At 42.4% G+C, this 72,089-nt stretch overlaps 1 protein-coding gene and 2 non-coding genes across 3 annotated transcripts; 2 read left to right on the top strand and 1 right to left on the bottom strand.

The window, feature by feature from the left end:
• Nucleotides 1-911: 911 nt before the first annotated feature.
• On the bottom strand, nt 912-46,728 carry LOC102956738 (nuclear receptor coactivator 5-like). Its single transcript, XM_042970025.1, has 10 exons — nt 46,666-46,728; nt 38,377-38,443; nt 18,601-18,681; nt 15,986-16,068; nt 15,709-15,835; nt 11,670-11,869; nt 8,452-8,727; nt 7,099-7,293; nt 4,547-4,693; nt 912-1,242 (listed from the first exon to the last, which is right to left on the bottom strand). Exons 2-10 carry the CDS (start codon nt 38,433-38,435, stop codon nt 1,187-1,189), a joined length of 1,224 nt encoding a protein of 407 aa, XP_042825959.1. The 5' UTR covers nt 38,436-38,443; nt 46,666-46,728; the 3' UTR covers nt 912-1,186.
• Nucleotides 32,058-32,266, top strand: LOC122234429. Its single transcript, XR_006212219.1, has one exon. It is a non-coding gene; the product is annotated as a small nucleolar RNA U3 (small nucleolar RNA).
• Nucleotides 41,721-41,827, top strand: LOC122234437. Its single transcript, XR_006212225.1, has one exon. It is a non-coding gene; the product is annotated as a U6 spliceosomal RNA (small nuclear RNA).
• Nucleotides 46,729-72,089: the final 25,361 nt, after the last annotated feature.

Below are 72,089 nucleotides of genomic sequence, written 5' to 3' on the forward strand. Positions count from 1 at the left end.
GCCTGCTTTGGATCCTCTGTCCCCCTTTCTCTCTGACCCGCCCCACTTGTGCTCTCTCTCTCTCTCTCTCAAAAAGTAAACTTCAAAAAAAAATAAAATAAAATTGGGGGCAGATTATTTTTAAAAATGCAATATAGAAACCAATTAAATCCTGGTTTTTAAAAAAGGCCATGTAGGGGTGCCTGGCTGGCTCAGTCAATGGAGTATACAACTCTTAATCTCAGGGATATAGGTTTCAGCCCCACACTGGGTAAAATAAAATCTTAAAAAAAAAAAAAAAAAAGTCATAAAAGCTTCTGGGGGACAAATGAGAAAATTCAAATCAGGAAACCAGATATTAGATATTATAGAATTATTATTAATTTTTAAGGTGTGAAACTTTATCATAATTATACAGGAGAACATTCCCAGTTTTAGAGATGCATGCTACAGGCTTAAGTATTTAAAGGTAGGGTGTCATGAACTCTGCAACTTACTTTCATGGTTGAGAAAAAAAAATTTATTTACACAGACATGCACAACTTAAGAAATGGCAGAATGTTAACAATTCTTGATACAGAGTATATGGGTGTTCATTGTACTCATCATTCAAATTTTCTACACATTTAAATGTTTCATAAAAAAAAACTGGAACATAATAAAGTTAAAGGAGTATAAATGCAATGTGGTACCCAAAATAGTTCCTGAAACAGAAAAATGACACTAGCTGAAAAGCTAGTAAAACAAAAGTCTATAATACAGTTAACATTATTGTACTAATGCAAATTTCCCAGTAAAGGTACCATGGTTATATAAGATGTTAACATTAGGGGAAGCTAGATAAGGGAACTCACTGTACTATCTTTGGGAATTTTCTGTAAATCTAAAATTATTCCAAAATAACAAGTCCTTAAAAAGTGGCAACCAGTATGTGAAAGCTAGAAGTTTTTATTATTTTAATATGTATATAATCAAACAACTTTGAGATCCAGTATCTGTAACAATGATCTTCCACAAACCTCCAGTTTGGAACAAAGAACCTCCAAACATGAAACACGTTGCCAGGGACCGTGTACTAGACAGAAAGGAAACACGTTCCACCCACTGCCTGGACACCAGGATCAGACAGGGACCCGGTCCTCCAAGGAGGGCGAAGCTGCCATCTGGGCCGCAGCCACCTTGTTTTCCTAGCCCCAGGGAGCTTTCCTTAGTTCAGCAAAGACGTGGATTGAGCTGCCTGCCTGAGCAGCACTGACTGGAGATCTATAAAGAGGAGGGACATGACAGCATCAGTATGTGTCCCTCTTCCTGGTCTGCAGAGCCCCCAGGTGACGGACGCCTTCCAGCCACACCCACCTCTGCAGGAAGAGTCTAACTGACCTAGCTGCAGCCCCAGCAGACAGACATACGTGTAATTCTTGGGGCGTCTTAAAAGCTGTTCATTAGGGGCGCCTGGGTGGCTCAGTCAGTTAAGCATCCAACTTCTGCTCGGGTTATGAGCTCCCAATTCGTGAGTTTAAGCCCCGTGTCAGGCTCTGTGCTGACAGCTCAGAGCCTGCAGCCTACTTCCTATTCTGTCTCCCTCTCTCTGCCCTTCCCCCACCTTAAAAGATAAATAAACATTAAAAAAAAAAGCTGTTCATTCATATTATCTCATTTAATCCTGGCACCTGGTGCTAGCCCTCATCTTACAAAGGGCTAGAGGACACCTAGTCCCATCCCCACCTGTGCTGTTATAAACACTTCACCCAAAGGTCCCTCTCGATCAGCAGGAGACCTGGGTGCCTCTCCCTTTCAGGTACCCTAATACCTGACTTCCACCAAGGCTGCCCCACATTGACCACAGCCACTCTTTCCTCAAAATCTCTGCAGCCCTTACACTGTGACTAGAAGGATGTGGTTGAAATCCAAGCAAAAGTCTACGACCTTTTGGATCGTGTGGTGAGTGAGAACACAGAGTGTGGAGCTTCACGGCTGGTGTGCAGTCGCCACTCCATCACGTACCACTACGTGACCTCAACCAGGCTAATCACCCTCTGAGCCTTGGGTGACTCATGTAGAAAACAGATAATCTCACTATTAACCCACAAGGTTACTTGAAGACTAAATCAAATTACCTCAATGCCTGAGACGGAACAGGAATTCAATACATGGTAACTATTACGGTTATACCTTGCAATGGCATGCTTCCTGTTTTCCTTTTTGTTTTTTTAAAAACTTTTTCTCCAGGGCACCTGGGTGGCTCAGTCAGTTAAAGCATCTGACTTCAGCTCAGGTCGTAATTTCACGGTTCATGAGTTCAAGCCCCCGCATCCGGCTCTCTGCTGTCAGCGTGCAGCCTGCTTTGGATTCTCTGTCCCCCACCCCCACCTCTCTCTGCCCCTCCCCTGCTTGCTCTCAAATAAATAAGCATTAAAAAATATATACATTAAAAAAATGTTTTCTCTAACTATTAGTCCTGGAATTTGGGGATGAGCCGGCCTTCAGAAGCCAAAGAGGGCCATCTTAGGGGTAAGGAAAATTCTCGAAATTTCCCTAAATGTGGTCTGTCAGATGAGGAACTTCAGAATTAGACAGATTGTCTGGGTTCCCAGAAGGGTGGGAATCACTGACCTATGTCTATTCCATGTCTTGCTACCATTTTATAAAGATATATCCTTTATACCACAACCACAGCAATGTATATCTTGCAGAGCCATGTTTGACTAAAACACAGAGGACTGAAACTTAACTTACTTTTTTTAAGTATACTCTACCCCCAACGTGGGGCTCAAACTCACAACCCTGAGTTCAAGAGTCCCATGCTCTATCAACTGAAACAGCCAGGTGACCCAAGGATTAAAACTTTAAAATGGCAGGGGCACTGGGTGGCTCAGTCGGTTGAGAGTCCACCATCGGCTCAGGTCACGATCTCATGGTTCGTGAGTTGGAGCCCTGCACTGGGCTCTGTGCTGACAGCTGAGAGCCTGGAGCCTGCTTTAGATTCTGTGTCTCCCTCTCTCTCTGCCCTTCCCCTGCTTCTGCTCTCTCTCTCTCTCTCTTAAAAACAAATGTGAAAAAAAAAAATTTTAAATGGCAGTACGTTTCAAGAAAAATGTTTCTTGCAGGGTGCCTGGGTGGCTCAGTTGGTTAAGCATCTGACTCTTGATCTTGGCTCAGGTCATGATATCATACAGTGTGTGAGTTCGAGCCCCGTGTCGGGCTCTGCACTGGCAGCAGGGAGCCTTCTTGGGATTCTGTCTCTCCTTCTCTCTGCCCCTCCCCTGCTCATGCTGTCTCTCTCAATAAATAAACTTAAAAAAAAAAAAAAGGGAAAGAAAAATGTCTCTTGTATAAGGAACAAAGAGGGACAAAGGCTTGTTTTCCTAAGACCTGGGGCTTCAGCACCAAATCTCAGGAGAGAACTCAAACGTAACAGTGAACTAAGAGGAACTCTGGGCAGCGCCTTTACTTAGGCTTGGTAAGCCTGAATGACTAGAAATGAAGTCAGCAAAATGCCTCCTTGGCTGCCTTCCACCTAACCCAGAGTGCATCTCAGCTCTTACCACCACCTTTGGGCCTTAGTTGGGGTTGGGGGCAACTTGAGGGCCTCTGGCCTCATGTCTCCCAGCCATACAGGAGGGAAGGCAGCATCAGAGAAGAGCTGGCCAGGCCTGCACTGAGAAGGAAGACAGAGAAAAAGCCGTTCTTCCTGTGCAGCCTCTGGGCTGGGTATCAATCAGTCAGTACCTTAAATATGACCGGTCAGGTTCCTGTCCTTCTGCCAGGCAGCAGAGAGGCTGTGGGTCTCCTTGAGCCAAGCAGAAACAAAGCGCACACCTCTGAACGATGTCAGGGATACTCAGGCGCACAATTACACGACACAACCTCATCAGAAGATACTCCCTTTGCCAGCTTCTTGTAATCCTTCTGAATAGTCATAGTCAAGGACAGTTTCTAGCAGTGCTGGTGTCCCATTAACACCTCTCTGACCCTTAGGAATCTCCTTTCTTAATGTTTATTTATTTTTGAGAGAGAGAGAGAGAGAGAGAGAGATGGAACATGAGCGGGGGAGGGGCAGAGAGAGACGGAGACACAGAATCAGAAACAGGCTCCAGGCTCTGAGCCGTCAGCACAGAGCCCAACACGGGGCTCGAACTCACAGACCATGAGACCATGACCTGAGCCAGAGTCGGACGCTCAACCGACTGAGCCACCCAGGCGCCCCAAGTAATCTCCTTTCTTAACCACAGAGCAAGTCTTAAGCATAGAGACTGAGACAGGCATTAGTTTCTAGCAGGAATTTAGTGACACTCTTTTGCCTCTTGACATGTCCAATAGCCTAGAACTATTCTGACCATTACAGTAGCCACTAGCCGCATGTGACTACTATGTAATTATACATGACTACAGTCATTTAAATTACTTAAAATCAAACAAAATTAAAAATTCAGTTCTTCAGTCTTACCAGCCACACTTCAATAGTCACATGTGGCCACACGGCTGTAGAACATTTCCTCTGTCGCAGAAAGTTCCCACCGGACAGCATGACCCCAGAATGCCACTCACAGCTCACCTGCCTACTCACCTGGCGGTGGTGCTAGAAGGCCTGGCTTCTCCCCAAGTAGTGGGCGCTTCGCACACTTGGGATGGGGGCATCGCAAAGGAACAGGTCTCCTGGAGGGGGCTGCTGGAAGCAGGGGAGGGACAAACAGACCTTTGGGGCTGACCAATCCTGCAGAGCACAGACACCAAAACATAAACAGGAAGATACAGGGTGAACCTGGTTCCAGCTGCTCTTCCCACAGGGACTTTTCCTTAATCATTAGAAAGGGCCGGAGGACGGAGCACCTGCCACACACACAAACCTCAGCTCCTCCGAGCTCTACCAAGTCCTCTCTGGGACCAGACTGTGCCTCAGTGGTTGTGCAGGGGGTCAGCAAACTAGTGTCTGGGGGCCAAATCCAGCCTGCTGTTTGTTTTGGTACAAACTGTGAGCTGAGATAGTTTTCTCATTTTTAAATGGTTATATAAGTATGTACATAATATCCTTGATTTTTACTTCTTGGCCTGCACTAAATATAACCTATAACACTAAAAATAACCTATTTCTATCTGGCCCTTTAAGATGTTTGCAAACCGGGGGCGCCTGGGTGGCTCAGTCGGTTAAGCGACCGACTTCAGCTCAGGTCGTGATCTCACAGTCCATGAGTTCAAGTCCCACATCGGGCTCTGTGCTGACAGCTCAGAGCCTGGAGCCTGCTTCGGATTCTGTGTCTCCCTCTCTCTCTGCCCCTCCCCTGCTCATGCTCTGTCTCTCTCTGTCTCAAAAATAAATAAAAACATTAAAAAAAAATAAAGAAAGAAGTTTGCAAACCCGTAGTCTAGTCCACACGTGTCTTGACATCCTGGTCCTCTACCCTCACCTTTTCACAAGTGGGTCTAGTTTCAAATGTTCTGTTTTGACACTTGGAATATATTTTCTCAAACATCCGAAGCAGTGAGGTTCACAGGCCATAAAGGCAGATCTATAACGTACCTGAAGCACTCTGTTCCTGAGGATCGAACATCCATCCGCCCAGAACACTGGCCCAGACACAGTCACAGGGATCTAACATATGGTCTAGCACCCTGTCTCTTCTCTCTTGGGCAGTTGGTCTGCCTTGCCCAGTCCTCACCCTGTCAAACAGGGCTTTTTTTTCCCACAGTTCACACCAAACCATTTCTGAGGGTCTGAAAGAATTTTGTTTTGAAACTTTTGGCAAGGATGAGAAGCAATTCAGAGCAAAAGATCTCCGCCTAAGCCCTTCCTTCTCTTCTTAATTCACTCACTTCTCACAGGAGCCAGGTGGTAAGAATGCCCAGAGGTGGACCAAGGGCTGGCCGAGGCACAGGGAGGCATGGTAAGAGTAGCAGAAGGAAAGAAGGAACAAACACAGGACAGCAAGAAAGCCCAGGCTGTGTCAGGAATGAAGAACACCTGAAACTATACTCTCAATCATCCTGAAGGTTGCCAGGTCAGAAAGGGAGGGGTGCACAGAAATATTCGTCCCTAGGGGCTGTGGATCTTCAACAGAGACTGACTTTGCCAATAACAGATGTACATGAGTACCGCTACCAAAGCAAGAGGGCACATTCCCTCTATTCTGAGCCACAATAATACTCAAGGTGGAATAATACTATGCTTGTAAGAAAAATCTGGGGCTAAAATAATCCCTGCTCACATAAAAGACCAAAGCAATATTTGACTCATGCCCAAATGCATCCCAGGTCCAAGTTTTATTCGAGGCCCAAGAGAAAAGCCACCGTTCCACAGACTTCTCTGCCAACTTTGTCTTTAACATGGCAGACTTTCATCCGTTCCTTCCCTGCTGCCACTGCTAACACACAAGGAGAACACGAGAGGAGACAAAAGCATCCAAACATGAGGAACAGAGAAGGAAGTGACTAATTAGAGGTAGCTGCATCCCAGGTGCCTGCAGAGGAGTTAAAACTCTTTATCTTCAAGAAACAGGAAAGGCTCAGACACTTGGGGCCCCAGGAACCAGGGCCAGACACTGGGCTTGACTGGTAGTCTGTACCCCAAGTGGCTAGTCCCACACCCCGTGTCCTCCCAGAGGAAGAGATCCACGTCTGATGAGCGTGCTTGAGCAGCAGGATCCAGTTCGGCCAGAAGTTAGTCAACTGTGGGGCTTTTCGGTTATGGAAGCTAGTCAGGTCTCCTTGTTTGAAGCTAACTGAGTTAGGTCCCTGTCACTTACGATGGAAAAAGTCCACAGTAATACAACCTCATTTTAGGCAGATGTCAGATACTATTTAGCACCAAGGGCTCAGAAAAGCCTCGAAAACACTATGGAATTCAGAGTGCTTCTTAAGAGAACTGCGTGTAAGCCATTCTAAATGTGGCCACCAACCCTGACAAGAGAGCTCCCTGTGTTAAAACTTGAACTTCGGCAACTCATTCAAGAGGAATTGCATCCACTGAAGCCCCAGGTGTCTCCCCCAGGCCTCTGAAATCTTAACACTCAGACTATGACAACAAACATGGCAATGGCTCTAAGCTGTCCTGCTCTCTCAGGGCGATGCCTGGAAAGGCAGCAGAGCTACCGCTATCTCTTATTCCTAGAGGGACGCACTGACCTGGTAGTGAAAGGAGGGCCCCTCCTGGTCTGTCCCCTAACAATGGGGGCCTGGCAGGAAAGGGGGGATGAGGGCCTGAGAAGGATCCCTTTCCAGGGGTTGGAAGAAGTGGAGGCGGCTTGCCCACCACTGGGGTATTCCTGCCTTGAAATGAGGGATGATCACTGCCAGCCAAAGACTTGGGCGTCTCAAAGCCTGGAAAAATGAAGAAAACAAGTGGTCACCAGAAGTCTGCTACAGAGGCCAGCAAGCTATACAAACAACACTCGGGAATTTAAGGAAGACCTTCACTTGCCCTGATTGAGAGGTTTCTACGATCAAAGAGAAGCAGGATGTTAACTAGACTCACTGTGGTCATTAGACAATATATACAAATATCAAATCACTATGTGTACACCTGAAAGTAACAGAACATTAGTATGCTTCTGTCAATCAATTAATCAATTACATAGGCACCCAGGGGAAAAAAAAAACCTATTGTGTTATAAGTTTATGAGCCCCCCCCCACCCCTGAGAAAGTACAATAAAAAATGTACAAAAGTAAAATACATTGTGAATTTTATAAGATGAAGGATTTCTTTAAAGTTTTAACATGGTCCTAGAACCTCAGCTGTGTTTTCCCACAGGGGACACGTGGTTATTATCTTCTTCTCATACTTAACTCAAAACAAGTAAACTGGGGGCACCTGAGTGGCTCAATTGGTTGGGTGTCCGACTTTGGCTTAGGTCATGATTTCACAGTTTGTCAGTTTGAGCCCCACGTCGGGCTCTGTGCCGACAGTTCAGAGTCTGGAGCCTGCTTATGTGTCTCTCTTTCTCCCTGCCCCTCCCTCACTCACACTCTGTCTCTCTCTCAAAAATAAATAAACATTAAAAAAAATTTAAAAAACAACAACTAAAAAGTCTCCATTTTAAGGAGTTTGGCTCATAACTGAAATGCACTTTACAATCTTCAAGATTAGGAACTGCTTCTTCGTGTTTACCATACACTTAATAATAACCTACAAATGTCTCAGTTAACAAGCTGAAACTTCGAATCACAAAAGTAAACCAACAGAGAAGAGAAATTATTTCCCACATGTCTACCTATATAGAGAAGTCATCCTATTTATATATTAAAAATCTGATGCAAAAGGAAATTTAGCTTGAGAAAAAGCATGTTAGCCTATAAAAGTTAAACATTAACATAGTGTAATTCCTATGCGGAACATGTTCATATCAGACACCTTTATATTACAGAGGTATATTCTCTCAATTAAATTAAAAAGTCCCTAGTTTTTTTCACATAGCAATTTGCAGAAAAGGATTTTCTGGGGTTTAAAATGGGGAAGGGGGAGAGACAGTGCCAAATACCTTTCAGTTGCCCTTTCCTGGTCTTCAGGTAGTCAATGAGCAGGTTTAACTCATTCCCACGCAAATGCTTTCCCTCAGTCAACAGGAAGACAAGGTGCTGAATGCCCAAAGGGACAGAGTAGCTGGGAAGGCACTCCCGAGCCAAGAAGTCGTCCAGGAGATCTCCAGCCTGCAGAGCAATTCCAGCATGTTCCTGCTGCTCCCGTTTAGAGACATATCTCCTGTATTCTTTAGCTACCAGCACCAGGGCATCTTCCAGAGGCATATGACGATGTACTGAGGACAAGAAAGAGCCGGCTTTACATCAAATGGCTGCCCTGATTTCGTTTAAAATCAGAAAATAACGTTAATCCAACTACATGTCGTCTAAACTGTGTCAGCTTTCAGTACGATGTGATTGCCTATTGACCCGACGGTCTGGGACCCTCGGCAGCAGGTGCCCGGTCAGATTTCAAAATCAAACATTACATTCTATTTCAAAATTATAACATGTGTTGCTTAGTTTACCATTTCCACACAAACCCTCTTTTCACAACTGGACAGCTTCATGCTACACTGATGAGAGAGAGACGGACAGACAGAAGGAAAGAGAGAGCAAACAGGTGGCGTGTGTATCAATGGGAATTCTTAACGCTAAGCAAATCTAGCCTAAAAAAAAGACAGGATGTAACTTCAACCACTGCTGGCTACTAGGAAGTTAATTAAGGGCAAAAAAATCCTAGAAGTGAAGGTGTCTGATTTGGTTTCAGTGATCAGGGTGGATGACTTGAGAGGAGTGTGATCCACAGAAGAAACAAGTAGAAGCAGAGAACAGAGCCTTTAGGGAGGAGAGCAAGTGTGAAATGGGGCTGCTGGTTTTCACTGCAAACCTTTTAGTGTTTATCTTTTAACTCTGTGTATGTAACACTTTGATAAAAGGCAGACAGACAGACACAGACAGACCTGCGGTGCAGGGCTTCTAGGCTCTGTCACTGTAGCCTGGGGAGAAACCCACCATCGTCTATGTGGTTCTGCAGTCTGGCTCAGGCCCATGGGATCTTAAATCATGTTAAAAGCCTTTCCACGTCAGGTCACATATATATCACATATAAAATAAGTTCTAGATACCAGGAATGGCTTTTATGTAACTTAATGGCTACAGTCAATGCATAGGTGTTTTCTGATCTCTCCTAGGTTTACCTATGGAGAATATAACTTCCTCAAAGTTTAATTTTAGATGGAAGGCCCCACCCTGTCTTGCCACGTATCACCAACTTCTGAAAAATTTAGGGCCCAAGTGGCACTAAAGAGCTACAATGGAGATTATGGTATTTGGCTAAATCCTAAGCAGTGTTTATGAAGGTTACATTTAGGACGAGATATGAATACATATTTGCCTTCACGTGCTAAAGTTTCATTGTCTTAAATGTTTGTCTCGGCACAGGAGCAGCTCCACGGGCTTCTGAATAACGGCTACACGTGAGGTATAAAACAAACTGTCAGCTCTAAAGCAATGTGAAAGAGAGGCCAACAAAGACTAATTTTGCTAAAACAGATGTAGCTTATAAGAGAAAACAGGGTGTTCTTTTTACATATCATCTGAGTTCAATAATTAAATCCATGGATAGGAAATGAAATATGAACCTATTAATACTATTGTGGACATGAAAAAGAAACCCTTCTCTGAATGTGTAACATGGTAAAAATAGATCACATGCTTTTTTAAGTAGTGCTGGCTTTGTAAAAGTGTTTTCGTATCCGACCAATGATTCAACCTACTTACTTTAGTGAGGATTTCCTAAACCATCTTGCATGAACATAACACACGTGATTAGTCCTCTACACAACCTATTCAGATCAAGCCGTTCCCCACTCCCACCCCTCGGAGATGGGGATTCGTAATTTTCCGAACCTAAGTGTGGTTTAGTCTTATTATTTGTTTAACATAAATTAGACATTTTCTATGTTTAAAAAAAACCATAGTGGGAACAGTATTCTGCAAGAGCTGGCTAGGTGGGTGTGGGTTGCGACACGGCGTAAAAGTAAATGGAATGGTCAGAAAAAAAGACGTCCTAGCAGCCTCAAAACTATGGGAAGCCAAGTGTTCCTCACTGTTGTTTTTTCAGACTCAACATTACAGCTGGATTTTAGGACACCAATCTGACACCGACTTCTCTGAAGGCTCCAGAAGTCACAGGCAGGATATAAATCCAGCTCCCATACTCCACTAGGTCTCTGCAGAGGGGAAAGGTCTCCTGACTTAGCAGTGAAAACCCTACGCTGCTATGGAGACACAGCTGGGATGGGAGAAGCCTGCCTGGCTGCTGCTCACCTGGGCACAGGAAGGAAGCAGGGTTGACAGTGCCTGGCACACATGAGGAACTCAGTAAGTGAGTGTGGACTGCACAGAATGGTGCCAAGAGCTTCTAGAAAGACGAGGACTAGAGTACCTAGGCTCGTCTGGATCTGACTCCAGAGAAGCTGCCAAGGGGCCCTTCACAAGGCAGATGCCTCTCTGGGAGCAGCAGCTCTGACCAGGAGGGAAAGGTGAGGGTGGTCTAGGATGTGTGCATCTGCCTAAGTCTATGTGTTTTAGGGAGGAAAAGAGAGTTCATTTTTGTGCACTCTCATGAGCCTAAGAGTAAAGAAATGTTTGAGATATCACAGGAAAGGCAGAATCAGCAGAAAAATAGTCTAAGAGAATGCACAGGACGATAAACATAACATCTTTTAGACTTAACATTGAGCATAGAAAAGACGGTGGTGAGATTTGGTCAAAAAGTTTTACGTAAGAAAACTGACTTGTGGGGGTGCCTGGGTGGCTCAGTAGGTTAAACGTCTGATTCTTAATTTCAGCTTAGGTCATGATCTCACGGTTCATGGGCTCGAGCCCCATTGCTTTGGGATTCCCCCTCTCCCTCTGTCCCTCACCTGCTCGCGCGCTCTCTCTCAAAATAAATAAACATTAAAAAAAGAGAGAGAGAATTGACTTTTTACACAATATTTTGAACAATATATCCTGACAAGTAAGGAGCAATGAAGATGATTTGTTTCAATCACCTCTGATACACAGGAGAGTATTTTGTGATACCTATTCAAGTCACTTTTTCCTCAACTAGATCCAGTTTAGCTACTGACAAATGTGAACCTTCAAAGTGTACTAGCATACGAAGAAAAACTATTATATTTTTAAAGCAGGATCTATTTTAAGTGATAGTTCTAGATTAAGCTTAACTTACTTTTGATAGACTCATCAAATATAATTACGGTGCAAGAGGAAAGTTCTACATTAGACTGTTCGACAAGAATGCAAAATGGGGACCCATCATCTTTAACTTCCTGGAGTGCTCGCGTAAGACTTGATTCCGAGGAGAGGTGAATCATTTCCACCATAAGGCCATGATCCTGCAACTGATGACCTATGCCTGTTGCGTAGTCCCTTAAAAACAAACAAAACGTCACACACACAAGAAACAGGTAGGTTATTTTCAATCAAACAAAAGGGAAAAAAAATACGTCACCAAGCAGGTGTTCCATAGATATTTTGATGACAAATTTAAGTAAGTGAAGTGTAAGATACTATATTTTTACTGAACTTGGATAAGTGAAGTGAAAGATGCTGTAGTTTTTCAAAAATCATGCATGCTGTACAACTTGTTTTCATTCTTAGACACACTTGAAAACAACCAATAGTATATTATCTGTCTGATGGGATCAGTTAAGAGAACTGGAGGCAACTCTACCCAAAGGAAACTTTCCTTTCCGAAAATGTGGTATCCTCAAATGGTTGACTATGTACAGAATTTTATAAAGAAAGCTAAGTATGTCAAAGTCGTGTTTTTGTATGACATGATACACTGCATACACACCACAAATGTGGTCAGCATTTTTCAAAATGGAATCATTCCAGGGTTATTTGATGAAGTCATTTCAATTTAAGTACATGAAAGAAAAATTAGGATTTATTGTAAAGAAGAGATAAGACTATTATCTTCAGAAAAATAACAGAATGCTCAATTACAATTAGTTCCTGGGACAGACCAGTATTTCTTAAGATCACTACCATTGAGACAACTCCTTGCTGAAGAGTAAACAGATGAGGGTGCCTGGCTGGCTCAGATGGTGGAACATGTGACACTTGATCATGAGGTTTGAGCCCCACATTGGGGGTAGAGTTTACTTAAATAAATAAGCAAATAAACAAACAAATAAATGCATGTAAACAAACAAACAAATAAATGCATGGCAAAGAAAAAAAAAAAGAGAGAGAATAAATGGATAATGCTGGAGTTAACCATCTCAGTTAATATCAAGCATCCCATAACCAACCTGGGATCAAACCCCAGAGTCATCTCATCTCCCATTTTCTCAGCCTCAGTCTTCAAGTCATAAAGAATCTACCCCAGACCTCTCCTTCAGGTTTATGCTTCCCTTGTGCCCGATGCTTGCTCAGAAACCTGAATAGAGGGGTGCCTGGGTGGCTCAGTCGGTTGAGCACCTGACTCTTAATTTCTGCTCAGGTCATGATCTCACAGGAGTGAGACTGAGCCCTGCGTCAGACCCCTGGTTGAGTGTGGAGCCTGCTTGGGATTCTCTCTCTCTCCCTCTGCCCCTCCCCGCAGCTCGTGCGCTTGGTCGAGTGCTCTCTCTCTCTAAAAAAAAATCAAAATTAATAAAAATTTAAAGATTAAAAAAAAAGAGAAAGAAACCTGAATGAAAACTTAGAAACCTCAAATGACACTAATCCCTGAAACCAAGGACCCTGCAATGGTAGTATACTCCTCCTCTTACGTATCCTCTGCTTAGAGCAGGAACAACTCTTAACATACTCCATCTTCCACTTGTTATTTAAGCACATGTTTTATCTTATTAGGCTGCATGAGGTAGAAAAGAGGAATTGCCACTTAATTATCTGTATGTTCCTCACTGTGCTTTAGCACAGAGTTTTACATAGAACAGGTACACATTAAATGCATGTTCTGTGAATTAAAAATTAAAATGAGGGGCTCCTGGGTGGCTCAGTCGGTTAAGCGTCTGACTCTTGATTTCAGCTCAGGTCACGTCATGGTTCATGAGTTCAAGCCCCACATCGGGCTCTGCGCTGATAGTGTGGAGCCTGCTTGGGCTTCTCTCCCTCTCCCTCTTCCTCTGTCCCTCTGCCTCTCTCACTACCCCTCCCCTCCTCACACTGTCTCTGTCTTTCTGAAAATAAATAAACTTTAAAAAATTAAAAAACAATTAAAATGATGGCAGGAAAAAATGCTTTCCAGGCGATTTAGCAGAGTATAGATGATTGCAGAAAGTAAATTCAAGAGGAAAACAAGAACAACAAGACATGGTTCATATTTACAGAGTGAGAGCCTATGAGTTAAAACTATCACAATAATAACTCATGCTGGAGGGTATCATTTGAAAATTAATTACTGTTTTGGAGTATAAAAGAATGAATTTAGCCAACCAATATATCACTGCAAATCTTTCCAACATCAGAGTGACAACAGAGCAGGCAGCATGGCCTAGTTCTCGGACTCCCTGGCAGATGCAGCCTGCGTGCGGCCGAGGAGTCCCTAAGCTGCACCCACTGAGGGTCCTAATCCATGGCTAGCTGCCAGAACTGCAGGATGCCGGGCGGAGGAGCGGTTTCTGAATACCACCCCAGATGGAGGGGGAGAAGAAAAGCAATCTCGAGGACTCCTCTCCACCACACAGTGCTGCACTCCAACCAACACCCAGCAGGCCTGGCTCTGAAGATGGGAGAGCAGCAAGGGCATCCGGGTTCGGGAGTCGAACGGCGCTGGAGCCCACAATTCTGAAAACGGTACAAGGCGCTACAGGTCAGACGTGACGCTTGCTACAAGTTCCGAGAAAACTGATTTAGTCAAAGATTAACGCAGTTTCCCTGGCTGATCCAAACTATTGTACCACAGTTGCTAAATGTTGAGGGAAAACCAAGCTACTGTGCATGCTGAGCTCTTACTGCCTCTTGTTCAAAACTGGTTTGAATTACCAGATGATCAGCTTAATCCAGGCCATGTCTGGTTGTCTTTCAATTATTAAAGGGAAATCCTATAATTTTCTAATGTAAAAGGAACTGGCCTCTCCCACCCTCCCCATGCTATGACTGACCTCACTTCTTCCAGGATGCTGTCCCTCAAGATCCAACCCAAATACCCTCCAAACGAGATGAAGCTGTAAGTTTGCTTTCACAAACTTCACCAGTAAAGATCCTATATCTACAAATAAGTTAGATTTCTGTAAAGCAGATATCACAGAAAAAGCAAGAATTCTGAGTCATTTTAAGATTGCCAATTTTCTCATAAAGAAAACCAATGCTGCCTTATGCTGAGTTAGGTTTTGTGCATGCCTGGTCTCCTGGTCAGGAATGATTAGTTATCATGTCTGGGGTGTGCAGTTTCACTCACTCAGTACCTAGCCTGGAGTTAAGTGTGTATGCTTCCAACCAATCATTTGTCTACATGCTCCTTGCCAAGCACTACGAAACCCGACATAATCCAGAGACACAATTACCATCACACACTAAGTCCCCTGTCTGCCTTCGAGTGCCAGCCAATGGTGCGCAAGGTCAGGGCACTACACGGACCCAAAGGACAAGCTGGAGAGAGCCAAGAGAGCAGGTGACCAGGCCACAACTGCGCTTAAGTGGGCTGCCTGAGTTACAGGTATTAGGTGGCCTACACAAGTAACAAGTGTTAGTTGGCCTGCATGAGTTTCAGGTGGAGAAGAAGGATAAGGCATCCCACATTGAAGGAAAAACAGCAAGGATGCAGGCTGAAAGGAATTCAACAAGCAGCTAAGAAATGAGGAACCCTTGTCTGAAATTTCAGTGAGGCCAATTTGTGGCATCCTACACTAGACTGTCTGTGCCCCAAGGCAAACGTTTGTCTGTTATGTTCATTAAAGTATCCCCAGAGCCTAGAATAGCGCCTGGCACACGGAACCCAGCCCTGAAAATAGCCTTGGTTTTTTTGTTTTTGTTTTTTTTTCTGATTATAAAATTGATAGATACTCATTATAGAAAAGTCAAGCAATACAGAAAACTGAGTAAGACAGTCATTGTCAGAAACCTCCCCATCCAGATGCCTCTGTCACCAGTTTGGTAAACCCAGCAGCACATTCTTGTAATTCATAGAGCAGTGTTCTAGCGACATTTTGAAAGTCTTTCAACTCTCAGTGACTTATGTATTGTAAGGCTGACTACTTAATAATTCCATTTTTACACATTCTCATTCGACAGGATAAAAAGAAATAAATATACACCTCTGTTCGTTGTTGATAGAAACAATAACGCAATCTGAAGGCCTCTCTCGATCACGGGCTTTCTGAACCACTTGGTAAAAGTGCTGGAAAAGCTCTTCTTTCCATGTGTTCCTGCCGCTGGCATCCCCTAAAAAATATTGACGTATTCATGTTTTCGCAAGGGCAAAGGCAATCACTGAAGGTTCTCAGGGTTTTTTACAAAAGTGGAAGTGAATGGCAACCCCTCTAGAAGGAACAGATGAGGAAAAGGGAAGTAGCTTCTCAGCAAGACTCTTACCTAACTGAGTGGACTGGTATCGCTCATGGTTCTCTTCATTCCTTTTTGAATAATCAGCCACATTCTGCCATAATTCTTTAATGCTATTGGATGCATGAAAATAGAATAGTTTGTGCAAACGTAGTTTCCCTCTATAAGTGTGTCCCCAAAAGCCAAAAAAATAAATACCAGGCCACCTAGCACAATCCATATGCACCAAAATAAAGGCTGTGTCTACACAGAGGTAAAAAGTCACTCAATAATCTGTGCTCATTTTAGAATACTGTGAGTTTCTGGGATTTTTCTGCTCCCTCCCATTCACTTCCTCTTGCCTGTTACGATGAAAAGTACTATATGGAGCCACCGATCTTTGTCAAGTCAGGCCTATACAGAAAAGAGACAGACTCAGACTTCAAGGTGTTTATTTTAAAGGAGAAGAGATCATTTTACCAGATGTGTGTATCCTTTGAGGTGCTTATCTCTGAAGGTCTTCATTGGATATGGGTAAAAAAATGAGTCAACAAGATCTGCTCACTTTACTCCTAAACAGTCTACGGCTCCTGTGAGCAAGCTATTTTCCCATGCTAGAGGCATGCAAAATAGTGCACAGATGCTGGGTAATCTATTAGCCATCTAAAGTAGTCCCCTTTGCTGTGATTTAACAGAAGAAAGGGGGAATTCGGTGCACTCTACACCCTAAATCAGGCATTTTTACTGCGGCTCTCCAGCATCCAGACACCAATGTGTCTGTCCACAAGGAATGTCCTGCCAGGGAGAGAACCACCTCGGCAGGCAGCAATTAGTTCCTTTCTCACCAGGGGCATCACGCCGCATGGCAAAGCAGCCATGGAACACGCTCAGTCGAACCATGACTATTCAGCAAGCTGCCAGCAAACGTCAATCCCTTTGCTCTGCCCCTGTACGATTTTCATTCGGGTTCTTGTCCACATCCAATTTCCTGACACAGCAGAGACGTAGCTCCAGACTTTCAGAGGCAAAGCTTTTGCTTGAATCCATGCCTCTCCTACTGCTTGAGAATCCTGAGCTAGACAAGAGTGTTTCCTCCCCTCAAGCAGGCTTTATCTTTGTCTACTATCTCTGACAAACACTAACCATTGACTCCAGAGGCCATTTCTTAAGCTGCCTGCTTTCTCCAACCCTTGCTAGGGTGTGTTCTTGCCGGCTTTCCCTCAAACTTCATACACTTTCTTTTAACGAAGTGGTATGTAAACTGCCCACCGCCACGCTAAGTAATTAGACGGGGTTGGGGAGTGCCCCAGAAGCTGGTACGTGGCCATCCAGGAAAGGCAGTATGATGTTGAAATTTGCAACTGCCTAGGTAGGAGTCTCAGTGCTGTCACTTACTAATTGGGTAAGCTTGAACGAGTTACTTAACACCATCATGTCTGTTTCCCCACCTGGAAAATGGGGCTATTAGAACCTACCTGGAAGCACTGCTATGAAGATTAAATGAGTTAATGCAGGTAAATCCCTTAGAACAGTGTCTGATGCAGAGCAGGCCCTCAATAGATGTGAGCCACTATCACCCATTTCTGCCTTCAGGTTTCCTTCACACCAGAGCTAAGAAAACCAGTCCTTCCAAAGATCACCTACCAGTGCAAGTATTCTGAGCCTCACTGTCAGGAAATGTTACCTGAGAGGGACTGACCCCCAATTAATAGTCACTCCTGAATTCTACACTTCCAAGTGCTTCCGCAGTCAAGGAAGGCATTTTTCAATTTTGAATTATTAATCTAATCTGACACAAATCTCATCTTTAATGCAGGCAAGAGAGAGGCCCTGTCAAGGTTCATACATATAAAAATCAATTCAAATACAGTTCAAGGAAAACTGCTTTTACCAAAACTAGAGGTAGATCCAAAGCGAAAATCCTGAAGTGCCATGTTGATTTACCTACTTAGTTACTTAGAGAATCCACAGCTGAATATAAAAGACACAGGAAACTAAGTAAGACCACCTTCAAAACTGGTTTACATACTTTGGAATACTACACAGTGGTCAAAAACAACGAGGATGAATAATCCTCCCTCACATACTGTTATGTGAAAGAAACGAATTCCGGAACAATATAGCACTGTGAGCCATTTCAGGTTAAAAATAAGGGGGAAAAAGCCAGGGAGGGTTCTGAAAGGGATTTTCACTTTTTACTATCAAACACTTTTACATCTGTTTATCTATTCCTTGGGCGGGGGGGAGGGGGGGGGATAAGCCATTTTTATGTGACTTTATATTATACGAGAATACTGATTCATCTCATAATAAAGTAAATTTCCATATTCGGAGCACAGTTAGATGGTAGCAGAAAAAAGGTGGGGCGGTGTGGAAGAAGGGAGTGGAGGGTCAGCCAGTCACCCAAATGAGGCTCCCCTGAGTGGCTCGGGTGGCCGAGTCCCATCAGCCTGCAGGTCTATTTTAGTTACTAGAGTCCAAACGACTATGGAGAGGGAGAAGTTAAAGCAGAATGGCTTAATATGATCAAGCTGACCTGAGGGACTTCCCAAAAAGCAAATATTAATAGCATCAATTTTAACAAACACATAAGTCTGCACAGTAAGAACACATCTAAATTACTACTAAAGCTTTTAGCAAATTGAGCCACAACAATAAAACTTTACCTTAGCATGTCTTCACCCTCCTCTAAGTAGCCCTCTTGGGGAGAATAAGAAGTCGGCAGCAAAGGTTTATACGGCTTGCTGCTAAAAAACCAACAAAGACAAAATTACACTTAAGAAGAAATTATTTCCCATAGCCCACACATTAGTTTCCACAGTCCTGGTACACTCAGAGGTGATTAAATCTTCAGTTAAACTGAATTTCAAAAACTCAAACAATGCTTTCCTCAAGACTTTTTTTTTTTTTTTCCCAGAGCCTCTATTCTAGTTTGTAATGCTTATTTCTATTTTTGTCTAGTTTGTTTGCACAACTGCTTTTCCAGAGTGGACCACTGAAGGCACAGTTCTGTCACAAGAAAAGAAGACCATTATAAATTTACCAGCAGAAAGGGGCTTCAACATAATGAATGTGATTTGCCCCAGTGAACTGAATTAAAACTAAAAGCAAAAAAAACAACAAAAAAAAGTAAGAATGTAATGTTGGTGGTGTTTGGTAATTAAAAAAAAAAATCTCTGTGGGTTTTTTTTTTTTTTTTTTTTTTAAGATTCTCTTTGGTAGATGTTCCCACCAACATCACCATAAATTTTCATGAATTATCTGCCACCTTTAATATATCTGGCACTAACTCCACAATGGTGCTTATGAAAGAACATGCTTGAATGATTTGTGTGCATCAATTCTAAGTACTAAAGGTCCTCTATTAAGACCACTGTTATGTTTACATACCAAACGCATTTGACACACGTCGACACTGTCCTCCTCATTTAAAAGTCATGTGGTTAACAAATAACATAAATCTAAATCTAAGACAAAAATAAGGGGCAAAACCTAAGAAGAAAATGCCTGTTCCCAATTGTTAGCTGAAAGAAACAAGGGGCTAAACAAGATTTAACTATTATGAATTTGGACCGAGAGGGTTAAAGAGTTATTAGAAAGCTTTCCTTTTCCAAAAAGGATCAGGAGCACAGATGCTCCACTCGACCCTCTTCTCAATGATCCTAGCCAAGTTTGAAGGCCATGAGAAGGAATAAGCAGATGGTTCAATGTGAGTAAGTCAAAAGGAAGTTGCATTTGCCTTATTCGGCTTCCTAGCAACTAGACTGAATGATGCCAAGAAAGCCAGCCGGCTCTAAGGAGAAACGCTGCAGGACACTTGGAACCCAGCGGTCGGGCAGGGGAGAGAAGCCCCCCAGACACCCTCACCTGGCAAAACAAATCCAGTGCCTACTGACACCCACATTTCCCGCCTCGCTGGGACCATCCCCTCCCCTTGCAGTTCCCACCCCAGCCTATCCCGGCCACACTAATGCCAACCACTTGACTACCAGGACAACCTTTCAAACTCCAGTAACATCAGATGAGCAGTCTGGCCCAGCCATCAAAGAATAACTTCCCACTTCTCCACGGGAGGGAAGGCCCCAAGCACTCAACGCACCTCAGCCAGCTGGACAAAGGATTCCGCAGGCCAAAAGGCCTGCGCTCAAACACTGAAGCCCAAGCACTGAGAGAGGCAGACGCGTACGCTGGCTGGGATCCCAGAGGCCTGAGAAACATCCGTCCCAGAGCCACGGTATGTTCCTTTTCTCCTCCTTAAAAACATCCCCTAAGTAGCGTGGAAGCTGGGGGTTCCCAAATGGACTGCTTAAAGGAATCACACTCAGGCAGGAATTGTCTTTGTGTAAGCACATAAACAGGCATGTGAAATATATTCACAATACAATGGCCAAAGGAAGGCTTGGATGTTATTAAATATGGCAAGGTTACACCAAGTCCTGGCAATGCCACTGTATTTCGCCATCTCCTCAGGGCCTCCCGCTAATTGGTGGCACCCACTAAAACTTCAATTCCTCTCCTACTCAGTGGGTAGAAGGTCAAATAGAAAATGGAACTTCTAATTACACATATATCTTGGGAAATGAATACAGTTTCCAACATGCGCAACGAAGATGCTTTCAAATGCATTATATTTAAGCCTTATAACAACCATACAAGCTGGATAATGTCAACCTCCCCACACTTTTTAGAAACAGATGAGAAAACTGAGAGTCAGGCTACATGACTTGCCACACACAGCTTAGCAATAAAGTCCAAATTCAAACCCAGGTGTGTCTGACACTAAAACCCAGGCTCCCTCTAATATCCCATAGCCCAGAAACTCTGGGATTAACCCAGGAGGTCTGCAAGTAAAGAAAACAAGACAGAACAAAAACAAACAGCAATAAAAGAAGGACAAATATAAGGGATAAAGATATTAAGTCATTCTATATTTTTATGGAAAGTAAATTCATGTAGGCATAAAAAATTCTCATTCGAGAACATAACAAATATGGCAGAGGGTTCCACAGTGACACGGCTGATTTCTTTCCTTTCCATGTCTCTCCTGGCCATGTCTCAGCAGGCCATCCAGGTCTACCTTTGGATGGACCACCTAAGTAAGAGCAAAGACTGACGTGGAAGAACCAGAGTTCTCATACGCCAACAGTCCGAAAGCAAAATGGTATAATCACTTCAGAAAATCGTCTGGCAGCTTTTTAAAAAGTGAAACACATAATCCAGCCAGTCCATTCCTAGACCCGATAAAAATGAAAGCACATGTCTACACAAAAATTTGTGTATGAATGTTCACAGCATCTTCATTTGTGATAGCCCAAAATGGGAAATGTCCAACAAGAGGATGGGAAAACAAACTGTGTATCCATAGTCTTAGCCTGCTTAGGCCACTGTAGCAAAACACCATCAGCTGGATGGCTAAAACCACAGAAATTTATTCATCAGAGTCCTGGAGGCTGGAAGTCTAGGACCAGAATGTCAGCATGGTCCAGGCCTAGTGAGAGTTCTCTTCCTGGCTTACTGGGGCCACCTCCTTGCTATGTCCTCACATAGCCCTGCCTCAGTGCATACACATGGAGAGAGAGATCACTACTCCTCTTTTTTTTTTTTTTTTTATGTTTATTTATTCGGGGGGGGGGGGGCAGAGAAAGAGGGAAACACAGAATCCGAAGCAGGCTCCAGGCTCCGAGCTGTCAGCACAGAGCCTGATATGGAGCTTGAACTCACAAACCACGGGCTTGAACTCACAGCTGTGAGATCATGACTTGAGCTGAAGTCAGACACCCAGCCCACTGAGCCACCCAAGCACCCCCACTATTCCTCTTCCTTTATAAGGCCAACAAACCTACCAGATTAGGACCCCACCCTTTTGACCTCATTTAACCTTAATCAGCTCCTAAAAGCCCTATCTCCAAATACAGTCAAGTTGGGGGTTAGGCTTCAACGTACGATTATAGAGAACACAGTCCATAGCACCATAAAATGGAATACTAATCATCAACAAAGAAATGATATACTGATCCGCCCACAGATATGGATGTATCTCAAAATAATTATTCTGAAAGAAACAAAAAAAAAAGAAACCAGAAACTTCTCCTCCATAAAAATATACTATATGATTCCATTTAAATAATTCATATAAATTATATAATATATAATTCATATAAATTCCTGAAAAGTACAAATTAATCTGTCGTGATAAAAGTGACAGATCAGTTGTTGCCAAGAGAAGGGGGACTTATAGCTGCAAATAAGGAAACTTTGGGGGATGACAGTTGTGTTCATTATCTTGATTGTAGTTGCTGGTCTGACATCCACATGTCAAAACTCAAGTTGTACATTTAAAACTTTTTTTTAATGTTTATTTTTGAGAAAGAGAGAGAGAGAGAGAGAGAGAGAGAGAATGCAAGTGGGGTAGGGGCAGAAAGAGAGGGAGACACAGAATCTAAAGCAGGCTCCAGGCTCTGAGCTGTCAACACAGAGCCCGATGCGGGACTCGAACCTGCAAACCATGAGATCATGACCTGAGCTAAAGTCTGGTGCTTAACCATCTGAGCCACCCAGGTGCCCCTCAAGTTGTACATTTTAAATATGTGCAGTGTATTATTATACATCACTATTATGCATCAACAGTCATATATCAATAAAGCTGAAAAAAATCCAAGCCTCTTTTCGGCTTCATTTTTTTCCTTCTTTAACATCACTGTTTTTTTTCTCTCTCTTTTTTTAAGTTTACTTACTTATTTAAATGTTTATTTACTTTTGAAAGAGAGAGCGAGCAGGGGAGGGGAGGGGAAGGGGACAGAGGATGGAAAGCTGGCTCTGTGCTGATGCAAGGATTGAACCACCAGCTGTGAGATCAAGACCTGAGCCTAAGTCGAACGTTTAACTGACTGAGCCACCCAGGTGCCCTTACTTATTTATTTTTAAGTAATCCCTATGCCCAATGGGGGGCTCGAACTCACAACCCCAAGATCAAGAGTCGCACACCATTCCACCTGAGCCAGCCTGGTGCCCCAAAATCAGTGTGTTTTCAATGTGTTTCAAGTTTTGGTGCTGGTCAGAAATCATGCACATTCTGATGTCTTTATATGGAGAGAACTTTACACATCTATGGAAAGAGAATCTGTGGAAACACTTCCTCACTGTTTCAAATTAAATGTACATGTCACTCCCAAAGCCTCCAGGAATGCTGGTACGATTATTTTTAACTTGTTACTATTGTATCTCAATTACTTCAACTTATTAGACAGCTGATCTATTAAGTTCTCAGGGTAGGACCCACTGGGGATAAATTTTAAAATTAAAAAGATTTTTAAGAATCTACTCTTAGAAGTTCCATCATAATTTCAAATTTCACTGAAAACAATTTGAATTTTAACGCTCCTCTGGAGAAATTTCAATCAAGCCTCCAGAAATAGGAAGAGAGTAGTACCATGGCACTGTCAAAGGACCCAAACCAAAAAAAGTCATAGGCTTCTTTTATGATAGTCTCAAAAGCAGAGTGAATACACAGCTAAACACAGCGTTACCTTGTGATTCAGCAATCACACCCAACTGATTTGAAAACGTATGTCCACACAAAAACCTCCACATGAATGTTTATAGCAGCTTTATTCATAACGGTCCAAAACTGGAAGCAACCAAGACGCCCTTCAATAGGTGAAACAGATAAGCAAACTGTGGCACATCCAGACAATGAGTATTATTAAGTGATCAAAAGAAAAGAGCTACCAAGCCACAAAAAGACTTGGATAAATCTTAAATGCATACTGCTAAGTGAAAGAAGCCAGTCTAAACAGGCTACATACTATATGGTTCCAATTATATGACACGCTGGAAAAGGAAAAACCATAGAGATGGGTGAAAGGATCAGTGGTTGCCGGAGGTTTGACAGCATGGAGTTGAATAGGTGAAGCACGGGGTTTTTTTCCAGGCAGTGAAATTATTCTGCACGATACAGTGATGGTGGATACGTGACACTATGCATTTGTCAAAACCCACTGAACTTCACAGCATAAAGACTGAACCTTAATGTATGCAGATTTTAACAAATCATTTAGGAAGTCGAGAGGATCCCAGGATGGAATACAAAATGTGACAAAACAATTACAAATTGTCTATGAATGTATGAAACAACCTCACGGAGAGGAGGGAGGGAAAAGGTACAAGCTCACCTTTGTACAGCTTTGCAGAGAACCCAGTGGGATAGGATTTGGCCCACGGCTGTAGTTTCCAAACCTTGCTCTAAAGCCTAACGAGGCCCTCAAGTGGTAACTTTCAGAAGCCTGTGAAAGGAGGGCCATGTGATGTGGGATCCATGCCACAGGGAAGAAGGCCAGGCCCATGGCTTTGCCCGCATCTGGTCCAGAGTCGATGCCAAAGTCCTGACTCGGACTTAAAAGATTCCTAATGCCCAGCCCCCACCCTTCCGATCTAATTCTCTGTTTCCACCTCCACTCCTGGGGGGTTCCCCCCATGGCAACCAGCATGCCTTTTACTTGCTCCTTCCAGGAGGCCCTTGCCCCTTGCAGGTCCCTCTGTCTTACACACCCCCTCACCCCAGATACCCAATGGCTACTCCCTCACTTCCATCCAGGGCTTTGCCCGATTGTCACTGCCTCTGGTGGGGCCCCCCCTCACTTCCCCACAACCTGTGCTCCCTGCCCCTCTGACCAAGCTTCACTTTTCTCCATGTCACTCACACACACACACACATACACACACACGCGCGCGCGCGTTTTAAAAACAAACTTTATTTTTGTTTCTAGGACAGTTCTAGATTTTCAGAAAAATTATAAAGACGGTCCTATGTAAGATAGTTCCCATATAACCTACATTGAGTCTCCCCTATTACTAACATCTTACACTTGAGGTACATCTGTTATAACCAGTGAACCAATACTGATATGCTATTATTGAAAGAAGTCCATACTTTATTCTGATTTCCTCAGTTTTTACTACTGTCCTTTTTTCTGGTCTAGGATCCCATTCAGGATACCACATTCCATTTTGTCTTCAGGTCTCCCTAGGCTCCTCTTGGCTGGGCCAGTTTCTCAGACTTTCCTTGTTTTTGATGACCCAACAGTGTTGAGGAGCACTGGTCACATACTACATATTTTTACTTATTTGTGTCAACTCATCCCAAGCAGGAAGGTAAGCTTCTAGAAGACAGAGATTTTTATCTGTCTGTTTACCATTTCCCCAGCAATCAGAACAGAACTTGCCACACCATGAGTGTTTAATGAATAACTATAGAATGAATTTGCTAAAATGAATGATTTTTTAACTCTAAAACTCCACAGACCTTCAGGTTTCATAGAGCCCAACCCTTCTCATTTAGCACATGAAAACAATGAAGTCTTGAGGGGTTAGGTAACTTTCCAGGTTTTCCAGTTACAGGAACCAGAACTAGAACGTCCTCTGCGTTTTGTGACCACCATACCCAGAAGCCAGGATCCATCAACCACTGTCATCCAACACTTCAAGTTGCCCACAAGGAACCTGGGAGCCCATACTCATTCTCAGCAACCTCAACAGCTTTTTCTGAATAACAATGTTTATTTGGGTCAACAACTTGAATATTTTATTGCATCTTTATATACATCCTTTCTATAAACATAAGTGAAAAAAATAAAAGGACAAAATGTTGACACCAGTAATCAAAAGTCATCTAGCAGGTGACAAACAGGAGTGAGATCTTTTAGGTCAAATCAGATACCTTTTAGGCTTTAACTGATCACCTGAAACCAGCCCCAAGTGCTAGAAAACCCTATGAATGGTTGTGTGTAAATGGAGAGACATGAATACCCTGCCACATCAGATAGATGACACTATTTTTTTTTTTTTTTTTTTTGAGAGAGACAGCAAGCAGAGTGCAAGAAGGAGAATCTTAAGCAGGCTCTACGCCCAACTCAGAGCCCAACAGGGGGCTCGATCTCCCTACCCTAGGATCATGACCTGACCTGAAATCAAGAGTCAGATGCTCAACAGACTGAGCCACCCAAGCACCCCTAGATGGTTCTGTTTTTAACTCAATCCTTCCTCTTTAGTATCTTTTCAGCTAAAGATATCAGGGATTCCCTACTCATTATACCTGTTTGGCAACCTTTCAACATGTGCTCAGGGACAACTAAATAAGAATCCAATTTCATTTACTGATAAGTAACTGTTGAGCACCTAAAATCTGCTAAGCATGAACTTCAAAATGTGTCCTTTCTCAATTCACCCAGAGCCCAGTAAATAGCATGCTCTAAATACTTACACACTTTAGAAGGCTTCAATTCCTCAAATAAGAGAGTCCATCAATACTAACCCCACAGGCCTAAGGATAAGTTGACATAAGATTTTAAAATTCTAGCCCTCATGGGGTGCCTGGGTTGCTCAGTCAGTTAGGCATCTGACTCTTGGTTTTGGCTTAGGTCATGGTCTCACGGTTTGTGAAATCGAGCCCGTGTTGGGCTTATAGCCCTCAAAAAAGCACACAACTAAGAAAACAATCAAAGTTACAAAGGCAACCCAGATCTTGAACTCATTTATACCATATACCATCTTTAAGAGGCATTCTTAGTGGGAATTAAGGACATTCCCAAAAAACAAACACAAATGGTAAAAACTGCTATAAACAGGTTTAAAAAAAATTTTTTTTAAGATTTTATTTTTAAGCAATCTCTACACCAAACATGGGGCTCAAACTCACAACCCTGAGATCAGGAGTCACATGCTCCACTGACTGAGCTAGCCGGGTACCCTGAAAGTTTTAATTTTTTAAGGAAAAAAAACGAAGTGATTCAAAACTTTATCAGAAATGAACAATATGGGGGCGCCTGGGTGGCTCAGTCGGTTGAGCATCAGACTTCAGCTCAGGTCATCATCTTACAGTTCATGGGTTCAAGCCCCACATCTGGCTCAGTGCAGACAGCTCAGAATCTGGAACCTGCTTCGGAATCTGTCTCCCTCTCTCTCTGCCCTTCCCCAGCTCACACTCTGTCTTTCTCTCTCTCAAAAATATATAAACATTTAAAAAATTAAAAAAAAAAAAAGAAATTAACAAAATGGAAAGTACTCAGTGCTTTCAGATTCCTCTTCTGTGGTAAAAAGAGCATGACCTTAAACTTCAAGAACTATCTATTGTACCGTCCCCTGCTCCCCAAAACTCAAACACAATATGACAACAGGATATGTGACCTGAGTCTTCAGTAAGAATGTTACTTCCTCCAAGGTAAAACAATTTCAAAGTGCCACTTTAAACATTCAGTTTACTCTCTGTTGCGGGCTGAATTGTGTCCCCTGGTACCCATGACTATGACTTTATTTGAAAAGAGGGTCTTTGTAGATGTAATCCAGATGAGGTCATGCTGGATTAGGGTAGATCCTAATCCAAACACCAGTCTCATTGGGAAATTTGGGCATAAAAGGAAAATTTGACACAAAGACCCAGGGAGAGAACACCATGTGACTACAGAGGCAGAGACTGGAATGATGCAGCTCCAAGCCAAGAAATGCCCAGCACTGACTACACCAGCCAGAAGCTAGAAGAGAGGCATGGAACAGGTTCTCCCTCAGAGCCTCCAGAAGGAACCAACCCTGCTGACACCTTGATTTCAGACTTCTGGCCTCCAGAACTGTGAGAGTAAATGTCTATCATTTTGAGCTACTTAGTTTGTGGTTCTTTGTTATGGAGGTCCTAGAAAACGAATATATTCTAATTCTTTCAGGGTCCTGTGGGCATTTGCAAAAAGAACCTAAGATCATACTGGAGGAAGTATTGAACCCTGGTTCCAGTACTGGAAGTACTGGAGTGAGTGCCACACTCTTCAAAGCAGTTGCACGGTCATGCTTAACTCGTGGAAACTACTTTCATGAATTAATGTAACTAGAAACGTCATATATACACATAAACATGTGTGCAGGTATGCACATCCTCTACCATATTCAGATTATACTAATGATGGGGGTGCCTGGGTGGCTCAGTCGGTTGAGCGTGCGACTTCGGCCCAGGGCATGATCTCACAGTCTGTGAGTTCGAGCCCCAGCATCAGGCTCTGTGCTGACAGCTCGGAGCCTGGAGCCTGCTTCAGATTCTGTGTCTCCCTCTCTCTCTGACCCTCCCCTGCTCATGCTTTGTCTTTCTCTCTCTCTCTCTCTCTCTCTCTCAATAATAAATGAACGTTAAGAAAAAAAAAAAGCATCCAAGTCTTGATTTTGGCTCAGGTCATGACCTCACAGTTCGTGAGATCAAGCCCCTTGTCAGGGTCCATGCTGCAGCACGGAGCCTGCTTGGGATTCTCTCTGCCTCTCCCTTGCTCATGTGTGCTCACTTGCTCTCTCAAAATTAAATAAATAAACATAAAAAAAAAAGGAGAGAGGTTACACTAATGAAGAAAATGTCATCCCAAGACACTAAAAAATATTTCGGGAATATAAAATAGGGAATTTATCTTCATAAGCAATTTCTGATTTTATAACTTCTGATTTTGTAACTTTTCCAGGACTTCCCCAGGAAAAATCTAATCGCAACAGTTTTCAGATGGTTGGCAGTAAAGCCCAGGTTAGCTAAAAGGCCCCATGAGGTAATCTTGACTTTGGTAAAGGTCTGCATAGGTCTTCAGCTTTGCAGGTTCAGAAGCCAGATAGTCTCCCAAATCACACAGGTGTGATCAGGTCCAGGAAACAAGTTCACAACAATCCAACCCACAGATCCCAATTTCCAAGTCCAAGGACCAATTCATTAATTTTCAACGTATCTTTCAGTGACCGGAACACTTAGACCTCCCTCACTCCTGATAACAAGTAACCAAAAAACTAAAATGGAAATCCAAAGACTGTTTGGCTAACATGTAATAAGGAGTCAGACATCCAATCTAGAACCTAGAACATTTGACTTCTTCCGCCATAGAACATTTGACTCCCCCCCCCCCCCCCGCCACCAATACAACACCTGCACAGAACAGGTGCAGAACAATCTGCACAGAACACATCTGCACAGAACAATCTTTATATCCACTATGCCATCTGTACCGGCTACACTCAGTAGAGTAGACAGAGACCTCTGTATTTTATAGGGAAGTAAACTAATGCTAAGGAAGCAAAGAGGGTGGTTTATCCATTCATTCAACACATGCTGCCAAAACTCAACCTAACAAGGTCAACAGTAGGCAGCACTTAACTCCAATATCCTGACCCTCAGTCAAATGCTCTCTTCACTACATACCAGTCACTTCTGGAATGTACCTCCCCAGCAATGCATTCATATCTGCCAGATCGTGTGTCTCTCTTCCTTAGAATATGCTGCATAAACATGGAAAAATTACTTCTAGTGCTTTTACTCTTCTATATATTCCATGTAAATCCCAATATATTGATATATTACCAATAAACAAAACATATTACATGTTAGATATGTAAGATATCTTACATATCATACAGGTAACATATAAGATAGTTCACATACACACATAGTGTCAAAGATTTCACTTTAAGCTTTTTCTTTTTAAAGTTTATTTTGATAGAGAGAGAGAGAGAGAAAGAGAGAGAACGTACACACATGGGGAAGGGCAGAGAGAGGGAGAGGAAAAAAAATCCCAAATAGGCTCCACACCATCAGCATGGAGCCCAATGGGGGGGCTCCAACTCACAAACCGTGAGATTATGACCTGAGCCAAAGTTGGACACTTAACCAACTGAGCCACTCAGACACCCCCACTTCAAGCTTTTTCCAATAAGCCTTTGTAAATAAAATGTACTAGACCCATCCCGTCCTTCTTTAATAACTGAAATAGTTTTTCATCATTTGTCTGTTTCTTGGCTACTCAAGGTCAATTATGACCACCACTACTGTATTTTTCTCAAATGTAAAACTTGCACTTTTGCATATCTGAAATTAGGGAACCTTCTTACAATAATATATACATTTAATGTTGTGCATTTTCCTTTTAAAAGGGACTATAAAGGGGCACCTGGGTGGCTCAGTCGGTTAAACATCCGACTGTAGCTCAGGTCACGATCTTGTGGTACACGGTTTGTGAGTTCGAGCCCAGCACTGGGCTCTGTGCTGACAGCTCAGAGGCTGGAGCCTGCTTGGGATACTGTATCTCCCTCTATCTGCCCCTCTTCCATTTGCATTGTGTCCCTTTCTCTCTCTCAAAAATAAACATTAAAAAAATTTTTTAATTAAAAGGGACTCTAAAGATGAATGATTTTTCTTTCCAATTGGAACCATATCTGAGAATAACCAAACTGTTTATAAGGGGGTATTATATAAGTAGTCCACCTAATAAATAATGAGAGAATAATCAAATAATAAATTATCAAACATCCTGCAACAACCAGTAAATGAATGGACACAGATAAAAATCAATGGTTGCTGGGGTGCCTGCATGGCTCGGTCAGTTGAGTGCCTGACTCTTGGTTTCGGCTCGGGTCACAATCTCTCAGTTCATGAGTTCAAGCCCCACGTTGGGCTCTGCACTGACAGTATGGAGCCTGCCTGGGATTCTCTCTCTCCCCCTCTCTCTACCCTTTCCTTGATTGTGCTCTCTTTCTCTCTCAAAATAAATAAAATGAACTTTAAAAGTTAAAAAAAAAATTTTTTTTTAAATCAATGGTTGCTAACAACATATATAGGACAACTAGGCATTAGGTTCTTTTCAATAGAAGTGTATATCACCTATGGAATTATGTTGCCAAAAAAGAACCTGAATCCTGTCACACATCTATATCTGCCTATAATTTATAGGAAATACAAGAGGCAGAAAGACAAGTTAAATGACACCGTAAGAGGCAACTGGCATAGCCTGTGGAAAACCCTAGAAAACAAAGCACCTGCTTCTTCAATAACAACAAAATATTAGAAAAAAAAAAAAAGATGAGGGAACATATAGATTTAAGAATTAAGAGGCATCAACCACTATAGAACACTCAACCCAACAATAGCAGAATATGCATTTTTCAAGTACACGTTGAATATTCTTAAGGATATACCATGTTAGGTCACAAAACAAGTCTTAATAAATTTAAAAACATGGAGATCAGGGACACCTGGGTGGCTCAGTCGGTTAAGCAACTGACTCCGGCTCAGGTCATGATCTCACCGTTTGTGAGTTCGAGCCCCGCGTGGCGCTCTGTGCTGACAGCTCAGAGTCTGGAGCCTGCTTCGGATTCTGTGTCTCCCTCTCTCTCTGTTCCTCCCCTGCTTGTTCTCTGTCTCTGTCTCTCAAAAATAAATGTTAAGAAAAAAATTAAAGAAAGAAAGAAAAACTGAAAAATCCATAAAAATGGGGAAATTCCCCCCCCTTTTTAAACACCAAAAGGTCAAAGAAACTACAGTGAAAATCAGAAAATACCTGAGACAAATGAAGATGAAAACTTCTGAAATGCAGTGAAAGTAATGCTAAGAGAAAAAAGGAGAGCTGTAAACATTTAATTTAAAAAGATCTCAAATCAACAACCTAACTTTACCACTTAAGAACTAGAAAAAGAAGGGGCACCTAGGTGGCTCAGTCAGTTAGTATCCCACTCTTGATTTCAGATCAGGTCATGATCTTATGGTTCGTGAGTTTGAGCCCCATATCAGGTTCTGGGCTCCCAGCGTGGAGTCTGCTTGGAATTCTCCCTCCCTCTCTCTCTCTCTCTCTCTCTCTCTCTCTGTCTCTCTCTGTCTCTCTCTGTCTCTCAAAATAAACATTAAAAAAAAAAGGAACTAGAAAAAAGAACAAATAACCCAAAGCTAGGAGGAAGGAAATAATAAAGATTAGATCAGAGATAAATAAAATAAAGACTAGAAAAACAATTGTGGAAAAAAAAAATCAATAAAACCAAGAGTTGGTTCTTTGAAAAGATCAACAAAATTAATAAGCCTTTAGCTAAAAGACAAAAAAGAAAGAACATAAATAACTAAAATCAGATATAAAAGAGAGGACACTACTACCAGTTTTACATTAAAAAAAAAAAAAAAAGGATTATAAGAGAGTACTATGAGCAATTATATACCACAAATGGATAACCTAGAAGAATTGGACAAATTCCTAGAAACGCACAACCTACCAAGACTGAATCATGAACAAATAAAAAATCTGAAAAGACATGTAATGAGTAAGAAGATTGAATCATTAATTTAAAACCTCCACAAAAGACTATACTTTCAGGGATCATTCCTAGAATTTGTTACTACAGAAGTTTCTCTGAATGTGTAGAGTACCCAAAACCATGAGAAGGAGGTATAGCATTCTCTCCTGAGGATGAAGGTGGCTCTGGGTGTTGCTTCTGCAGCTGTCTTTTGCTGTTGATGACCATTCTTCTCTTCCTTTGGGAGAGCAAGAGGGAGAAAACAAAAACAAACAAACAAAAAACTCCCATAAAGAAGAGCCCAAAACCAGAGGGCTTCACCAGTGAATTCCACCAAAGCTTTAAAGAATTAACACAGATCTTTCTCAAACTCTTCCAAAAAATTGAAGAGCAGGGAACAATTTCTCACTCATTCTATAAAGCCAGCATTACCCTGATACCAAAACCAGATAAAGACACTACAACTGTAAATCAATGTCCTTTATAAACACTGATGGAAAAATCTTCAAAAAAATATTAACAAGCAGGATTAAAATGATTATATACAGAACATTAAAATGATTATACACTGGGGCACCTGGGTGGCTCAGTCGGTTAAGTGTCCGACTTCAGCTCAAGTCATGATCTCACAGCTCATGAGTTCGAGCCCCGTGTCGGGCTCTGTGCTGACAGCTCAGAGCCTGGAGCCTGCTTCAGATTCTGTGTCTCTCTCTCTCTGCCCCTTCCCTGCTCACATTCTGTCTGTCTGTCTGTCTCTCTCTCTCAAAAATAAACATTAAAAAAAATTTTTTTAATAAATAAAATGATTATACACCATAACCTCAATGCAAGGATGGTTCAACATATGAAAATCTATCAGTGTGATACTCTGCACTAACAGGATGAAGGAAAAATTCACATGATCGTCTCAACTGATGAAGAAAGCATTTTGACAAAATTCAACACTCTTTCATAATTAAAAACAAAGAAACCACTCTACAAACTAGGAATACAAGAAAACAACCTCAACATAATAAAGGCTATATAGAAAGAGACCAAAGCTAATATGTTTAATGGTAAGATTGCAGGCTTTCCCTCTAAGGTCAGGAACAAGACAAAGAGGTCCACTCTCACCATCTCTTCCCAGTATAAGACTGCAAGTCCTAGTCACAACAATTAAGCAAGAGAAAGAAATAAAAGGCACCCAAATAGGAAAAGAAGAAGTAAAATTATTTCTGTTAATGGAATGATGTTATATATGTAGGGAAAACCCTATAGAGATTGCACCAAAAATAACTTAAAAAACCTATTAGAAGGGGTGCCTAGGTGGTTCAGTCAGTTGAGCGTCTGACTCTTGATTTCAACTTAGGTAATGATCTCTCCTGTGAGAACTAATAAATTAAGCTAAATTCCAAGACACAAAATCAGCTTGCAAAAACTAGTTGCAATTCTATATACTAACAATTAACAATATGAGAGGAAATTAAGAGAACAATTCCATTTACAATATCAACAAAAAGAATAGGCTACTTAGGAATAAACTTCAACAAGGAGGTAAAAGACTTGTACACTGAAAACTATGAAGTATTTTTGAAAGAAATTAAAGAAGACACCAATAGGAAAGATATCCCATGTTAATTTATTGGAATATTTAGTATTATTAAGATGTCAACACTACCTGAAGCAATCTACAGATTCAAAGCAATTCCTACCAAAATCCCAATGACTTTTTATAGATGAAAATTCCATCCTAAAATTCATATGGAATTCCAAGGGACCCAAAACAACCAAAATAATCTTGAACCAACTTGGAAGTTTCACACTTCCTGATTTCAAAACTTATTACAAAGCACTATAATAAAAACAATGTGATACTGGGGCGCCTGGGTGGCTTGGTCGGTTAAGCGTCCGACTTCGGCTCAGGTCACGATCTCGCAGTCCGTGAGTTCAAGCCCCGCGTCGGGCTCTGTGCCGACAGCTCAGAGCCTGGAGCCTGTTTCAGATTCTGTGTCTCCCTCTCTCTGTGACCCTCCCCCGTTCATGCTCTGTCTCTCTCTGTCTCAAAAATAAATAAACGTTAAAAAAAAAATTAAAAAAAAAAAAAACAACAATGTGATACTGGCATAGAAATACACATGTAGACCAAAAGAACAGAACAGAAAGCCTAGTAATATACCCTCACATGTAAGGCTTAGATAATTTTTAGAAAGTGCTAAGACCATTCAATGGGAAAAGGACAGTCTTTTCAACAAATTGTGCTGGGAAAACTAGCATCCATATACAAGAGAATGAAGTTGGACCCTTTGATCTTACACCATATACAAAAATTAACTCAAAGTGCATCAAAGATTTATTCATTTTTTAAAAATTTGTTTTAAGTTTATTTACTTATTTTTGAGAGAGAGACAGAGAGAGCGAGAAGGGGAAGGCAGAAAGAGAAGGAGAGAAAGAATCCCAAGCAGGCTCCACACTATCAGCATGGAGCCCAATGTGGGACTCAAACTCAGGAACCGTGAGATCATAACCTGAGCTGAAACCAAGAGTCAGAGTCTTAACCGACTGAGCCACCCAGATGCCCCAAAGTGGATCAAAGATTTAAATATAAGACCTGAAGCTATAAAACTCTCAGAGGGAAAGCTTTATGTCACTGGATTTGGCAATGATTTCTTGGATGTGATACTAAAAGCAAGGATGACAAAAGAAAAAAATAGATAAATTAGATTATACCAAAATAAAAAAAACTTGTGCAAATAAAAAAAACTTGTGCAAACAGGGTGAAAAGGCAACACACAAAATGGAGGAAAATATCTACAAATCATATATCCAATAAGGGATTTATATGCTGAATATATAAAGAAATCCTACAACCCAACAACAAAAAACAAATAACCCAATCCAAAAATGGGCAAAGGACCTGAATAGACATTTCTCCAACAATATATACAAATAGGCAATCAGCACCTGAAAAGACACTCAATTTCACTAATCATCAAAGAAATGCAAATCAAAACCACAATAAGGTGCGCTTGTCTGGATAGTTCAGTAGAACATGTGAATCTTTATCTCCGGGTTGTGAGTTCAAGCCCCACATTGGGCCTAGAGCTTACACTTACACACACACACACACACACACACACACACACACACACACACACACACGATATCACTTCATATCCTTTAAGATGGCTACTATCAAAAAAACAGAAACAAGTATTAGCGAGGTTGTGAAGCAGTTGGAACCTTTGTGTACTGTTGGCGGGATTATGAAATGGTGCAAGAGCTAATAGGAAAATAGTCTGGCAGCTCTTCAAAAAATTAAAATTAGAACTACCATATGATCCAGAAATCCCACTTCTGAGTATATATCCAAAAGAACTGCAGTATCTCTCTAAGAGATATTTGCACATTCATGTGCATTGCAGCATTATTCATAATTAGCAAGAAGTGGAAGCAATCCAAATGTCCATCAGTGGAAGAATGGAGAACTTAACATACCATATTTGTTAGTTCTCCAGAAAAACACAACCAATAGGATGTATACCTAGAGATTTATCATAAAGAATTAGTTCATTTGACTACAGCGGCTGGCACATCTAAAATCTGCAGGACAGACTGGCAGGGTAGAGACCCAAGAGGGCCAGTGTTCCAGTTTGAGTCTGAAGGCAGTGTGCTGAAGAACCAGCAAGAGGTGATGTGGTAAATGAAGTCCAAAGGCAGTCTTTTGGAGAATTCTCAATTGCTAAAGAAGGTGGATCTTCTTTATTCTATCAGGCCTTTAACTTTTTGGATGAGGCCATTCACATTTTGGAGGGCTCCTTATTCAGAGCCCACCAATTTAAATGTTAATCTCATCCAATATCACACTCACAGAAGTATCCAGAATAATGTTTGACCAAATATCTGGGCACCCCATGATCCAGCCAAGTTAATATACAAAATTAACCCTCACACATACAGTGGAATATCACGCTGCTTTAAAAGGAAGGAAATCCTGTCATATGCTACAACATGGATGAATCTTGAGGACCTTATACTAAGTGAATTAAGTCGGTCCCAAAAGTACAAATATTATATGATTTCACTTATATGAGGTAACTAAATGTAGATTAAATGTCTGACATTAAACTTCTGATTGCCAAGGTACCCATTTTAAAAGATAGCCATCTTGAATAAACACATTGCCAGGTATATGACACAGCCACTAGGTAAAACAATCAGATTAGGAACCAGGTCACCCACACCCATTTAGTTCCCCTTACAGAAAGTCCTGGGTGACTTAGATAACTGACCGCTTGAGTGACCCTGCTTCCACTTTCCCATGCCCTAATTTCTGCTCTTGTGTTTCAAATTAGCCAATAATGAGTGACCCCACAAATCGCCAGACATTCCACCCTTGGACTTTAATAAAATCATAGCCCCAGCTCCCCTCTCTATCCCTCTCTCTAATTGCAACCTCACTTGTACCATGTACCCTCCAAGACTTGTGAGTAATAAATTCTGTTCCTCAAATTCCCTAATTATTTTTGAAGTGCATCCTGCAGTCATAAGAACCATAAGGATTAGTCCAGTCACATCACTGGCCCCTGTGGGGGAAATATCAGTGGGGCTCACTGCGGTTAAGACAGGCCCAGGCAACTGCCTCAGGCATTCCTAGCTGAGAGCATCACCATCAATAGGTTGGGCAGGACTCAACACCAGAGTAGTCAAATTTATACAAATAGCAAGAATGATGGTTATTTAAGGCTGGGGTAGAGGCGCCTGGGTGGCTCAGTTGATTGAGTGTCTGAATCTTGATTTTGGCTCAGGTCATGATCTCACAGTGGTAGGATTGAGCCCCAACACAAGCTCCTTACTGGGCCTGGAGCCTGTCTGGGATTCTCTCTCTCCCTATCTCTCTGCCCTTCCCCTGTTTGCATGCATGCTCTCGCTCTCTCTCTCTCTAAAATACATGCATACATACATACATTTTTTAAAAATAAAAAAAATAAAAGGTACTGTTTAAATTCTGTAGGATGAAGAAGTTCTGGCAATGCACATATACTTAGCACTATTGAATTTTATACTTAAAAATGGCTGAGATGGTATAAATTTTTTAAAAAGGACGTTCTGATCAGGCTAGGGGGAGGGGAAGTGGGGAGTAAGTGTTTCACAGGGACAGAGATTCAGTCTGGGACAATGAAAAAGTTCTGGAGATGAATGCTAATGATGGTTGCACAACTATGTGAACATAGTACTACTAAACTATAATCTAAAAAATGGTTAAAATGGTAATTTTTATGATATATATATATACGTGGAATATATATATATATATATATATATATATATATAATATAACTTATAAGTAATGTATAAAAATAACAGTGCAGGGGGAAAAAAAGTACAAAGATTTGATGGTATCTGTTTTGGTGATTACAGAGATAAAATGTTGAGTATACAATGAAGTTTGCAAACTACCCTCAAATATTTAAAAATTGAGAGGTTGGGGGTGCTTGGGTGGCTCAGTAGGTTGAGCATCCGACTTCAGCCAGGTCACGATCTCGTGGTTCGTGGGTTGAGCCCCGCATCGGGCTCTGTGCTGACAGCTCAGAGCCTGGAGCCTGCTTTAGATTCTGTGTCTCCCTCTCTCTCTGCCCCTGCCCCACTCACTCACTCTCTCTCTCTCTCTCTCTCTCTCAAAAAAATGAATAAACGTTAAAAAAAAATTTTTTTAAATCAAGAGGTTAGCTTGTTTACAGATTTTTCTAACATTATAACAAAAAGCCTAAAGAACATATAGTGAGTGGCAAATGCTCAGGGTTGGGGCACCAACCCCATAGAAAACCATACAAAATTTGCACTTCTTTGTGTTTTGCATTTCAGTGTTGTCTGAATATTTAGAAACAAATTTACTGTACTTCCAAGGAGTCTATATTCCAAAATTAAAAGCTGGAAAAAAAAATTACTACTAGAAGTAGTAATTACTACTAGATTACTACTAAATTACTAGAAGTAAATTGCTACTAGAAGATTTAAAAGAACGTCATTTTTTAAATTATATAAACTAAAATTAAAGTTGGGGCGCCTGGGTGGCTCAGTCGGTTAAGCGGCCAACTTCGGCTCAGATCATGATCTCGCAGTCCGTGAGTTCGAGCCCCACATTGGGCTCTGTGCTGACAGCTCAGAGCCTGGAGCCTGTTTCAGATTCTGTGTCTCCCTCTCTCTGACCCTCCCCTGTTCATGCTCTGTCTCTCCCTGTCTCAAAAATAAATAAAAAACGTTAAAAAAAAAAATTTAAAGTAAAATCAACAACAATCACCAAAATTAAACCTTCATATCTGGATTATGTCTTCCTATAATTTTGCTATTTTACTCTGAGAACATCTAAAGACCAATACACATATTTTAAGAATATTTCACTTTACCTTTTAGCTACTGAAGATGTTCCATATTGTCTTCTGCGACGCCTGGCCACTGAAGACATCTTAAGTCCTAGAAAGATAAATTGTTTTAGGAATAAATTAGAAAACCATTCGCACAGTATCACTAGCACTGTGAAACTTTTACAAGCAGCAATGCTTGCCTCTAACCCCCACCCTGCAATCCCATCACACCAATTTTCAAGCAAACACAACAATGAAGACCAGCTAATCACAACCCTGAGATGCCCTCCCAACTCTATTTCTCTGCTAAAGAAAATGTCTAAGTCAACGCAAAATCTAGAGATGATGCAGGAAGCACTGGCAGAAAGCCTCATGGGTTGGAAAAAAGGGAAACAGGTAAGTGATGAGGGAAACAAAGGCAAGAGAAATGTAGCTTAAATTAAATCTCCTTACAGCTTGCAGCCCACTGACACCTGAAACACAGAGCATGACCTTGCTGCCAAGCAACTCATGGCTGCCTTACTTCCTTGATGTTTTTGTTTTATTAAAGACTAAAAGTAACCTTATCTTAACAGTAGCTTAACCTTATCTTAACAGCACCCCTAAAGGTCTTGAAAGGCTTATTTTCAAATTCCTTAGAGACTTACATTCTCCCTAACCCCCACTAACTTAGAAGTATATACCCAGTCACTCTTCACCACGCCAGTGCAGCTCTTTCTGCCCACGGGTCCTGTCCCCGTACTTTAATAAAATCACCTTTTTGCACCAAAGATGTCTCAAGAATTCTTTGTTCTTGGGCCATTTGCTCAAGAACCCCATTGGTAAGTATGAACTAAAATTCACAGTGGCAATGTGTAATGAAACAAACAAACACATATGAATTTTATTTCACTGATTTCAGTTCCACTTTGGTGTCCCCTCTTCCTTTAGAACCACGTGCTGCTTGGTAAGGAGACATGGCAAAGCCAAAACACACTGTCCAAGGCCAAATTTGGGGCCAGCAAGGATGGCTTCCTTTTCCTTAACAAATTGATTTGTGCATTTGTCTACCTCCAAAAAGATGCTGAGATGTCTATGACTAAAAGGGAGAACCAGTAAAGCATTAAAATAAAGAGGAAGGAGCAGCACCAAAGTAAGGAATTTTTCCATTATTTTAAGTGATATAATTCATACACCATAAAATCCCCCCCTTTTTTTTGAGAGACAGAAAGAGTCTGCATGCACTTGTGCGAGCAAGGGAGGTGCAAAGGGAGTGGGAGAGAGAGAGAGAGAGAGAGAGAGAGAGAGAGAGAAAGAGAGAGAATCTAATAAGCCAGGTCCACACTGAGTGCAGAGCCCCACACAGGGCTCCATCTCACGTTCATGAGATCATGACCTGAGCCAAAAGTATGAGTTGGATGCTTAACACACTGAGCCACCTAGGCACCACTAAAATTCACCCTTGTAAAGGTAAATTTTAGGGGTGCCTAGGTGGCTCAGTCAGCTAAATATCTGACTTCCACTCAGGTCATGATCTCGCAGTTTGTGGGTTCGAGCCCCTTGTTGGGATCTGTGCTGATAGCTCAGAACCTGGAGCCTGCTTCAGATTCTATGTCTCCCTCTCTCTCTGCCCCTCCCCCATTCACACTGGCTCTATCTCTCCCTCCCTCTCAAAAATAACATTAAAAAACATTTTTTTAAATTTTTAAATAAAGGTAAATTGTACAATATGTTTTTTTAGTACATTCACAAAGTAATTCCAGAACATTTTCATCACTGGCCCCCTCCCCCAAATTCCAATAGTCACTCTCTATGCTCCCCTCCTCCCCACCTCTGACAATCACTAATGTACTTTCAGTCTCTTTGGAATTGTATATCAGACATTTTATATAAATGGAATGTCCTCTTTTGTGTCTGGCTTCTTTCATTTAGCATACTTTGGAATGTCGTGGGATGCTTCAGTATTTGTTCCTTTTTACGGGTGAATAATATTCCAGTGTGTGGATATACCAGATGTCCATTCATTCACCACCTGATGGTCATTTGAGTTGTTTCCACTTTTTGGCTATTATGAACAATGCTGCTAGGAACATTTGTGTAACAGTTTTCGGTGAACATGTACTCAGTTCCCTTGGGTATACACTTAGGAGTGGAATTGCTGAATGATATGGTAATTACGTTTAACTTTTTAAGGAACTGCCAGACTGCTTGCCACATATGCTATACCATTTTAAATTTTCAGCAGCAATACATGAGGGTTTCAATTTCTCTCCAACCTTGCCAACACTTCATATGAATCTTAAGTAGCAGTCTTCAAATTGGGTACATGGACCTGGGGATAGGAAGACCTTCCGTGGGGATCATGACTTTGAGCATGATGGATACTCTGAAGACAATTTCAGGCCCTCTGCTTCCGTCAGAGCTCTTTCCCACATATACTTGATCTAGCAGGCTGAGAAAATGCCTATGACTTCCTTCCCCCCTCTTGCTCAATCACCCTATGCACTGCACAAAAGAAGGACCAATTACTCACCACCCAGAATCTCCTTTGATCCAGTGCATCACCCCAGTGTGAAAACTTCAGAATGAGATTAAGGTAAATGGAGAAGTCAGAACAATGCAAAGAATTTCAACAAGAGACACTAAAGGAAACAGCCTTATTTCATCCAGTTCCCAGCATAGCTCTAAGCATTGTCCATCCTAGAAGAGTGGAATGTTCAACACAGGGATGGACCCTAAAATGTTTGATTACACCATAGCCAGTAATCAACTAAAAATGGATCACAGACCTAAATGAAAGAGCCAAAAGTATAAAACTCTTGGAAGAAAACATAGGAGTAAATATTCACAACCTTGGGTTAGAGAAAGATTTCTTAGATATGGCACTAAAAGCACAAGCATAAAAAAGTTAGGAGTGCCTGGCTGGCTCAGTCAGTAGAGCATGTGACTCTTGATCTCAGGGTTGTGAGTTCAAGCCTCACACTGGATGTGGAGTCTACCTAAAAAAAAAAGAAAAAAAAATTGATAAGCTGGATTTTATAAAAATTGTAAAATTTGTGAAAAGACACCATTAAAAACATATTTACAAATCTCATATCTGATAAGGGTGTCTGGGTGGCTCAGTCGGTTAATCCTCTGACTTCGGCTCAGGTCATGATCTCAACGTTTATGAGCTCAAGCCCCGCGTTGGGCTATCTGCTGTCAGCACAGAGCCCGTCTTAGATCCTCTGTCTCCCTTTCTCTCTTCCCCTCCCCTGTTCTCTCTCTCTCAAAAAGAAAAAAACATTTAAAAAAATGTTTTAAAGAAACTCTTGCATCTAATAAAGAGCTCACATTTAGTACATACAAGGAGCTCTTACAATTCAATAATAAAAAGAAAAATAACCCAATTTTAAAATGGGCAAAGGGTGCTCGCTTCGGCAGCACATATACTAAAATTGGAACGATACAGAGAAGATGAGCATGGCCTCTGCGCAAGGATGACACGCAAATTCGTGAAGCGTTCCTTATTTTTATGAGCACTGGGTGTTGTATGGAAACCAATTTGACAATAAATTTCATATATTAAAAAAAAGAAAGAAACTAACTACATAAATAAATAAAATGGGCAAAGGATTTGAGTAGACATTTCTTCAAAGAAGATGTACGCATGGCACAAACCACATGAAAAAGTGTTCAACATCATCAGTCATAAGGAAAGTGCAAATCAAAACCACAATGATATCATACCCATAAGGGCCTCTATCAAAAAACAAAACAAAACAAAACAAAACAGGTGTGCCTGGGTGGCTCAGTCGGTTAGGCATCCGACTTCAGCTCAGGTCATGATCTCACGGTTTTTGAGTTCGAGCCCCGCATCAGGCTCTGTGCTGACAGCTCGGAGCCTGGAGCCTGCTTCAGATTCTGTGTCTCCATCTCTCTCTGCCCCTCACTCACTTGTGCTCTATCAAAAATAAATAAAATGTAAAAATTAAAATAAATAATAATAATAAATGTTGGTGAAGGTGTGGAGAAATTGGAACCCTTGTGTACTGTTGGTGGGCAGGTAAAATGGTGCAGCCCCTATACAAAACAAAATGGCAGTTCCTCAAAAAATTAAAAATAGAATTACCAGGTCATTCAGTAATTCCACTTCTGGGTATACACCAAAATTAATTGAAAGCAAGGTCTCAAGGGACATTTGTATACCCATGTTCATGGCAGCACAGTTCACACACAAGAGCTAAACCCAAGGGTCCATCATGGAAGAACGAATAAACAAAATGTGGTATGTCCATACAGTGGAATATTAACCAGCCTTAAAAAGGATGGAGATTCTGACGTGCTACAACAGGGATGAATCTTGAGGACATTATGCTAGATGAAATAAGCCAGACACAAAAGAGCAAGTACTATATGATTCCACTTACATGGGGTGTCTAGAATAGTCAAATATATAGAAAAGGAAAGGACAACGGTGCTTGCCGGAGGTTAGGAAGAGGGAGAATAGACAGTTGTTGTTTAATGGGCAAGGAGTATTGGTTTAGCAAGATAAAAAAGTTCTGGAGACTGGTTGCACAAGAAGGTGAATATACATAATACCACTGAACTGTACACTCAAAAATGGTTAAGATGGCAAATCTGTCACGTGTATTTTACCGCAATTTTTTAAAATTCAAGTATAGTTGACATACAATGTTTCACTAGCTTCGGGTGCACCACATAGTGAATAGCGAGTGACTCAACAAGCCTATACATTATGCTGTGCTCACCACAAGTGCAGCTACCCTCTGTCAACATACAACACTATTATGGCACCACTGACCGTTGGCTGTATTGTTTGTTTTTTTAAACCACAGTGAGATAGCACTTCCCATTTAGTAGGACGGGTATAATCAAAAGGACAAGTATGGGTGAGGATGTGAAAAAGCTGGAACCCTCACATATTGCTGGTAGGAATATAAAATGGTACGACCACTTTGGAAAGCAGTTTGGCAGGTTCTTAAAAAAGGTAAACATAAACAGCAATTCAACTCATCCACCCAAGAAAAGTGAAACCTATGTCCACACAAAGACTTGTGTGCGAATGTTCACAGAAGCATTATTCACAATAGCCAAAAGATGAAAACAATTCAAATGTCCATCCCTGGTGAACAGGAAAAAGTAAAAAAAGTCGTACATCCATACCATCAAATACTATTCAGTGATAAAAAGGAATTAAGTACTGATATACACCACAAAACGGATGAATCTCAAAAATAGTATGCTAGGGGCGCCTGGGTGGCTCAGTCGGTTGAGCGTCCGACTTCGGCTCAGGTCATGACCTTGCAGCTCGCATTCTGTGTCTGTCTCCCTCAAAAAACATTAAAAAAATGTTTGTTTATTCTTGAGGGAGAGAGGGACAGAGTGCGAGTGGGGGAGGGGCAGAGAGAGAGAGAGGGAGACACAGAATCCGAAGCAGGCTCCAGGCTCCGAGCTGTCAGCACAGAGCTCGACTTGGGGCTCAGACTCACGAGCTGCGAGATCATGACCTGAGCCGAAGTCGGACGCTCAACCGACTGAGCCACCCAGGCGCCCCTAAATAGACATTAAAAAAAAAACCCAGCACACTGAAATGAAAGCCAGTCACAAAAGGCTAACATCTTAATGGTGGAGGAGGTCACTGAGAGGACATGACCACCGGCTGACCTGTGAGCAGATCGCAGCAACCGGAGGCTCCTTACTCCCGCCCCCATCCTTGGACCATGCCTCCCGCTTGCCTTTCACACTCCCGGAGACTGCCCGAAGGACAGAGCCTTGAGATAGCGATGTGGTACTAAGACCATCTGGACGGTACACATTACTGAACGCAGGTCAAATCTCGATATAAACGTTTAAGATTCGGTGGGTGGGTGTGGAGATCTACTCGTGCTATACCTACCACCTACCAATCTGCAGCGGCTTCCCTCTTTCTTCAGAAACGTTGCTCTCTGTCCTCTGCCGGTTTCAGATTACACGCAGAAGCTCCCAACGAGCTGCCAAACCAACAACTATTGATTCCATTTATATGAAATATCTAGATAATATAAATTCATAGAAACAGAAAGATCACTGGTTGCCTGGGGCAGAACGGGAAGCATCTTTCTGGTGTCACAGAAATGCTCTAAAATGGGCTATGGTAATGGTATCTGTCAGGATGTCCCTGGAACCACAGTGGAGGGGACGGCCATCTTGCCAGCGCAACCCAAGGGAAAGCCCCAAGCGGCGCCAGAACGAATCGAAGGTCAACCAATCACCGCGCGACAGCACGACCTGGCGCGAAAAAGGCCCACCCGGACCTAAACCCGGAACCGCTGCAGCTTAAAAAACCCACCCCACCCCACCCAGGCGCGACTTCCCTGACTCCTCTCTCTTTCTGTCCCTGGGTCACGGAACCTCGCCCGAGACCTTAGTTCCCAATAAAGCCTTTGACTGCTAAAATTTTTTAGCTTCTGACTCATCTTTACCCTGCCCGATGCCTGACCTTAACAGTATCATGTAATTCTACAAAAAATCATTAAATTTAAAATGAGTCAATTATGTGGTATGTCAATTATATATACCTCAAGGAGCTGTTTTTAAAAAGTAAAGTCAGGGGACACCTGGCTGGCTCAGTTGGGAGAGCACACAACTCTTGATCTTGGGGTTGTAAGTTCAAGCCCCATGTTAGGTCGTAGAGATTTTATTAACTTAAAAGTAAATTCTTTAAAAATAATAAAATAAAATAAAAAGTGAAGTCATTCTTCTGGGTTGGACAGTGAGGCCCAATTTGGCCAGATAGGTGCTCTGCCATATAATTTCCATAACCCGAGTGAAATCTACACCTCCTAGATTTTACTCAAAATAGATGAAAACATGCATATGAAAACCACAGGATAGGATGGTAATGATATCTTTTGCAACTCTTTACAAGTATAATAAAAAAAAAATACTCTAGTTGTCAATTTACAAATGTGTAAGGAGGACATAAATTCTTCCACCACAAGCTTGGGAGCAGGGTCACCCCACAAGTCCACGTGTCAAAACCTCACCCTAGAAGCTAGTGGTCACCCACCCAAATGGAGGAGCTGGGGATTCCAGCGCATTCTCAACACTTAAATAAGCGCAGAATTAGAAAGCCAACACTGAACTGCAGGTAGCCTCCTGTGTGCTCTCGCTCTTCCACTATGGCAGAGCCACGACACGAGGCATTTACATCGCGAAACAGGAGGTAGCCACGTGGCCCGCACTTCACTGCTCCCGGGACTGGGACAAAGCTGGAATACAAAGATGACCAAAAACAAAACAAAACCCATAAATGTCAGTTTGCAGCTTTCAAGATTCAATTCCCTCAAGAGTAGTATTTTTTTAAGTGTATATATTTAAGTAATCTCCACACCAGGACCCCCAAGATCAAGAGTCACATGTTCCTCCCAATGAGCCAGGCAAGCACCCTTCTTTCAAGAGTAATATTGACCTTAACTGATATTGCCCAGACGCTGAACTCCCCAAATAAGACCCAACCTAGCCATACTTGTTCAAATGCCTCTTTCAGACTGAGGGCACAGCCATCCGGATCACCCCTGTACACCCAGCCTAGCCAGTCCTGGCTTCAGGCTCCTCCACACAGGGTGAGCAGGCAAGAGCACTGTCCTGTCCTCCTGGGAATAATTTATTAATCAAACATTAAGCAGTCGAGTAGGTTATCACTGAAGCAAAACTACAATTGCGAGGTAACAGGCTGAGAAGCGGAGGCACTTTGGAAATGTCGCAACAGGAAAATATATCTGCTCTAAACCTTCACATTAACTCATTTACGGTAGGTTCTGTTATTATCCCATTTTGGGGATGAGAAAATGGGGGCACAGAGAGGTAAGGTAACTTGCCCAGGGGTCACACAGCTCATCAGTGGTCCACCCAGATTCACACGCAGGTCTAACTCTAGAAGCCTCGTGCAATCACCAAATCGGCTGCAAGGGTAAACAGCGGAGGAAAAGCATGAACTGGAGCCAGCCACAGCAGATGAGCAAGTTTTCCCAAGAAGGTAAAGGGAGGCTAGGGGAAGGCTGATCCAGAGAACTCCGACCTGCTCGTGATGAGGACACGCCAAGGCGGGAAGGCAAGAGGATGGGCAGGGAGGCTGTAAAGGAGGCAGGAGAGGTTGCTGTAGCTTCCCGGTTGATTGTAAGGCAATGCGTCCAGCCCACCTGCCCACTTCTCAAGCGGGCAAACTGAGGCCCCCAAGGAGGGGGAACACAGGTTCCCAGGCACCAGCCCGCCTCAGCCTCCCGGAACTCCCCATCCAGGAGATAGTAAGGGGCATAGGGACTGCAGTGAGGTGGCGCGAGGCCTCCCTGCCCTTGGCGGGACACTTACCGAGGCGTACTTCCACAGCTCCCTCAGGAAACCTCCCGCGTTCCTTGCCTCCAGCCTCTCCACTCCCACATAGCCCTGCGCGCCCGCAGCTCCGCCCCCAGTGCCCCCCCCCCCCCGCCCACCACAGCCCGCCCTGGGCAGCACAGGCGGCCCACAGCGCCCCCTTTAGGCAGGGAGGCGCGGGCCCACGCCCTGCCTTGTAGACTGTTCTTTTCCCCTTACTATTTCTCTTCCCTGTCGCTTGTTGCTGTTCGCTCCCTCTCCCGCCTTCCCTTTGCCTTTCATGTTTTCAATCACAAGTCGCTCTTTCACTCATTCTTGGTTTGTTTGTTTTTTTTTAAGTCTATTTATTTATTTTGAGAGAAAGAAGACGGGGGATGGGGTAGAGAGAGAAAGAGAGACTTTCCAGCATGCTCCTCACAGTCAGTGCAGAGCCCGACACGGGGCTCCAACCCAAGAATCATGAGATCATGACATGAGCCAAAGTCAAGAGTCAGGTGCTTGACCAACTGAGCCACGCAGGAGCCCCTATTCATTCTTACACTTAACAATTATGTGTGTGCCAGAAACTGCTCAAAACATTGGGGATAGGGGCACCTGGGTGGCTCGGTCTGAGCACCTGACTCTTGATCTCAGTTTACCTCACGATCCCAGGGTGGTGGGATAGGACTTTGTAATGGGCTCCAGGAGCCTGCTTAAGAGTTTCTCTCCCTTTTCCTCCCCCTCCACCTCAAAATAATAATAATGATAATAATAATAATAATAATAATAATAATGATAATAAAGTAACGCTGGGGATAAGGCAGAGAAGATAGAATTCCTGTGCTCATTAGCTTACATTCTAGTAGATGAAAATAAATGAATGGCTTTCCAACTTTGTCACCCCCACCCACAGGTGCAACATTTTTTACATCACTTTCCAGTATACCTACACACACACACACACACACACACACACACACACACAAACACCACCCATAAAACTAACACTGAGGTTTCACAAAGCCATACTTACCTTGTAGACTGGCAGCTCCTAAAAAGACAACCAGAAAGAGCGCCAGAGTGGCTCAGTAGGTTAAATGTCCTTTGGCTCACTCAGGTCATGATCTTGCAGTTCATGAATTCAAGCCTCAATCTCTTCCTCTCTCTCTCCCTCTCTGCCCCTCACCCCAAATAAATACATAAACTAAAAAAAAAAAAAAAAAGACAATCAGAAAACTGACAAAAAAAAAAAAAAGACAATCAGAAAGACCAAGCAAAACTACCTTTGTTAGATTTGCTGCAGTAATGGAGAATGCTACCATGACAATCTTAATAGTATGTCAGAATGGAGAGACATGGAAAGGAAATGTATAGGGCTGGGGTCTGGGCTTGAGTAGTTCAAGAAGGTCTTTCAAGACAAGAATTGATTGGGAGTCTGTGAGACCTAACAGGCAAGAAAGATGTTACAAAGCAGGTGGAAAGATTAAATTTTAGAAAGACATTTGTATTTCCTTTAGTTTATTGGCTATCAATGATTGTGTTTAAAAGGCTATAGAATTTCATCTTTAGTAATATAGCTTTAATGAAAAACACCCTCTTAATTTTAAAGAAATGTTAAATGTCATTTCCTTGATATTTATGGACTAAATAAATTATAAATTTGAATTATTTTATTTTTTAAAGTTTACTTATTTTGAGAGAGAGAGAGCATGTGAGCATGCAAAAACAGAAGAGGGGCAGACAGAGAGGGAAAGAGAATCCCAAGCAGACTCTGCACTGTTAGCGCAGAGCCTGACACAGGGCTTGAACTCATGAACCTTGAGATCATGACCTGAGCTGAAGTCAGATGCTTAACCGACTGAGCGAGCCACCCAGGTGCCCCTGAATTGTTTTTAAAAACAGGAATTGTTTGGGATTGGGCATATGTCTTGATGTAAATTTTAGCATTAGTGAGCACAGCACAGCAAGGGTCTTAAAGCAAGTTTTAATAAGTATACTGCTGTTTGATAAGTAACTTGATTTCCCAAATGGACAATCTTGATGGGATTCCTTCCCAATATGAGAGCCCATCCTGCAAACTGTCCAGATAAACAGGTTTGAATGAAGTCCCTAAACCAAACGTTTATTTGTTTATAGCCTTAGCTTACTGAGCACAGCATCATTTTTGCTGTGTTCTACAGGTCAAAGCAACAGGAAAGAGCACCCAGACTCAAGGAAAGGGGAACAGACCCCACCCTCTTAAGGACTGTCAGTGTGACCATCTTAAATCCTACACATTTAAGGGCGTCTAGCTGGCTCAGCGGGTAGAGCATGTGACTCTTGATCTTGGGGCTGTGAGTTCAAGCCCCATGTTGGGTATAGAGATTACTTAAAAAATAAAATATATATATTTTTTTAATTTTTTTTAACGTTTTATTTATTTTTGAGACAGGGAGAGACAGAGCACGAACAGGGGAGGGTCAGAGAGAGGGAGACACAGAATCTGAAACAGGCTCCAGGCTCTGAGCTGTCAGCACAGAGCCCGACGCGGGGCTCGAACTCACGGACCGCGAGATCATGACCTGAGCCGAAGTCGGCCGCTTAACCGACTGAGCCACCCAGGCGCCCCAAAAATAAAATATATTTTTAAAAACTCCTCCACATTTGGATTACTTGGAAAATAAGGAGTTACTTTTTCGGAAAGAAAGAAGAGGGATATAGGAGAGGCAAGCCACATGGATTGGCTGACCATTGCCAAGTAAACTTTCCTTCTGGCATGGAAACCTAAAAATAACTTCTCTTGCATTCTCTGGTGCCAACCTTGGGTCTCAAGATTGGGTCCAGTATCACCAAACACATTTTCCTTTTCTGGAAACGACATCATAACATGAATTAGGCTGGGATTCCTTAGGTCTATGACTATATTGACTTCCAAAAATGTCATTTTCCCCCATGTTTTTGTCTCTGAAAAGGTTTTGGTTACCTGTTTTGGCTAGGGAATGGGGAATATTGGAAAGTGACCAGCATGCAAAGCAAAATGGACATATGCATAGTGATCAGTTTTTTCTAAAGATTGGGTATTGAGTGAGCCATTTGTAACCACCTATAATACCATAACCAGAAAAACAAATAAGCCTTAAAAAAAAAAGGTTAACATAAAAGCAATTCTTTCTGTCTTTACAAAATCAGCAGAGAATGAAGAGCAGCCTGACTTGAACAAGCCAAAGAAGATTTGAAGAGCAAAACCGGAAAGAAAGGTGAGATTTTGATTTGGAATTTTGCATGGGAAGTATTCTTCAGTTCATCTACTTGGTCTGAAAGCCTCAGAGTAGCTATTTTTCATCTCATACTGTTTGCTTCTAGGGGAATCTGAGAATCCTTAGATGGTAGTCCAATTGTCAAAGGGTAATGAAAGCATAACAAAACGTGGTAGATAAAGTGGAATATTATTCAGCCTTCAAAGGAAAGGAAATTCTGACGCATGCTACAACATGGATAAACCTTGAGGACAAGATGCTAAGTGAAATCAGTCATTCACCAAAGGGCAAATACTATTTGATTCCACTGACATGAGGTACTTAGCGTCAAAATCATGGAGACAGAACATAGAATGGTGGTCACCAGGGACTGGGGAGAAGGCGAATTAGTGTTTAATGGGTACAGTTTTAGTTTTGCAAGATGAAAAGTGTTCTGAAGATAGACGGTGCTGATGGTTACAATAGTGTGGATGTACTTAATGCACCAGAATTGTACACTTAAAAATAGTTAAAATAAAAAGTTAAAATAGTATATTTTGTTATGTTTATTTTACTGTAATAAAAAACACATTTAAAAAGGCAATAAAGGGGGCACCGAGGTGGCTCTGTTAGTTAAGCGTCTGACTTCGGCTCAGGTCATGATCTCATGGTTAGTGAATTCATGTCCCGCATCTGGCTCTATGTTGACAGCACAGAGCCTGCTTCAGATCCTATGTAATCCCCTCCCCTGCACTCTCTCTCTCTCTCTCCCTCAAAAATAAATAAACATTTTTTAGAGGGAATAAAGGGGCACCTGGGTGACTCAGTCAGTCAAGTGTCTGACTCTTGATCTCAGCTCAGGTCATGTCTCAGTTTGTGAGTTTGATCCCCACATTGGGCTCTGCACTGACAGCACAGAACCTGCTTGGGATTCTCTCTCTCCCTCTCTCTCTGCCCCTTCCCCATTTGCACTCTCTCTCCCTTTCTTCCTCCCTCTGTCTCAAAAATAAATAAATATTTTTTAAAAGGCAATAAAACCCTTAAAATGAATTCACCTTCCTTGCTTTTGTGTCAGGGTAAGAATCTAATCTATGTTTATAGGAAATAGTCTCCAGAACAACCTTTTCAAACATCTGCAGCTAGACCCCTTTGGGCATTCTGTGCAGTTTGGGATCTTTTAGGTCATCTTCAGGGTTGTGAAAATTAACAAAGGGAAATCTCACTAAAATAAAGCCAGGCGGCCAGAAGGGGGAGCTCTCATGCCATATCGCAAGAGGTCAATCACAGGAAGAACCGTCAATTCACAGGAAGAATCATCAATTACAGGCCCCAGCAAGGAAAGATGGGATTTCTACAAGAAATCCACCATCTCAGCAACTCAGCCAATGAGAAAGCATCATTACCCTGAAATCTTGCTTTTCTCGATGGACTTTTCTTCAGAACAACCCTTCCCAGCTCCCTCCTTATTCTCCATAAAAATATCATTTCTCAGGGTGCCTGGGTGGCTCAGTCGGTTGGGTGTCCAACTTCAGCTCAGGTCATGATCTTACAGTTTGTGGGTTCGATCCCCGTGTCGGGCTCTGTGCTGACAGCTCGGAGCCTGGAGCCTGCTTCGGATTCTGTGTCTCCCTCTCTCTCTGCCCCTCCCCTGCTCATGCTCTGTCTGTCTGTCTCTCTCTCTCTCTCAAAAATAAACATTAAAAATTTTTAAAAATAAAATAACATTTCTCTCCTTTGTTTGTTGGACTAGCTTATGGTTTCTGCCATAGCTTGCCTGTCCAGAATTGCAATTTTCTGCTATTCCCGAATAAACCCACCTTTCCTGGTAAAATTGTTTTAAGGATGTTACTTGATGTCTTAAGAGGGATCCAGACAGAATGTGCGTGTGCCTGCCTACACACACACACACACACACACACACACCCAACAATTCAAGGTTGGTGAGACTCACAGAGCCCACTGAGCTCACTGCTTTCTTGCTGACCCTAGAGTTTGAGGGTAAATCTCTCCTGAATTTCTAACTCTGCTCCCTATGCATTTTGAGCTCCTGGCCTTTATTTGGGATCTGTTTGAAGTCTTTGTCCTTTTCCGAGAGTACTCATTTGGCCATTAGTCTGACTCCTTTTTGGAACTATACTGTTCCTATCAGAACTATGCTAGCCTTTGCCCTGATTCCTTTTGGAATTGAACTATTCCAATTGGAACAGTTTAGGACTTTTTTTTTTACTCTAGGGAGTAAATCTCTAAGGGAAACCTGACTGGCTCAGTCAGTAGAGCATGTGACTCTTGATCTGAGGGTTGTGAGTTTGAGCCCCAAGTTGGATGTAGAGATTACTTAAAAATAAAATCTTTAGGTGTGCCTGGGTGGGTCACATCTGGGTTGGACATCTGACTCTCAGCTTAGCCTCAGGTCGTGATCTCGCCGTTCATGGGTTGGAGCCCCACATTGGGCTCTGTGTTGACAGTATGGAGCTTGCTTGGGATTCTCTCTCTCTGAGCCTCCTTTGCTGGCTCTTGCACGTTCTCTCTCTCTTTCTCTCTCAAAATAAATAAATAAACTTAAAAAAATAAAATAAAATAAAATAAAATAAAATAAAAATCTTTAAGAGGTGCCTGAGGTGGCTCAGTGGGTTAAGCATCTGTCTCTTGATTTTGGCTCAGGTCATGATCTCACAGTTCATGGGATTGAGCCCCGTTTTGGGCTCTGTGCTGACAATGTGGAGCCTGCTTGGGATTCTCCCTCTTCCTCTCTCTCTGCCCCTCCCATGCTCACTCTTTCTCTCTCTCAAGAATAAATTAATAAAAATTTTAATGTAAAAAAAAAATAATAAAACCTTTAAAAAAGAAAAAAAAAAAGGAAGAAACCTCTAAGAAATGGGATTCCAGTCATCAAAATGCTTTGAGGCACCCCCACCCCCTGGGACTACAGCCAGTTTTATATTTAAAAACTGTGGTCCCTTGGGGTCCCTGGCTGGCTCCGTTGGGAGAGTATGCAATTCTTGATCTCAGGGTCATGAGTTCAAGCTGCATGGGAGGTTACCTTAAAATAAGAAAACTTTAGGGGCACCTGGGTGGTTCAGTCAGTTGTGTCTGACTCTTGATATCAGCTCAGGTCATGACCTCAAGCTTTCATTAGTTTGAGCCTTGCATCAATACTCTGCATTACCAGCACAGAGCCTGCTTGGGATACTCTCTCTGCCCCTCACTTGCTCACGGTGTCTCTGTCTCTTTAGAATAAATAATAAATAGGGGTGTCTGGGTGGCGCAGTCAGGTAAGCTTCTGACTCTTGATCTTGGCTCAGGTCATGATCTCATGGTTTGTGAGTTCAAGCCCTGCATGTGGTTCTGTGCTGTTGGTTCAGAGCCTGCTTGGGATTCTGTCTCTTCTCTCTCTGCCCCTCCCCTGCTAGTGCTTTCTCTCTCTCTCAAGATAAATAAATAAACTTAAAAAAATAAATAATAAAAATAAAACTTTAAAAGCATAAATAATAAACTTTTAAAAAGTAAATAAAAATCAACATATAAGTAAACTTAAAATAAACATAAACTTAAAATAAATATAAATAAATAAATAAATAGAAACTGGTCCCTTCTCATACACATTTCTAACTAAATCGACTGACTTAACCAAAAGGAATTTCAAATACCAATGGCCATTATAGGGAAATTTCAATCTCTCCAAACTTATGCTTGTCAAAACTGAATTGGACAGCCATGGCTTTAAAGTCGTCAAAGCTGAATGGGAAGCCTATTTGGATGTTGAAGCTTCCAAATGTTATCTTGAATCTAAAATTGTCCCTCTGTAGAATACAATTTCTAGACTAACTGAGGCAAACAAACCATTAGAAAAAGACAAAAAGGCTTCTGAGGGACAAAACAAACCCCACATTTCTTATGTTCCCTGGACTAAAGCTGGATTGTGAGCCACAGAGTTTCCTAAAGTGAATGAGGACCCCCATAGGTTCGCTGAAGAATTTAACATATTTACTCAGACTTACCAACCTGGTTTCTCAGATTTATATCACTTAGCCCACATGCCTGTTGGTGAGAGCCAGGCCAAACATTGGATGAAACTTGCCCATGGGAACATGCTAACAGGATTTAGAAAAACAAACCCTTAAGTTTTGGCAAAATACTAAAAACACATGCTGAAAACCTCCACTGAGCAGTTGTAGTAGCTTTTTCTAAGCCTGTTGATAGGAACAAAATTCAGGCTTGCATGCACAAACATCTGATGAACCTGTTTATGACTATTACACTTGACTTCAGATTGTTTTCAAAGAAAATTCTGGTCTTCATTTAGTTGTTGAATCCACTTGGGTACACTTTTTCTCCATATTTATGAATGGGCTGAACCAAGAAATTTCCCTTATAGTAAAAGGACAAGCATGAAATGGGAAACTGTATCTATTCCAGATTGAGTTAATAATTTGGCAAACCACCTCACCTGCATACTAGAAGAGTCACCTAAAAGAGAGACCACTAAAATTCTTAGTTTTCAACTCTGGCAAATGGAGGCCCCTAAACAAAACCAAAAACCTCCTGGTCTCTGCTGTTGCTGCAAAGAGCCAGAACATTGGGAAGAAGATTGTTACCAATTTAAGGAAGCTGTAGCCCTCTAGCCAGCCTTCCCAATGGCCTCCTAATTTCCAGTGATGGGGATCTTCCCAATCCTCCCTCTTGTTCAACACAGAGAACAAACTCTCAGATTAGGAATGAATCTCTCTCTGTCCTTACTGACACCAGAGCTACAGTCAGGCTTAACCCCACTGCTATAATGCAGGCCCTGCCTCAGAGTACTGAAATTGAGTTCAAATGGAGGGGGGGTGTCTCTAGTAAACCTCAACAGGTTCCTGTTTCTGAGCCTGTTCCTTTTCCTTTAGGTGCCTTAAGATACCCACCCTATTATGGGGCGCCTGGGTGGCTTAGACAGTTATGCATCCGGCTCTTGGTTTAGGCCCAGGTCATGATCTCATGCTTCATGAGATCGAGCCCCGCATCCAGTTGTTCTCTGATGTGCAGAACCCACTTGGGACTCTCCCTCTCCCTCTCTCTCTGTCCCTCTCCCACTTGAATGCTCTCTTTCTCTCTCTCAAAATAAAAAAACTTAAAAAAAAAAGATACCCACCCCTTTCTTCTTAGTTCCCCTGCCCCTATTCATCGACTGGGCAGAGGTTTCTTAGAAAAATATCATGCTGGAATTTCTTTCTCCCAAAAGGGGGAAATAATTCTAGAATTTGACAATAGTAATCAAAATTGCCAACTAGGTGAATTAAAGAACGCTTCCACATCTTTTATTTGCTTCATCTCTGACAGAACTATGCTCAAGCAGAGGACGCTAATCATTTGTCCTTATTGGATAAGCTACCATCCTGTTTATGGGCAAAATCTTCAAATAATATTGGCAGAATCCACAGATCTCCCATAGATCACTCAAAACCTCTCCCCAGAATTAGTCAATACTCTATAAATACAGAAGCCCTTCAAGGCATCCAGTCCATAACAGAGGATTACAAGAATCTGGCTCTCATTATCCCCTGCAGTCATCCCTGTAATACCCCTATTTTACCCGTGAGAAAACCCAGTGACTGAGGATGAAAATTTTGTCCAGGATTTCTGAGTAATAAATAACATTGTTATCCCTTAGCACCTCATTGTTCCTAACCCCCATGTGCTACTGACATCCATTCCCACTGAAAGCAACTTTTTGCTGTAATTGATCAACACAGGGCATTTTTTTAGTATTCCAGTTGGTAAGTATAGTCAATACTCTTTCGCTTTCACCTGGGAAGAACAGCAATACATCTGCACAGTAATGTCTCAAGGTTTCAGAGTCCTTACTTTTCACAAATCTTCAAGGTGATTTGCATGATATGAAGTTTTCTGCAGGCTCCATTTTGTACAACGTACAGACTGCTTCTCTGCTCCACTTTCAAACGTCTTTACAGAAAGACCACATCCACCTGTTAAGCTTTTGGCCTTAAAAAAGACATAAAGTCTCTAAGGGTGCCTGGGGGGCTCAGTCGGTTAAGCATCTGACTTCAGCTCAGGTCATGGTCTCACGGTTCGTGTGTTCGAGCCCCGCGTCGGGCTCTGTGCTGACAGCTCAGAGCCTGGAGCCTGCTTCAGATTCTGTCTCCCTCCTCATTCGAGGTTTGGAGAATCAATTTCCTCCCATCTCGTGGATATAAACATGTTTCAGTCATGGTTTGTATGTTTTCTCATTGGTCTAAAGCTTTCATCTGTAAATGGGCCACTGGTTCTTCTATGGCTAAAGTTCTGTTAAAAAAGACTATCCTTGGGGTCCCTGGGTAGTTCAATTGGTTACGTGACCAACTCTTTATTTCAGCTCAGGTGATGATCTCGCAGTTCTGTGAGTTCAAGCCCTGAGTTGGGCTCTATGCTGACAGTGTGGAGTCTGCTTGGGATTCCCTCTCCCTCTCTCTGCCCCTCCCCTGCATGTGCACTCTCTCTTTCTCAAAATACATAAACTTAAGAAAAAAAGACTATTCTTACCTGGAGAACCCTTGTTGCACTCCACAGTGATCAGGGAACCTTTACCCGTCAGGAGCTTCAACGAACCTGTGCTGTTCAGCCAGTTTTACAACACTTTCATAGTGCATGCCACCCTTAATCCTCAAGTTTACTTGAATGCACTAATGGCACCATTAAGATTCAATTGGTAACATAACATTTGTAGAAATCATCCAAATACTTTGGCCAAAAGCATTGCTGTTGGTCCTTCTAAATCTCAGATCCACTTTTTTGGGAACTCACGGAGTCTCATCCTTTGAGACAGTCACAGGACGTCCAATGCATTTGGTCCCTGCCTCCTTTGACCCACAGTTGATAAAAGATATACTTCAATAGTGTAAAGGCCTAATCGCTTCTGTTAAAAATAACCATGTTCGGGCGCCTGGCTGGCTCAGTCAGTATAGCATGTGACTTTTGATCTCAGGATCGTGAGTTCAAGCCCCATATTGGGGCGAGGAGCCTACTTAAAACACACACACACACACACACACACACGCACACACGCACACACGCAACACAAAACCATGCTTTGGTAGAGCAGTCTTTTTACAGTGTGCCCTCAGTAGATCTTAAAGCATCACACGGTGCAACCTGAAGATTTTATCTGTTAGAAAAAACACCTCCTGGGGGGCCTGAGTGGTTCAATCGGGTAAAAGCGTCTGACTTCAGCTCAGGTAATGATCTCAGGGTTCGTGCATTAGAGCCCTACATCAGGCTCTGTGCTGACAGCTCAGATTCAGATTCTGTTTCTTTCTCTCTACCCCTACCCCACTCACTCTCTGTCTCTGTCTCTCAAAATATGAAAACGTTAAAAAAAAATTTTCTTTTAAACACACCCCCAAAAGACTCCTCAACCTCACTAGAAAGGCCCCATCAGGTTCTGCTAACCAATCTTGTGTCACCAAATTCCAGCAAATAGACTCTTGGAATTGCATGACACATTTAAAGAAAGCACCAAATCCTGACCGGACCTGCACACCAACTAGTGACCAGAAAGTAAAGATTTCCCAGAACTGTGGGCAGCTGGGTGGCTCTGTCCGTTAAGCGTCTGACTTCAGCTCAGGTCATGATTTCATGGTTTGTGCGTTTGAGCCCTGCATCAGGTTCCTCACCAGAACCTGCTTAGGGATTCTTTCTCCCCCTCCCTCTCTCCCCAACTTGCATGCATGCATGCTGTCTCTCTTCCTCTCTCTCTCAAGATAAATAAATAAACTTAAAAAAAAAAAAAGATTGGGACACCTGGGTGGCTCAGTCCATTAAGCTTCCGACTTCAGCTTGGGTCATGACCTCATGGTTCGTGAGTTCAAGCCCCGTGTCGGGCTCTGTGCTGACAGCTCAGAGCCTGGATCCGGCTTTGGATTCTGTGTCTCCCTCTCCCTCTGCCCCTCCCCTGCTCACACTCTGCCTCTCTCTCTCTCTCTCAAAAATAAAGTTAACATTAAAAAAAAAAAAAGATTTCCCAGAATTAAAAACATTTGGGGATACCTGGGTGGCTCAGTTGGTTAGGCATTCAACTTCAGCTCAAGTCGTGATCTCACAGTTTGTGGGTTCGAGCCCCACGTCAGGCTCCATGCTGACAGCTCAGAGCCTAGAGCCTGCTTCTGATTCTGTGTCTCCCTCTCTCTCTCTGCCCCTCCACCACTCACACTCTGCCTCTCTCTCTCTCTCTCTCTCTCAAAAATAAATAAACATCAAAAAAAATTTTAAAAATTTGATGATGGGGCACCTAGCTGACTCAGTCAGTGGAGTGTGTGACTCTTGATCTTGGGGTTCTCGGTTCAAGCCCCACGTTGGGTATACAAGTTATTTGAAACAATACAATCTTAAAAAAAAAAAAAAAAAGACATCTGATGAGAGGACATCTAATAAGCCAGTTTTCCCAAAATTCCAGACCAGGCCAGTTAGAAGGTTCAGGATTCAGGGGCACCTGAGTGGCTCAGTCGGTTAAGCATCCAACTTCTGCTCGGGTCATGATCTCACGGTTTGTGAGCTCAAGCCCCGCGTCAGGCTCTGGGCTGACAGCTCAGAGCCTGGAGCCCACTTCAGATTCTGTGTCTCCCTCTGTGCCCCTCTGTTGCTTGCACTCTGTCTCTCTCATTGTCTCACAAATAAATAAACATTAAAAAAATTTAGAAAAAAAAAAAAAGAAGGTTCAGGATTCAAAGAAGCCTATCTTTTCCATCTGGGCTATTACCTAATTCAGGGTTCTTATGCAAATTCCTGATTTCTGTATTTATAACTTTACAGACTGTATAATTGATAACACATCTGTTTCCAAACAGTTATTTTGAGATAACAATACTGTTAAAAGGTCTTTGAAGTTTTGATGTTTTGCACAAAGTTCATCAGCTATTGCTCATGTTTATACCTGCACTGTATCTTCCCAAAGACACTCACTTGATTCTTTCCTGTGCTTTTACAGTACCCACTATTCTGCTTTCATGGCTGCTTTATACAGGGACTTCCAGGAGACATAGATGATTCCGGGTTTGCCTCCATAGGGAGAAATTTTCTCCTCTAAGTCAGAACAAGTGCCAATAAATATTTTCAATTGGCTACTTTCAAACCCTGGGTCCTGGCTTAGAACCATCATACAGTTTGGAATTGTCACTTTTAATTCTGTACTTATTGCTGTTAAACCTTTGTAAAAACAATATACCCAGGTCGCCTGGGTGACTCAGTCACTTGAGTGTCCAGCTTTGGCTCAGGTCACAATCTCACAGTTTGTGGGTTCAAGAGCCACATTAGGCTTTGCGCTGACAGTGAGGATCCTGCTTCAGATTCTGTCTCCCTCTCTCTCTCTGCCCCTCTACCACTCATTCATTCCCTCTCTCTCTCTCTGTCTCTGTCTCTCAAAAATAAACAAACGTTTTTTTAGGGGTGCCTGGGTGGCTCAGTCAGTGTCCGACTTCGCTCAGGTCATGATCTCAGGGTTAGGGAGTTTGAGCCCCGTGTCAGTCTCTGTACTAACAGCTCATGGCCTGGAGCCTGCTTTGAATTCTGTGTTTCTGTCTCTCTCTGCCCCTTCCCTACCTGCAGTCTGTCTCTCTCTCTCTCTCTCTCTCAAAAATTAATTAACATTTAAAAAAAATTTTTTTTTGTTTAAAAACACTGCACCCAAGAAGACTATCTCCAATGCTAATGATCTTGATAAATATGGATAGTAGATGGCAAGTGCCTGAGAGTTCCTCTTCCTACCCCTCCTTATTGCACTAATGTGACCTCAGTAGGTTTCTAATCTGTACTATTTCCCTCCAGCATGGGACATGACACCCAAGAAACGTCCCTCCTGGGGACAAAAAGCTTGTAGATTAAGAAAAGCTGACTCTTGATCGTTCATGTTTTCCCAGAAAGATCTTGATCAAAAGGAGGAAATGTAAAAATTAATAAAGGGATCCATCACTAAAATAAAGTCAGGAGGCCAGAAGGGGGACCTATACCACTCAGAGTCAATTGTAGGAAAGAATGGTCAATTATAACCCCCAACAGAAAAAAGATGTACATTACATCTCCTACAGGAAATCCACTACCCCAGCAACTCAGCCAATGAAAAACCATCATTACCCTGAAATCTTGGTTTTCTCCAATTTTGGTTTTCACTCAAAACAACCCCTCCAAACTTCCTCCTTCTTCTCCATGAAATAACTTTCCTTTGTTTACTAGCCTAGTTTATGGTTTTTGCTGTGTTTCGTTTGTCCTAAATTGCAATTCTCTGCTATTCCCAAATAAATCCATTTTTTGCTGGTAAAATAACTGACCGTTTTATTTTTTAAGACAAGGGGCTTTCCTGATGTAACTTTTCTATCCAAGTTTTGCAGCCAAGCACCTAACCAACATATGAACCAACTGATAAAGATCCAGTCGGTGGAGCATGTGACTCTACACTTTGGGGTTGTAAGTTCAAGCCCCACATTGGATGTAGAGATCACTTAAAAATAAAATCTTAAAGGGGCGCCTGATAAATGTCCGACTTCAGCTCAGGTCATGATCTCACCTGGGTTCATGGGTTCGAGCCCCGCATCGGGCTCTGTGCTGACAGCTGGGAGCCTGAAGCCTGCCTCGGATTCTGTGTCTCCCTCACTCTCTGCCCTCCCCCACTCACACTCTGTCTCTCTCTCCCTCTCTCTCTCTCTCTCAAAAATAAATAAACATTAAAAATTTCTTTTGACAATAAAATAAAATCTTTAAAAAATACTGATCTAGATCTAGAAGCCCTGGACTATATGTTCTTAGAACTATTTCAAATTCATCTGTAAGGATTTTTTTCTTTTTATAATTTTAACCTTTTATTCCTCAAGCACTCTGAATACAAGGGAATCTATATGCTTTTCATGTGACTTTTTTAATTATTATCTTTAATTACTGTAAAATTATAGTAAAAGTAAAATATCTTTAATTATAGTAAAATATGTATTATTATACATATACATAATGTAAAATGTACCACATTTTTTTAAGTGTAGAGTTCTGGCCAATAAGTCCATTCACATTCACACTGTTGTACAACTTTCACCACCGCCCAGAACACTTTTCTTCTTATAAAGCTGAAAGCTTATACCCATTAAACACTAAGTTCTGATTTCCCCCCCATCCCTGCAGGCTCTGGAAACCACCATTGTACTTTCTGTCTGTATGAATTTGATACTCTGAGTATTTCATATAAGTGGAATCATATAATATAATCTTTTTGTGACTGGCTAATTTCACTTAGCATAATATCTTCAAGATTCATCCATATTGTAGCATGTGTCAGAATTTTCTTTCTTAAGGCTGAATAATATTCAACTGTGTTACAGACTGAATATTTGTGCTGCCTTTGCCCTGGCCACTTCATAGGTGAAGCCCTAACCCCCACTGTAGCTGTATTTGGAGATGTGGCATTTAAGAAGGTAATTGAGTTAAATGAGATCATAAGGGTGAGGCCCTGGTCCTACAGGAAGAGATATCAGAGAGCCCGCCCTGTCTCTCTCCTAGCCCCCACCCACCCATCTTCCCTCCACTGCCTGGGGTGTGCACACACACACACACACCAAGGAAAGGCCACATGAGAACATAGCAATAAGGCAAACTGTCTACAAACCAGGAAGAAAGTTCTCACCATGAATGAAATTGTCTGGAGCATGAGAGCAGAGTAATCAGACCTATATCCATCCTCTTTACTACAAACTTTCTTTTACAGATTCCCAATAAAAAGTGATGAGAGGAGGGGCACCTGGGTGGCTCAGTAGAGTGTCTGATTCTTGATTTCTGCTCAGCTCATGATCTCATGGTCTGTTGGATGGAGCTCTGTGCTTGGCTCTGTGCCATCAGCGAAGAGCCTGCTCGGGATTCTCTCCCCACCTCTTCTGCCCCTCCCCCATGCTAACTCACATGCACGTGTTCGTGCTCTCTCTCTCTCAAAATAAATAAATAAACATTGTTAAAAAGTGATAAAGAGATAGCAATCACCCAGTAATGTTGTTAGTAATAAGGAAGTTTTCCACCAAGTAGAAAAAGTTTCAAATCTGATCACATTACCAGATTCCTGAAATGGTCACCATGAGGAAATGGAATGGTTCAATGAGAAAACAAGAAGACAAGATAAGCTTAACATTTAGAAGTTCAACAAAAAGGAATCCGATCCATTGTGAGATGTAGTTGACCATCACATTGCAAACACCTCTGAGCAGGAGGTTCCAGAGGCCTTACAGGAGTACGTTGTTTCCTCGTTTAGAATCTAAAATGGCCAGTGAGGGCGTCTCAGTTGGATTTGGGGAGACTCTCCAGAAATATTGAACGTCAGCTCCTGAAAAGATCGGCAGAAAATCTGTTGACCAAGCACTGCTAGAAGTATTTAATGCTAAATGTGAGATGATACCATCTGATAGTCTTAGCTGTGTCCCAGTAGGGGGCAGACAAGAGAAAATACACATGGGGCTTGGGGATATGGGCTCAAGTGGCTCAAGGCAAGACTTTCAAAGGAGAAACTGATTGGAAGTAGACAAAATTCAAGGCATAAAAATTTAGGAATGGTAACTGCACAGGTAAGGGATTTTAAAGGGGGTCATGTAGGGGTGCCTGGGTGGCTCAGTCGGTTAAGCATCCGACTTCAGCTCCGGTCATGATCTCGCGGTCTGTGAGTTCGAGCCCCGCGTCGGCTCTGTGCTGAATGCTCAGAGCCTGGAGCCTGTTTCAGATTCTGTGTCTCCCTCTCTCTCTGCCCTCCCCTGTTCATTCTCTGTCTCAAAAATAAATAAACGTTAAAAAAATTAAAAAAAAAATAAAAATAAAAAAATAAATAAAGGGGGTCATGTTAAACACTGATGGACGAATGAGCTATTTGCCCATATGAACAAACTATCTGACCAGACAAATGGGTTTATAGGAATTTCTTGAAGCAAACAGTGGAGTTATTTATTGACCTACAGCCTTATCTTCCTGGTCAAGATCTCCCAGCAACAATAACTAAACCATGTGGCCTCAATTCTCAGTCCTGATATTCAAGCTGTACGGATGCAGGTGATTTCAGCTTTCCCTTTGAATATGGGTGATAGGTGCCAATATTTTCTATTCTATTTTTTTCATTTGTTTTTAAATTTTCACTTGAATTTCAATAAATTGAAAATTTTATTTTTTTTTTAATTTTTTTTTTAATATTTATTTATCTTTGACAGAGAGACAGAGCATGAGCAGGGGAGGGGCAGAGAGAGAGGGAGACACAGAATCTGAAACAGGCTCCAGGCTCTGAGCTGTCAGCACAGAGCCCGACGCGGGGCTCGAACTCACACTCACAGACTGCAAGATCATGACCTGAGCCGAAGTCGGACGCTCAACCGACTGAGCCACCCAGGCGCCCCTTTACTTGAAAAATTTAAATGCTTGTCCAAACCCACTACATTTCATAGCCCACTGATGGGTCATAACCAGCAGTTTCAAAGCACCAATAAACTAGAAGGAGCATTTCATTCCATAAGCATTCTGGAGAAAAATGAAAGCATGTAGTGGGTTAATGGTGGCGCCCCAAAATGTATGCCTGTATGTATACCTGTGAATGTGACCATATCGGAAAAAGTGTCTTTGCAGATGTAATTAAGGATAAGAGCCTTGAGGTGAGATTATTCTAGATTATCCAGGTGGGCTCTAAATCCAATAACAAATATCCTTATAGGAGAAGGGAAGGAGAGAAGACACATAGAGAAGGTGATGTGGAGGCAGAGGCAGAGATTGGACTGATGTAGTTACAAGCCAAGGACTGTCAACAATCCCCGGAAGCAAGCGGAGGCATGGGAGACATTCTCCCTCAGAGCCTCCAGAAGGAACCAATCCTGCCGATAGCTTGATTTCAGACTTTGAGCTCCAGAAGCATGAAAAAAATAAATAAACAAGTCACTGTGCTTTGAAGTCACTCAAGCTTGTGATAATTTGTTATAGCAGCCATAGGCAATGAATGTAGAGGAATGGGAAGGTAGAGATATTTTAGATGGACAGGAAGACTTTTCTGAGGCGGTAACACTTAAGTGAAGTTTAGGATGAAAAGTTACCAGCCTTTTGAAGAACTGGGGGAAAGGGATCCAGGCAAAGAGAACACCAAATGCAATGGCTCTGAGGCAAGACAGGCTTGATATGTGCCAGGAGCTAACAGAAGGCCCAGTGCATCTCAGGGTTGGAGATAACTCACTCCGTGAAGAAGAGAAGGATGTGAGGAAAAAGCATTGAACAGAAAAAAGTTGGCCTCATCTGAGGGGTCGGAGGTAGAGGTAAAGACAAGTAAAGGAGTAATTAAGAAAAAGTACTGTGGGGAAGAAGTAAATTCCAGGCTAAGGAGCATGTGCAAATGCCCCAAAGCAGAAAAAAAGCAGAAATGTGGAGGAACGCATGCTCAAAGTGATTTTCGCTGGACCAGACTCAAACATGCCCACACTCATAAACTATTGGAAGAGAGCCCGCATCTCTGTTAGGTTGGCGGGTGACACGGGTGGCAAAGAATTGCACAGAAAGTAGAGCAACAAGCAGGACAAAGTTTATTCACTCAACAAGGGAGGAGAGGTGCCAGACATCTAGAAATGTCGGTCCTGAGTTCCTGTCAGGCTGGGCCCTTCAGGGGTTTTTAAAGGTGTGAGAGGACTGCAGCTGGGCCCCTGGTGGGAGGTGTGAGGAGGGGGTCCCTCTTGGCAGGGCGGAGCAGGTTGTGGTCAGGCTAGAGAAGAATACGTTTTGTAGTTGGGGCCTACTTCCCAAGAATGTAGGGCACCGTGACCTAGAAAAACAGAGTTGGGGCCAAGTGCAGACACCTGTGAGTTTTGTCTGTAAGCGTGGCTGGGGTGGGTGCGGGGGGGGGGGGGGACTTTGACAGATTCCTTTCACTCTCAGTCTGCAACTCCTTTTTTTTTTTTTAATATTTTTAAATTTTTTTTTTAAACGTTTATTTATTTTTGAGACAGAGAGAGACAGAGCATGAATGGGGGAGGGGCAGAGAGAGAGGGAGACACAGAATCGGAAGCAGGCTCCAGGCTCTGAGCTGTCAGCACAGAGCCCGACGCGGGGCTCGAACTCACGGACCGTGAGATCGTGACCTGAGCCAAAGTCGGATGCTTAACCGACCAAGCCACCCAGGCGCCCCTTTTTTTAAATATTTTTAAAATTTATTTTTGAGAGCACAAGCAGGGGAAGGGCAGAGAGGGAGGGGAATAGAGGATCCGAAGCGGGCTCCGTACTGACAGCAGCCAGCTTGATGCAGGGCTCGAATTCACGAACCTCGAGATCGTGACCCGAGCTGAAGTCACAGGCTCAACCAGCTGAGCCACCCAGGCATCCCTCAGTCTCTAACCTCTTATGAGCATCATGTGGCAGTATCTACCTATCAACATTTAAATGCTTTATATATAAAGATATATGTAAGATACATGTTCATGAAAGTGATAGTTAATTTTTTGTGTCAACTTGGCTAGACCACAGTGCCCAAAGATTTGATCAAAGATAACAAGATTAACACTTAAATTGGTGGGCTTTGAGTAAAGCAGGTTGCTCTCCATAATGTGAGTGGCCTCTACCATATACAGTTGAAAGTCAGAATAAAACAAAAACACCGGCTCCCCTAAGCAGGAGGGAGTTACGCTAGCAGATGACCTTCAGACTTACAGCAACATCAGCTTTTCCCTGGGTCTCCAGCCTGATGGCCTGCCCTGCAGATTTGGGACTTGCCAGCCTCCATAATCACGTGAGCCAATTCCTTAAAATTAATCTCTCTATATGCAAATTCTATTGGTTCTGTTTCTCTGGAGAACTCTGACTAATGCGATGAGCGTTCAATTCATTTGAGCCTTGGTTATAACAGTGAACTATTAAAATAGACTAAATGTCTACCAAAAGGGAGCTGGTGAACTATCTGAACTGAAATGGAAAGATTTCCACGTCATAGTTTTAAATGAAGAAAGCATTTCACACAACAACTAGTAAAGTATGATTCTATTCATGATTGTAAAAAAGAAACATAAGGGGCACCTGGGTGGCTCAGTCGGTTAAGTGTCTGACTTGATTTTGGTTCAGGTCATGATCTCAAGGTTTATGAGTTTGAGCCTCATGTGGGGCTCCACACTGACAGTGCAGAGCCTGCTTGGGATTCTCTCTCTCCCTCCCTCTCTGCCTCTGCCCCTCCCTCTCTCTCTCTCTCTCTCAAAATAAATATAAATAAATAAATAAACTTTTAAAAAGAAAGAAAGAAAGAAAAATAAATCTGTATGCATGTAAATGTATGGGGTATATATGCAAAAATGTATAACAGAAAAGATCTATAAAGGTATTTACCAAACTCACAATAAATAGTAGTTACCCTGGAGATGAGGAGTAGGTTTGAAGAGAGGGTGATGAAAGGTAAATTAAAGGTATATTCCTTATATTTCTGTATCATTTGAATCTTTGACAACTATAATGTATTCTGCATTACATTAATGATGTAATTTTTAAAACCTATAACTATCAAGACCTATATTCTCCTACCTTCTTTTTAAGTAAACTCTATGCCCAATATGGGACTTGAATTCAAGACCCCAAGATCAAGACTCTCAACTGAGCCAGCGAGGCACCCCCTCTACTACCTTTTTAAAATCCAGCCCTTTTTGGGGCACCTGGGTGGCTCAGTCGGTTAAGCGTCCGACTTCGGCTCAGGTCACGATCTCACAGTCTGTGAGTTCGAGCCCCGCGTCGGGCTCTGGGCTGATGGCTCAGAGCCTGGAGCCTGCTTCCGATTCTGTCTCCCTCTCTCTCTGCCCCTCCCCCATTCATGCTCTGTCTCTCTCTGTCTCAAAAATAAATAAAAACGTTAAAAAAAAAATTAAAAAAAAAATCCAGCCCTTTTTAACCCCTTATTTCCTTATTTGGCTTTTTTCTTCTTTCCTAGTTACAGGATGGAAGTCCCTTCCTCCCTTTTCCTCTTCTTTTCTTTGGTCCTTTGACAAACATTTATTGAGCGTGTAGTATGTGCTAAGCAATGCAGCAGGTACTATGGTCAGCCAAACAGCCAATGTCTCTCAGGGAACTTGCAGGCTGTTCAAGAAACCAGACCTCAGGGGTCCCTGGGTGGTTCAGTCGGTTAAGTGTCCAACTTAGGCTCGGGTGATGATCTCACGTTGCATGAGGTCGAGCCTCACATCGGGCTGGCTGCTGCCAGCACAGAGCCTCCTTCGGATCTTCTATTGCCCCTCTAGTTCTTCCCCTCCCCACTCACACCCTCTCAAAACTAAATAAAAACAAAAGAAAGAAAGAAAAGAAAAAAGAAAACAGACATCAGACAAACAGACAAACAAATGAACCAAACAACTACCAAAGGCAATAGGATTGGAAGGGAAAAGGACAGGGCATTCTCTCTGGCTATGAAAGGGCAGAATTGAATGGTTTTGAGTGGGATGTTCAGAAAAGCTCTCCCTGTAGTAGATATTTGAGTGAGATGTTAACCCAGCAGCAGGTGGAGAGTGGGGCAATGGAAGCCTTCCTAGTAGATGGTAAACACCAACTGGCTATTGCAACTTCCCTGGGGTAAGCGAGAGGAACTGACCAGAAGCCCACGAGACCGACCAGTTCTGGGTGAAGGTGCTAGTTTTAAAATGGAAGGGGCGCCTGGGTGGCTCAGTCTGTTAAGCCTCTGACTTCGGCTCATGTCATGATCTCAAGGTTTGTGAGTTCGAGCCCCACATGAGGGTCTGTGCTGACAGCTCAGAGCTGCTTCAAATCCTCTGTCTTCCTCTCCCTCTGACCCTCTTCCTCCCTTGTGCATGTGTGTTCTCTCTCTCAAAAATAAATAAACATTAAAAAAAAAAGATAAAATTGAAGAAATAGGGCCTGGTTGTGTGTATTCAGATAAGGAATTTGAGTTTTATTTAAAGAACAATGAAAAGCCATTATCAAGTTATAACCAGAGAAGGGAGAAGATCTAATTTACATTGTTAAAAGCCCTCTTTTAAGTGTGCGCTATTGAGAAAAGACAAACCATTACTGAAGGGCACTAAGGAAGATCTAAATAAACGGAGAGCTGGGAGAATAGATTCCAGAAATAAACCTATGCCTATATGGTCCATTAATTTATGACAAAGCAACCAAGAATGTACAATGGGGAGAGAACAGTCTCTTCATGCAATGGCGCTAGGAAAACTGGACAGCCATGTGTAAAAAATGAAACTGGACCATCTTTTACACCATACCCCAAAATCAACTCAAAGGGGATTAAAGGCTTGCATGTAAGGCTTGAAACCATCAAACTCCTAGAAGAAAGCATAGGCAGTAAGTGTCTGGACATTGGCAATGATTTTTTGTGATTTGATGCCAAAAGCAACAAAAGCAAAAATAAACAAGTGGGGCTACATCAAACTGAAAAGCTTGCATACAGCAAAGAAAACCATCAACAAAATGAAAAGGCAACCTACAGAATGGGAGAAAATATCTGTAAATCATGTATCTGATAAAGGATTAACATCCAAAATATATAAAGAACTCATACAACTCGGGGCACCTGGGTGGCTCAGTCTGTTGTTAAGGGTCTGACTTCGGCTCAGGTCATGATCTCACAGCTCGGCTTGTGAGTTTGAGCCCCACAATGGGCTCTCTGCTGTCTTCCCAGAACCTGCATTGGATCCTCTGCCTCCCCCAACCTGCCCCCGATGCTCTCTCTCTCTCTCTCAAAAATAAACATTGAAAAAAAAATCACATGACTCAATGGACAAAAATCTGGTTTAAAATGGGTAGAGCAGGGCACCTGGCTGGCTCAGTCAGAAGGGCATGTGACTCTTGATCTTGGGGTCATGAGTTCAAGTCCCACATCAGGTGTAGAGATTACCAAAATAAATGTATGTTTTTAAATGGGTAGAGGATCCGAATAGACACTTTTCCAAAGAGACATACAGATGACCAACAGGTACATGAAAAGGTGCTTAACATCACAAATCTGGGAAATGCAAATCAAACTCACCATGAAATATCAATATCACCTCACATCTGTGAGAATAACTAGTATCAAAAGACAGGAAATAACTAGTAAAGATGTGGAGAAAAGGGAACTCTTGTGCACTGCCCAGTGGGAATGTAAATTGGTGAAGGCCCTGTGGAAGACAGTATGGGGGTTCCTCAAAAAATTAAAAATAGGGTACCTGACTGGCCTAGTTGGTAGAGCATGTGACTCTTGGGGTCATGAGTTTGATCAAGCTTCACACTGGGCAGAGCACTTACTTTAAAAAAAAAAATTAAAAATAGAACTACCATGTGATCTAGCAATCCCACTCCTGGGTATTTATCTGAAAGAAATGAAATCACTATCTTGAAAAGACATCTGCACCTTATAACTCATCGCAGTATTATTTTCAATAGGCAAGACATTTACAACAGTCAAGACAATGGTGTGAGTGTCCACTGATGGGTGAACGGATAAAGGAAATATATACAAGGGTGCCTGGGTGGCTCCATCAGTTAAGCGTCCGACTTTGGCTTAGGTCATGATCTTGTGATTCATGGATTTGAGCCACACATCGGGCTCTTCACTGGCAACTGGGAACCTGGAGCCTGCTTCGGATTCTGTGTCTCCCTCTCTTTCTGCCCTCCCCTGCTATGCTCTCTCTCTCTCTCTCTGTCTCTGTCTCTCTCTCAAAAATAAATAAACATTTTTAAAAATTAAAAAAAAAGAAAATATGTACAGCGGACATTGAACAACATGGGAATTAAGGACACTGACCCACACACAGTTAAAAATCCACATATAGGGGCACCTGGGTGGCTCAGTCAGTTAAGCATCTTACCTCAGCTCAGGTCATGATCTCACAGTTCATGAGTTGAAGCCCAGTATTAGGCTCTCTGCTGTCAACACAGAGCCTGCTTAGGATCCTCAGTCCCCCCTCTCTGCCCTTCCCCAGATCATGTGCATGTGTGTGCACATTCTCTCTCTCTCTCTCTCTCTCTCTCTCTCTCTCTCTCTCTCAAAAATAAATAAACATTTAAGAAATCCACATATAGGGGCATCTGGCTTGGCTCAGTCAGAAGAACATGTAACTCTTGATCTTGGCCTCATGAATTCGAGTCCCACGTTGGGTGTAGAGATTACTTAACTAAATAAACTTAAAAAAAATCCACATACCGCTTTTGACACCCCAAAAACTTAACTACTAATAGCCTACTGTTGACCAGAAACTTTACTGATAACATAAACAATTAACATACATTTTGTATGTAGTATGTACTACATTCTGTATTCTTACAATAATACCTAACTATAGGGCACCTGGGTGGCTCAGTCAGTTAAGCACCTGACTTCGGCTCAGGTCACCATCTCACAGTTTGTGAGTTTGAGTCCTGCGTCAAGCTCTGCGCTGACAGTGTGGAGCCTGCTTGGGATTCTCTTTCTTCTCTCTCTCTCTGCCCCTTCCTTGCTTGTGTCCTTTCTCTCTCTCAAAATAAATAAATAAACATTTTTTTTAAAGTTGAATATATGGGGCGCCTGGGTGGCTCAGTCGGTTAAGCGGCCGACTTCGGCTCAGGTCATGATCTCGCGGTCCATGAGTTCGAGCCGTCGGGCTCTGTGCTGACAGCTCAGAGCCTAGAGCCTGTTTCAGATTCTGTGTATCCCTCTCTCTGACCCTCCCCCGTTCATGGTCTGTCTCTCTCTGTCTCAAAAATAAACGTTAAAAAAAAAAATTTAAAAAAATAAAATAAAATAAAGTTGAATATAGAAATACCCTATAATTCACCAAACACACTACTGGATATTTACCCAAAGAATACAAAAAAACACTAATTCAAAGGTATACATGCAGGGGCACCTGGCTGGCTCAGTCCATACAGCATTTTGATCTAGGGGTTGTGAGTTCAAGCCCCACATTGGGGGTATAGTTTACTTAAAAAAGTGCAAAGGGGGGGCGCCTGGGCGGCTCAGTCGGTTAAGCAGCCGACTTTGGCTCAGGTCACGATCTCGCGGTCCGTGAGTTCGAGCCCCGCATCGGGCTCTGTGCTGACGGCTCGGAGCCTGGAGCCTGTTTCAGATTCTGTGTCTCCCTCTCTCTGACCCTCCCCCGTTCATGCTCTGTCTCTCTCTGTCTCAAAAATAAATAAACGTTAAAAAAAAAAAAAGTGCAAAGGGATACATGCACCCCTATGTTTACAAAGGGATACACGCACCCGTATGTTTCTAGCAGCTTCATTTACAATAGCCAAGATATGGAAGCAGCCCAGTGTCCACTGATTGATGAATGAGGATATATCTACAATGGGATATTATTCAACCATAAAAACCAAAGAATGAAATCTTGGGGCACGCACCTGGGTCAATCAGAGATGCATGCAACTCTTGAGCTTGGGGCCGTGAGTTCGAATCCCACATTGCATGCAGAGATTACTTAAATAAACAAACAAACTAAAAAAAAAGAAAAAAGAATGAAATCTTGGGGCATTCACCTGGCTCAATCAGAGGCGCATGCAACTCTTGAGCTTGGGGCCATGAGTTCGAATCCCACATTGCATGTAGAGGTTACTTAAATAAACTAACTTGGGGCACCTGGGTGGCTCAGTCGGTTAAGCGGCCGACTTCGGCTCAGGTCATGATCTCGTGGTCCATGAGTTCGAGCCCCGCGTCGAGCTCTGTGCTGACAGCTCAGAGCCTGGAGCCTGTTTCAGATTCTGTGTCTCCCTCTCTCTGACCCTCCCCTGTTCATGCTCTGTCTTTCCCTGTCTCAAAAATAAATAAAACGTTAAAAAAAATAAACTAACTTAAAAAAAAAAAGAATGAAATCTTGCCATTTGAAACAACATGGATGGAGCTAGAGAGTATAATGCTAAGCAAAATCAGTCAATCGGGGAAAGACAAATACCGTATGATTTCACTCACACATGGAATTTAAGAAATCAAACAGGGGCACTTGGGTGGCTCAGTTGGTGGCACTTGGGTGGCTCAGTTGGTTAAGCGTCCGACTCAGTTTCAGCTCAGGTCGTGATTTCACAATTGGTGGGATGGAGCCCCAAGTGAGGCTCCTCACTGAACTCAAGGAGCCTACTTGGAACTCTCCCTCTCTCTCTGCCCCTCCCTCAACTAAGGCTCTCTCTGTCTCTCTCAAAATAAATAAATAAACTTGAAAAATAAAAAGTAACCAAACAAGCAAAGGGGGAGAAAGAGAGAGAAACCAAGAAACATACTCTTAACTATAAAGAACAAACTGATGGTTACCAGCGGGGAGGTGGGTGGGGGAT

This window comes from Panthera tigris, chromosome E2 (assembly GCF_018350195.1).
Source record: "Panthera tigris isolate Pti1 chromosome E2, P.tigris_Pti1_mat1.1, whole genome shotgun sequence".
Lineage (NCBI taxonomy): Eukaryota > Metazoa > Chordata > Mammalia > Carnivora > Felidae > Panthera > Panthera tigris.

Coding starts and splice junctions, on each gene's coding strand:
- LOC102956738 (XM_042970025.1), bottom strand. CDS start 38,435: ATGTCTTCAGTGGCCAGGCGTCGCAGAAGACAATATGGAACATCTTCA. Junction 8,728..11,669: donor ATTTGATGAGTCTATCAAAA/GTAAGTTAAGCT, acceptor TCTTGTCCTCAG/TACATCGTCATATGCCTCTG. Junction 7,294..8,451: donor CAGGAAAGGGCAACTGAAAG/GTATTTGGCACT, acceptor TCATTTTTCCAG/GCTTTGAGACGCCCAAGTCT.